Here is a 60,948-nt window from a genome sequence, read left to right as displayed (position 1 = left end):
TAATGAAATGACTATAGTGCATTTAATGGTGATAATATTATGGATTCAGAGTTTCAAAGTTCATTTTAGTATTTATCACCAAGGTATCCAAGTGGCAAGTACAGTAGATACTAACTTACGTACTACCAATTTTGTTTTGAGAAATTATTAAGGTAAAAGACCCGACCATGGGACGGGTTGTGTAGATGTCCTGAATATTAATAAAATCTAGACCTTCTTTTTCTTTTTTTATTCATAATTTGATACCTTTTAGAGTGAAAAGGCGCTTTATACGTTCAATTTTAATGCAATTTAAAGAGAAAACAATAAAGGCTGACTGATTATAATAAAGTTTTCTTTATTTTTCCCTCAAAATATGAGCCTTGTAAGGAAGTTTCGGTTTCGGTTTCGGTTTCGGCCGAAATAGACACCGTTGCCGAAATTCGTTTTCGGTTTCGGTTTCGGCCGTAAAACTAGTTTCGGTCGGACACTAATTATAATGTAACTCGGAATCTAATATTTTTTACTCAGCGGAAGAAACTGGCTAATATTTTTAAATAAAATAATTTGTAGGTTTTAAAAACAATTGGCATTTATATAGAAATTATTATGTGTATCGGAGATATACTTAAGTTACTATTTTCACATCTTTTAATATAAATCAAGGATGCCAAAAATTAAAAGAAATATTTAATTGACAACATTTTAATTAAAAAAACACCACAAAATCTATTTGACATAAAATGCCACGTTTCGAATTGCTTAAGTACATATTTCGCTATTGTAACTATTATAGCATTTAGGTACTTACTATACATACATTTAATACTTCAAGTTGTGTATTTTATACTAGCAAGGTACATATTTATATTTACGTTACTTTACAATGGATAATTTTATGGTAAGTAAGTAATCTCCATACAAAAATTAAAACTCTACATTTTAGACAATTTGTTGACAAGTTGTTTGTTGTGTTGTTTTATTTTCTTAATATGTCTAAATTATTAGTGTATTGTTTGTCTGCCACTGTGAAGCAACGTAAATAAAAACAGTTATAACTACAGGTTATGATTACTAATTAATTTAATAATATATTATACAGTTTCTTTGCACAAAGTATTGCCGAATATTTTTTCAGCGGTTTGATCACATTGTCATAATATTTTATTATACATAGTGTTAATCTCTCGTGTGTTTACAAATAATAAATATTTAAGTACTGGCGATTCAAATATAATTATTAAAACAAATGTATTTCGTTAATGTGCTAATCTTAGGGCATATTAATATCTATTGACGTTGGTAAGGATCGTAAATTGTTATTTAAAATTAAATCTGGTTTGGAATGTGACGCTACGACACACTTTAATATTAAAAACAAATTCATTCAATTAACATCAACAATAGGGGTAAATATTCGAGCATAAGAAGAAAAATATGTAATAATTTAGTATCAGACATTTTTACAAGCATAGAGTTACAACACCCTTATATTCTGTTGGTTTTTCAATTTTCAATGTTTTTAGACTTTTAGGTGAGTAACAAAAATAATTTATGTTATTTATAATAACTCATAAAAGGCATAGGATTGCATTGCTAGAAATATTTAGTAAAGGTACTATTTCAGTTCTCAAATAAAAATGAGAAATACTTATTTTAAAATTAATATCAACATGGAATGCATTCGTTCCAGGTTATTAATCCTACTAACTTATAAAGCAAGTGTATTCTAATTATTATTATTAAGATATAATTACACAACATCAATTTATACATTACATCTTATCGAATCTGGGCTTATAATATCACATATTTTGGACAAGCGTCGCTCAGCACTCGCGAACATTGCCAAATAGGAAATATGTCAGACGAACGTCCGTTGTCGGTGCGGATTGTTCGGTGCATGTCGAATGAATACTGAATTCGAAACCCGAGCAATAGACTACCGGAGCTACGGTTTCAATTTGAATGTCCACGTTTTAACACTTAGCACACATGTTTTAGCATCACTGAGTAGTTTATACCGTCTCACTCTATCGCGTCTTGCTCGGCGGATTGTCTGTTTCGTTCACACGGTCACTGGAGTTAGACATGGATGGGTTCGTCATCTTCTTCGTCGTCTGAGCGTCTCTCGACGGAGTTTTCTCTGGGAGAGCGCGGTGGCGGCGCAGGGCTGCCTGGGTCTACGTCAGGCGACGGCGTGCGGCGAGCCTGTGCGTAGTACCCCAATGCCCCCAGAGCTGGGCCTCCAAGACCCCCAATGTGCGCTGATGGGCCCGGCAATCCCAAACCTAAAGGCGGGACGCCGGCTAGAGGCGTGCCCGGGTATAATCTGTTGACAAACAAAATAATCTTTCAACGACGAAGTATGCTAACAACTTTTACCTTAAACATGTGATTAAGTGCCCGAGTTAAATGTCAAGTAATGTGAGTTCTACTTAGACCCAGTTAAAGGTAATTGGAATCGACTAGAAAATTGCATATACATTTACGATTGTTCGATGTTTGTTAAAATTGCAGAGATTCGTCGAAGTAACAGTTTTCCCTCTATTAGCCACACAAGTAGATCCACTTAGCGATTTTCCGCTAGCGTGTAGGGGTGTTTAGGTATTCAGTGTTAGGTCGAAAGGGCCCTGGGGGGCTTTGTGAGTCGAGACTAACAACTTCAACATTCTTCGAAAAAACCCGCATGGTTTTTACTTAGCTATAAAAATCACCAGTTCTCGTAAACGATGCAAAGTTATCCACTTTTTAGTGATAACTCATTAATTTGAATGATCATTGATAAAACTGTAAATTTTTAAGTAAAGTTCAAGTCTTAAATGTGGTGGTTATAAAATAATTACTTGTTAATTTAACGACAGCATGATAGATTTTTTGCTATGGTCGGAATTAAAATAATGAATGAGTTACTAACGAAGCTAGTTTTAAGCGGTTCAATAATATTCGTGTCAATTGATAAGTACAGTCGACAGCACATCAGATAAGTAATTTTTTGTTGTAAAATCGCACTTATTACAAACACATACAGCCACAATATTTACCTTGATGTGCAGTTTGTGCAGTCATCCGTACGTCATATGAAAATGGTTTTATGTTCCAAAGTAGCTGTTATTTTATTCATTAGATTTGCGGCTTCACACATCCACATGATCAAGATAAATAAGTATAAAGTTTTCTAAGAAAAGTTTTTCAATGCTTTTTCAGTCTTTTGTCAACACAAGTTTCGTATTTTCAGCTTAAACCTTTCCTCACACAATAAATCCGAATCAAATTTAAACCTGGGTCAACTGAAAGGAATGCTAGAATTCTATGACGTAATAAACTGCTGCGGTACGAACCTATATGGAAGCGGCTTCTGCAACGTGTTAGCGGAGGCCGAGGCAGCAGCGGCGGCGTTGGCGGCCGCCTGCCTGTAGTACAGATCCGCAGCCGCCGGCGCCGGCTGCGCTGGGTAGGCAGGCACGCCGGCCCAATAGCCGCCGTATAGCCGCTGGAAGGCCGCGTAGTTGCCAGCCTCTGCTAGCAGCTCTAAGCCAACTGCTGTTTGCCGCTTCCATTTCGTCCTGTGGGCAAAAGAAAAGGGCATATTAATTCTTGTTTATTAATTATCACTCTTTTTGAGTTTTATTGGAGGCTAAGCTGTAGATCGTGGCTATACAGAAGTTGCAGTGAGAAAGAGTGGTGGAATAAGTCCCGTTTGGTCACTAGCGGCGGTCCGCCCCGGGTGCCAAACCTCAGACGACTAGAAAATTGCATAAACATGGGGTGACACAAGTCGCGCAGTTTACTGATTAGCGCATCTGCTACCGGGGGGGGGGGGGGGGGGGGGATTGTCTTTCAATCTTCGAATCCGTAGGTAACCCCATATACCAGAAATCCACACTCTACGTCGACGCCACCATTTTTTTTTTAATTTATGAGGTCTTTCGATTGTCGAATGAAAGCTCACGGAATTATGCTTCGAAGGGCATGTTAGATATTGGACCAATGTCCGCTCGAGCCATTGTTGTATCAGAGTTGATACTGTCAACATTGTCTTTACTTTATAATGCTAAACATTTTACGGTTTTAGTCGTTTTTTAGGAGTGTAATTTTTTAACTCCTTATTTTAAAGAAAACCTTCATTTACGACTCTACCAACTAAACAAATAACAAAAGAATATTTATTTCAATACGCGGCATGTATTTTACCATTTTCAGGAATTTTTTATCTTTTTACATTATTGTTATAATAAAAATGTATAAGTTAATGTCCAGATAATATAGAATAGCACAGATTTAACAGTAGATCTCTACTCATTATTTCCTACGTGACGCTATAAACTTCCATGAAACCGTTACATTAATGCATAATTTAATAGGTAAGTAAGGTAGGTATCACGAAATCAAAATAGTTATGATATTATCGACATGAATAGCAAAAAATCGGACAACACATTTTAAAAAACGTGACAATGAATTCACAGTCCATTAACGTTCGAAATACCCAACATTGTGCGGATCCCACAAGAAATCGCACAAAAACTATTTATGCTACATTAGAAACTTAAATCGTCTCTAAAATTCTGTAAACTATCATTTACGTTCCCCAGCCATAGATCACTAACCCTACTTTGTGACCCCAGTCGTCACCAAATTTGTCACAGCGCACTCGAGCGCACCATGAAGATACCGCAATGAGTAATAAAAACGGCGCAATAAAAAATAAATAAATAAAATAATAAATTTGACAAAACGTCTTGGGCACTCGTATGTGCGCTGGAGCGTGGTCGAGTAGTTTAATTTGATTTATTTGCTCCCGAGAAAGGGTGAGCGCGTATAAATTACCCGATATTGCTTATAGGACGTCGTTGATTTTTTTTAAATAGTTATAGATTACTCTTAAGTATCATTTCTAGCGAAAAGTTTGCGTTTTATTACAGCGATTAAGATGGATAGTAAGTATGATTCTGTAAAGAAAAGAGAGAAGCTTTCTGACTATTAATAACAGAAGTAGTTTATTCATTTCACAATATTTAGATGTAAATCGATAATTTCAGTGAGCTTACAGGCAGTGCTAAATGATATCGCTGAAAATCAGTTACAAATTAAGCTTCGCATTTATCGGAAAATAGAACTTAATTATGCCCACCACAGATTGATAACAGAAAATCTTATAATATGTATGTACTCTTTAATAAAATGATCTTATTTATGCAGGATAAGTAAGTACTAAAAACGTACTAAAATAACAATAATAAAAAACCATTATCATTTGAACATTTGATTTTGTACCATCACAATAAAGCCGCCTCAACAATTGTAAAACTGCAGCAGTCCCCAGTTGTAAATTTAATTTAATAACGTCCTCGAGTCTCGATTAGTTCCAACGCAGGCTGCTATTGTCATCAAGTGAGCTTTTTATTAATTCGTAGGGAGTTGCTATTGCGAGCATCATCATTGTTATTATTAACCAGATCGCATTGTGGAGGGTTGCGGTTGTTAGCAGACGGTTCACTGGCCACCTCCTTAATTAATTTCTATAAATGGATCATTTAATTTTATTAAATGTAAATGAGGGGGAGTTTAGACGATTCGTGGCTCATCTTTCATGACATGATTTATGCTCGTTTCATTCATTTTATGCCGACTAATAAAAACTTATTTTTAGACACCGTCAGTGTAATTATCATAATTTTATAGATCCACTTAATCGCCATTAGTACTCGAGCGTTTACTCGCAATACTTAAGGAGGCGGTTAATTTAAATGCCGATCCTTAATTATCGGTAGCTGACAAGTGATAGATAGAAAGCGGCTGCGCTCACATTAATCATGTATTATGACGGGTGGTTCTTAACGAACGTCATTCAAGAGCTCTTATTTAATTGTCAAGTGCTGAATGAGAGGCAATCTGCTCAGTGACACTATTCTTTTATTGCCCCCGCCGGCTACAAACAAAAAGCTCTCGGCGAGCACTTAAATTCGGATGGATGTCTTAAGACCTCTCAACAGACAATAGTTTGCTCTCTGTCTAACGCGCGCGCGACGTGCCCGGAGCGGTTTCTTCTGTCTCTGTCGTGCAGTCCCCCGGCGGAGTCTGAGTACGCTCCGCCCCGTGGTTTAGTGATTTGATGCTGCGTGAACTGATTCAATTGTTGTGCGAAGAAGTCCGCCCAAAAACGCGCCTTAACCGTTTCAAGTTAAAGACGAAAATCGTCCGGTAAAACGTTCCCGCTTACGGCCTCTCCAAGGGGGGGAGGTTGTTTATCTCGATTTGGGTTTTTGGGCGACGTGATGCGAATTCGGCTTGTATATCCGGCAAACAAAGAGCAGTTCCATCGATCTGTCCTCGCGCCGCGTCGCTTGCGTCGTTCCGGCCCGAGCGCTTGCCCCAATTTGAGCTTCATCCGAACGTTATTTATACGCTGCTTAGAAAGTTTCAGAAACATGTTTGAACGAGTGTTCTTATGGGAATTGTTTGAAGTTGGAGCTTTTATTGTTATGAAGGGGTAATATGTTTACATAATATGATACAGAAACATTTTATTGTAAGCCTATCTCCCTAGTCGAAAGACGATATTGTGGCTTCGAGGCAATCATCGTATTTTATCTCAAAGAGTTTTAAGAGAGATATCTTTATTACCAAGATGATATCAGTAAAAGTTTTGTAAGTAAAAATCAAATTTTCAACTTTACTATGTTCACGTTAAGATAACCTTATCGGTAAGATAGAGCTTTTATTACTTGAAAGTGAAATTATCTTACATATTTATTGTATGGAACTTAATTCAATGACGCTAACGCTATTAGCCTTCAACGAATTATTTGTTAAGATATTACAAAATTTTCTGTCAGACTCTCTTGATGAGAAGCCCCTTCAAATTGTTGTCCATAGTTATTTTTATCTGGGATAAATGAGGCCCTATTAGCTTACAAGACTAGCTCTATCTAAATTACTTAAACTAGTCTACTGACGCAAAGAAAACTTTGGGAAGAAAGTTTCTATAATTAACAACAAATATTTTTTCACAGATCTACTTTATGCACAGTATAAACACTACTTTAAGTGCAAGATTAGGTACAGGTTTAAGTCAAGTCACTCGAAGTAAAAAATCTTATGACAAGAAATAAATTGAAATGCATTCCAAATCTTTAAATCGTGAAAAATAAACAGTTACACACCTATTGCCAAACCTTAACTAAAACTGTGACTAAACGTGCCCACCTAAAAAGCGTCTTAAATTTACCCACAAAATTATCATTCCATTTGGATCACGAACTAACTTTAGAACGGTCGAAATTATAAAGTACGAATAATCCGATCCGCTCATTAAAACCCGTCCGAAACTCAAATGGCATTTGCAATATAATGATTAGTGGTTAAATGATAAGGCAGGCGACCCGAGCGACCTTGGCTGCTGTGTCTCTGCCTGCAATTTGGATGTTCGCCCTAACCGATTAGTGGTTCTTGGTAGCTGCTCGCGGAACCCACGCATTATGTCATTACATGTGTGCATTCGTTTACGGAATCCCGATAGCTTGTACCTACGTACTGGACTCGATTCCGAGCTTTCTTACTTTACCTACATACATTATGTTTGTTGTAAGGTACCAAAACAGTTTTTGACGAATTAAGTTGTGATGTGACTTTTACAATCTGCGAGCAAAGCCTTCCCAGATTCTGAAGTTTACAGGAGAAATAAATCCACTTTACAGTTTATTATGTGACAATATCGGAATCAATCGAACGCTGTAGATGAAATAAGTATACGTTGAATAAGTTACCTAAAATGCGTGCATTCATAAAAGCATGTGCTATACTACTTCTACCAGTTATATTGGTTTGTGTCCTGGTATTTGTATGATGTTAGGACATCAGTTATTAAAATATTCTTAACATCTGGTACACTGTACCTACGAATATGTAGATGTAGACTATGAAATGAACGCTTCTACGAATTCACCTTTAAAGGAGAATCGTAAAATGGCCAGTTAATTGTGTAAAAAGTCGACAAAAATATAATTCCAACTGGTGTGACCCGTACATTTCTCGAAAACTTGGATACAGTATTGGCTACTCAATGACTATAATTCGCTGACGGATCCTGTGAGGAGTTAGTGCGGAATCGCATTCGTGTCATTACAAGATGCGTCATTAGGTGATCGGCGGGATTACACGTCGCGCCGGCTAAACGCCGATAAACGCCGCCTGCCCCCGGCCTATTACGAATTTACGAGAAGTGATGCCCGTCGCTAATTCGCCTGTAGAGTTGTAAAGTTCTCGAATTTGATTTACCGGTCCATTGCCGACATTTAAAACAAATAACTATCCAAAGCTTGTAGTGATGTATAAGTTTTCCAATTGGGATTACGGTACCGGTACAGTCCAATAAATTGCAAACACTTAAAACAAATAAGCGATCTGCCCGTTAGGTTTACTGAAGCTGAAAGAAACAGGGGTTTCCATGTTTGGGTAGCCTATTATGAAACATATTTTTTTTACTTGTTAACTTGCTTACGGCTTTATTTTACCGGAAAACTTAGTTGCCAAGTCAATAAATAAGAGTCTCTTAAATATCTTTAAAATGCATAGAAATACCAATCCACTGCGAATAAAAAATAAAGTGGGAAAGCTCAAAATTTAGTCACGCATTACTAATTAGTTAAAAAAGTAGAGTTCTTGCAAATAAAATAAAATCTCTCGTTAATTAAAAGTATAAAATAGAAATTACTTAATTTATAAGTTTTGTTACTTATGTTCGTCCAGTCAAATAATTTTCAAAAAGGTGTTGAAATATTTTCAGAAATTACCTGGCCGCTACAGAATATTAAATAGATATTTTATAGTATTTGTAATGTAATAAATACGTACTCGAGTATCTATTCACCTTAAAGTTCGGTCATAAAAGCTTTAGATTGCGTTGTTTTACCTTAGAACGCGCGAACGTTGATAGAGCATTGACTTTATTTTATTTCTTCCTAATATAATTCCATGGGTATTCTCCTTTTCATTTCTGAAAACTGAGTTCCGAGTTTGATTGAAATAAGTGGATTTTCAGTCAAATCAGTTCTCGTCTAGAAATCTTGGAGCATGATGCCACACAAAATCTGTAAGAGTCGCAGTTTGACTAGTCATAAAGAACAAGTCAATTGACTCCCCAGTTTAGTCAAACCTAGACCATCCTTGTCCCTTTGACAATAGGTACACAATGGACATGGCGCACAATTTTTGTTGAAGATGCCAAAAAAAACTACAAAAAATTAGAATGAATACTGTATTTTTACTTTTTTGATATCTTTAAAAATGACTGAAATATTCAAGCCCAAAGTGCGCTCTTCCGCTTGGAGCAATTTTCCGCGCGGATTTTGAAAATGTGACGTAGTAACATGAAAAGCTGCATGTAAGATATTATCTGTGTACAATGGTTAGAATGGTTAGTAGGGGAGCCGAAGCGGGGATTTCGGGACTTACTAAAGAGTGGCAGACTAACATACAAGAAAATACTTTGTACCTGGTTGAGTACCTCTAAGTATGAATTTTGTGGCAGCCTTTAATTAAGACAGCACTTAGTTTTAAGCACTTTTAGTTACAGTAATTTCATCTATGCGTGTTTGTCTTGTTGGTTGTCCTAATAAATAAAATAAAATAAAATAAATTTTTGATATAAAACGGCATTAGTTCTTATGCCTCTCACCCAAAAAATACCTCAATTAAGCCCAAATTTGAGACGCAGTCAAATCTTGAGTGACGACGGAAACTAGCCTAGATGGAGGACATATGAAATTGAACTTCTGCTTCTTCATTGATAAAAACTTATCATTTACCATACCTTATCATTTTGTATTTCATTTTCAAGTCACTTTTTTTTTCGCTTACTGTTTAAACAAAACGTGGATTTTTTTTTATCTCTGGTCTTTTGAACGCACATCTGAACGATGTCTGGTTTTAATTTCACCCTGTAAACGGTTATAAAGCATGGGATTCTTTGGGTTCTCGGCGAGAAGTTCTCGCCTTCACTGCTTTTAACGTTACTACTACTAGGTCTCCCTATCCGTGAGAGTCAACTACTTTGATTTTTGATTTTTTACACTTAAAACTTCATTGTACCTATTGTTCACGCAGAACTAATTAATAAATATAAATATAAATTAGTATTCTTGGACATTTTACACTGCGCTTCTAGTCCCAAACTAAGCAAAGCTTGTACTATGGGTACTAGATAACGGATATAAACTGCATACTTAAATACTTTTTTTTTGTAAATACATACAAATTATACATAGAAAACACCCAGTCCAATACAAACAAATATGTTCATGCACACAAATGTTTGTACTCTGTAGGAATCGAACCCGCTACCTCCGGAATAGTAGTCCGTTTCGAACCACTACACCAAACGGCCGACAATGACATTCACACATTAAAGAAATACATTACCTATTTAGTGAACGCGCGCGCAGACCGAATGAGATCGACCGATAGTGATGTGTAGCTGTCTGTCATAGACACCTATCATTGAATGAAAAGATGAACTAAAATTTTTCAGCGCGACTAAAATATGCTTTGGCGCGTAGCCGCACCAATGCAGCGTGACAACTGCAGTTCGGACTTCATTATGCGTCCACTACACATACAATAAAATTAGAACTATCGCACATTTTTTCTTTCTAATTCTAATTCAGTAAAAAATGTTTTTGAGACCTTCATTCAAAATTCAAAAGTTATTATCATATGACAGAACTTATGACCAAACTATACATTGAATAAAATATTTTTCTTTTTATCATCTGATCAAGCTTAGCAACCTAATGTTATTATGACACTCGAGTTAATCCACATTCAGCACCATAGCCTCCCCTTCTACAAGCCCCTCTACAAATGTCAAAATGTCACTTAACCCTTTTAGCACCAGTTTTCTTTGTTTTTGAGAAGATGTAGGTACCTACCCAAATTTTTATTTCAGTTAAATTATAGTCCAGTCGTTTGGTACAAATTAACGTGGTTACCTAGAAAGTGTTCTGGGAGTTGTGAAAATTGGTGTTTAAATAGATTTCGCTATGCTCTCTGTTAGTCTGTTAGTTAAGTGTGATTGCCGCTCGTTGAGAAATTGGAAAAATGCTGCATTAGAGAAAGTTTTGATAATTACATTATTTCCTATTTCGTCGCCAAATGACGTCAAAGGCGAGAGCCCTTTGGGTTTTCCATAGGTTTTTCAAAATGAACAGTCCTGCGCTGCCCGCATTCAGGTTCTTCCCGCGACTTTACCAGATCGTCGGTCCACCTAGTAGGAGGCCTACGTACGCTACGTCTTCCAGCCCGTGGTCGCCACTCAAGAAATTTTCTGCCCCAATGGCCATCGTGTCTACGAGCTATGTGCCGCCCACTGCCACTTGATTTTAGCAATTCTGCGTGCTATGTCGGTCACTTTGGAGTCAGGTTGGTCAGGAGACTGCGGATCTCCTCATTTCTGATACGATCACGCAGGGAAACTCCGAGCATAGCCCGCTCCATCACCCTTTGGGTGACCTTGAGCCTTCTTATGAGGCCCATAGTAAGCGACCACGTTTCAGATCCTTAAACTTTCCTATTTATTTCACGACTAGCTTATGTCTGCGGCTTCACCCGCGTGAAATTCAGTGTCACAGATCGGCATAAATTATAGCCTATATGGTAATCTGGGTTACAAACAATAATATTGTACAGTTTCAACAAAATCCGTTGTGTACTTTTTGCGTAAAAGAGTAACAAACCTGAGACACAGGAATTTATTTATTTATTTATTTAGGAAAACCAGGGTTTTACAGTGTGTAATAATCTTCCTAGTTCAGGTATCAACCCACCAACGTCTAACATTCTTACTTTTTATTTTTCCTGATTGTTTGTAATTATAAATCTATACTTATAATAAATCTGTAGAGAGGTCAATTCTGCACATGAAATATATTTTCAAAATAACTATCAGGGGGTGATTAGTGATCGATACTGATGCCAAAAATGCAATCAGTAAAATTTTTGTCTGTCTGTCTGTCTGTCTGTCTGTATGTTCCTTATAGAAACAAAAACTACTCAACGGATTTTAACGAAACTTGGTACAATTCTTCATACTCCTGGGCAGGTTATAGGATACTTAGGAATTCCCACGGGAACGGGAATTAGCGGGAAAATCCTTTTGTATGAAAAATCTAAACCGCTTAAGCTAGACGCTTGAAATTTGGCATGGTGGTACCTTAGTAAACTTTAAGGTTAGTTACAACAGGATATTGGAAAATTCCCACGGGAACGGGAGTTAGTGGGAAAAAACATTTGTATGAAAAAATCTAAACCGCGTAAGATAGGACTCTTGAAATTTGGCATGCAGGTACCTTAGTAAACTTAAAGCTTAGTTACAACAGGATATTGCAAAATTCTCACGGGAACGGGAGTTAGCGGGAAAAAACATTTGTATGAAAAATCTAAATCGCGTAAGATAGACTCTTGAAATTTGGCATGCAGGTATCTTAGTAAACTTAAAGCTTAGTTACAACAGGATATTGCAAAATTCCCACGGAAACGGGAGTTAGTGGGAAAAAACATTTGTATGAAAAAATCTAAACCGCGTAAGATAGACTCTTGAAATTTGGCATGCAGGTACCTTAGTAAACTTAAAGCTTAGTTACAACAGGATATTGCAAAATTCCCACGGGAACGGGAGTTAGCGGAAAAAAATATTTGTATGAAAAAATCTGAACCGCGTAAGATAGATGAAGGGGGGGGGGGGGGGAAACGAGATTCTCGCGTACGAAGTCGCGGGCGGCCGCTAGTATCATAATATTATCTGTTATGTTGGTGTGAAATAAACATGACTTTACTTTACTTTAAACATCCAGACATCCAAACTTTCGCATCCGCGACTTCGTACGCGTGGACCGTGGACCTCGTTTTACTCCATTAGGGGTGGAGTTTCGTATAATCCGCTCTTAGCATCTATAGCGCATAAATAAATGTAAAAATGGCTTAATAGTGCACAAAATTGGCAATAGGTGGCATAATAATGGTAACTTTTGGTTTTGAAATGTGATTGAACGATGACAACTAACAACAGTTGTCAGTTGGGTAAAATTTTATTTTATTTGGAAAAAGACAAAAAGTGGTCTACTATGCCGAGAGGTCCCGGGTTCGATTCCCGGCCGGGCAGAAATTGAAATGATGAATTTTAATTTCTGTGACGGGTCTGGGTGTTTTCTATGTATAATATGTATGTATTTACAAAAAAAAAAGTATATAAGTATGTTTATCCCGTCGTCTAGTACCAATAGTACAAGCTTTGCTTAGTTTGGGACTAGAGGCGCAGTGTAAAATGTCCAAAGAAAGATATTTATTATTATTATATTTGGTAAATGGGTTAACGTGCGGGGGCTGAAAAATCATGTTGTGACGTCACGCGCGAATATTGGAAATTTTTGAAAATTTAAAAAGGTCCGTAAACTTCTCGAGGCTCTATCTTCGGTAATACTGGATGTGATCTAAACTTTAAATTAAATCATAATTTAACTTAATATTACAACTTATGCGTGTTGTCCATTGGATCAAAAAAATGAGTTCAATTGTTTTGCAGTTGGTATCGCTCGCATCACTATTTACGAGCGAAAAAGGCCGTCAGACAGTCGCGGACGCATTAAGACTTAACGATTCTGTTCAATCACAATGCCGATCTGTAGGCTGTCATTTTCGTAAACGCTTTTTTACCGACTTCGGCGGACTTGAAACGTGAAGTCATTTTCGAAAGACATATTTTTATGATTCAAAACGTGGACTATCAATTAGCCATTATTAAATGCGAAATGATTTAACATGACATTAATCCGCTAAACTTTCCCCTGAACCTAGTGTGCAGCTAAGTTTAGCAATGTAAACTTTCTCAAAAGGCCGAACGGAGCGGAAGTTTATTTTAAAAACAGAAGGTAATTAAAAATAACAATGGGCATCAATTAGCTGCCTTAATTTTTGGTTTTTTGTATCCTATTATAAATTCGATATCTTTTATAGTAACATGCGAAGCGAAGTGTTTTATGTGTAAAAAGTCCAAAAGCTCTACAGTGTAGTAGAGTCTACACCGATTTAAGTGGTAAGGTAGTGCCTAAATATCTTAAACCGTACTCAGATGTTGGTATATACTTTAAAACAATTAACTGACCATCGACGTGTGGTTATTATAAATAATAGTGTCAAAAACGTCGGCGGAAGGGACGTAATGAGTGGCCGGCATGGGCGCCATGACTTGCAGGGTTGCGGCTACTTCTCAAAAAAAGTCACTGACACGGCACGTTCACAAAGATACTAGGCACACCAAGTCCCCGTGAACGTCGTATTGCCAGTATTGATATTTACAATGCGTCTCAATAATGTATTTGAATGTTTACCGTCACTTTTCAAAACATTATTAATTTTATTATCAAAGCTTTTTCAATATTTTTTCTCAAAAGCCACCGTTTTCTACCTATTTTCGAAACTTTTACGCACATTATTAGATATCCGTAAAAATCGCCATCCAAAACTTTGTATCTGTAGTTATTAGTCTCTATTTCTGAATTACTATTGTCCCCATTTTCATCCAGACTTTCCAAACCCAAATAAAAGTTAATTCCAAGGGAAATCTAAAACGGAAAAAACATGTGACAAAACTTTTGTATGCCGGTTAAAATATATGATTTTGTTTGTTTCAACGATCTACTTTCTGTTTTACATTATCGGTTGTTAACGCAGATGCTCTTTTTATTCAGTTGATTGCGAGGCTTTAATTATCTTATTTCGTGCTCAAAGTGAGTAAATGTTTGATTAGGTAAGTATAAAAATAAAATAAGTAAACTTAATAAGTTAATATTAAGACACCTAATCAAAGCAATTAAAAGTGACTTAGTCTAAATACAATTATGAATTCATGAGTAAACCTAATAATTGCAGACAAAGCAGTTATTACATTTATTATAAAACAATTAATTAGTTTACTTTTTCGCCTGGCTCTCAGCAATTAGAATGTTTTTGTTAAGCTTTAATAAAATTTAATGAAAGTTAAACGGCTCAAAATTTCAAATGTGTTGTCGAGAACAATCACTAATTAAATAAATTATGGAACGTATGCATGTAGCCAATTAATTTGACTTTAACAAGGCAAACGCCGTGTCCGTAATTAACACACATTTATTTTGGTGCAACTAAACAGGCCTAATCAATAGTTTGTTTTTTGTTACTTCAACAATATTGGCAATTGTAACTATCAATTTATACTCTTAATTGTTTTAATAAGAGACGTGGCAATGAAGAGTATGAGGTGGCGACTATGATATAAATCATAGTAACAATAATAGCAATTATTTTACAGTTTGTTGTAACAGATTGTAATTTATTCTCATTGCAGCGAACAATTCAATATTATTGCGTCTTTAATATTTATCTTGATTATATTTGCCATAAAATTACTGTAGCAAGGCAAAAACAGCGGTTTTAACAGAAGAAAGTGACCACACAAAAGCCATTACATCCTTTAATTAACTCCGATTTCACACCCTTTCACGAACCGAAAAATCGAAGACCAAACATTAGTTTAACCGAAATTATGGAAAACCAACAAAAACTAGGGCAAAAAGCGGTGGTGATTGAAAAAGTCAGACGGGGCGGACATCGCCCTGCGCGGCGCCCGCGCAGCACGCAACGTGACGTCACACGCCACCAGCGCCAAACGGAGCCAACTGGCATTTATCATTAGCAATTTAGTACTGACTTGTAACAAATGGATCCACGTATCTATTGACCTTATGTGGTAGGTAATAATGAAATTATGGGTGATCGACGATTTACGGTGTGTTGCTTTTTGTTTTTAATAAATTGATTAATGTTTTGTACCATATCCTACCTATAATAGTTTTGAAGAGTCAGCGCTATTCAATTTTAGGTAATTAAAAGGACAATTAACTATTACGAAGAACGTTAAATAAAAGCAAAATAATAAGTATAAAAGATGATTAAGAATACTATTAGATCAATAGAAAATTAGAGTAGATTGTTTTTTGGCTACCTGTTTTTGTGGCGGCGGCGGGGCCCGCCTAATTACAAACGTTTGTTTTTGAAATAGCCGCCAGGTACACTCGGGGGCGACTGCCATTGGCATGTTTGTGTTATATTTTACATGTCGTCACGTCATACTATTTTGAGGCAAAACAGGAAACTGAATTTTAGTCCGATCATGGTTATTTAATTTGCTTAATTAGATGAATTTGTATTTATACAAAGTATGATCATAAATGTAGCTATAATTTTCTTTTTACTGATGATTACTTACGGCTATGGATATAGGGATATGAGTATGTAATGTAAATGAAAACTTAGGTATCTTAAGACACAAATCGCGCATCAAACTCACGTAGGTAACAAATAGTTTCTCTATGTATTTTTTGCTTAATGTTTAATGTATAGCCAGATGATATGGTTTTGTCAAAGTAACTCTGTAACGAATTGTAATTTTATATTAAGCTCCGAATGAGCCGGCAGTGCTGTGCACGTATACTGATGCAGTAGCAGTGCCCATTTCGCTGACTCAGCATCGCCCTGTGAGGTTCGCCGACTCTCTCACGGCTGGCGCCGTAGCGCAAGGTGCGGGATGCAGCGAGTGTTTGCTGTCTTTAGGGTATCATTAATTGACGCTATAGTTCATATATCTCTACATCTTTTTTTATGATTACCTACTTGAAAAAAAATTTATATTTAAAGACAAAGTAACGCCAAAAAAAGTAGAAGTCTAGCGATTAAACAACGACGCATTAAACTCTTAATTATTTTGAGTTTCATTGCAATAGCCAAATACTTGTTTAAAACTTTTCGTAACTGAAGGCTTTGGGAACTTATAATATACATACACACTTGATTTATTTCAGCAGTGTTTTTCAGGTACATAATTACTTCAGCATCGTTTCACTCTTCAGAGATTTACTTCAGCATTGTTTCACTCTTTTACATCCATATCTGAAGCACTAGCATATACTATCTAAGTATGTTTGGTTCAATTCCCGCTGCTTAATATCATCTTGGGCCAACCCCCAAAACGTTCGATAATTGTTTTCTTCACTAGGCCTGCCGTCTTGTGGTCTTTTTAATTCCATTACATTCGGAGTAGGTGGCGACCGCTAAGCTGGCCGTAAACCGCTTTCCTCGTACGCATGTAAGCCGATCGCTTATTTTCCCTGATTGTAAAACTAAAGATATGGCTTTAGTTGAAACTAATACTTTCCAAACTCGCACAATTTCAAGGCGAAAGCATTTATAATTTTCTTTTGCGGTCGTCTGTTAGTCTATACGTGTCATATGCGTACCTATGTCTTGCTATCTTTTACTGATATGTATGGGTAAAAGTTTGTGCCACTGAAAAAAGCTGTTTCAGATTTCTTGAAAATGGAAACCTCCATAAAGTTATTCCCTTTTGCGCTGAAATAATTATTCATGCAGCATTTCGTTGGACATTTTATCAGAATAAAGACATTTGCTCATACCATGCAATAAAATCTTAATTGTTACGGTGGCATGACCAAATACAGCAATGGTAGAGCTAGTAAATCAGTGGTCTTCGCGAGAATTAACAAGAATAAAGTAAATGATTAACATTGATGGCCTCAGATAGAAAATAATTGAAGAAAAACCTAGTTTATCAGAAAGGTCTGTTGTACAAGTATCGTGACAGTGATAACCAGCAAAAATCGATGTTTAAAAGGGTGACCAAAAATGCAACTCACCGTCTATTCTGGTACCACGTTTTGACTTGCGTGTCCGTGAGCCCAAGTTTCGCGGCCAACTCCATTCTGTCCTGGACGCTGAGATATTTCTGCCTCTCGAAGGACTTCTCCAGGGTCTGCAGCTGGTGGTCCGTGAAGGCTGTTCTCGCTTTCCTCTGCTTCTTCGCGAGCCCCGAGGAGTCGCCTCCGCAGCTCTTGCTTGATACGTCATCTGAGTCATCTTTGACTCCTGCAAAGAAAATACTGGAGGTTAGACACTTCAAAAACTCTAGATTTTAATCAGACAGTAGTAGGAGTACGCGGGTATTCGAGAACATCAAACTGATTTGGAATGTTAATTTAATACAGGAGCTTGTCTCGAATCTAAACTCGAATAAAACTGTTAAAATTAACAGTTTTATTTAGTTCTAAATAGAAGTAATTATTTTCTGCAAATGTTGTAAGTTTATGCCTGAGACTCAAAAGTAGAGTCGAACCTACATAAATGTGCATAAGTGCTAGTTTAAGTTTAAAGACTAAATACTTGTGGTATAGTTTGCTACATTATTATCGCCATAGTATAATGTTTCAAGTTCTCGGGCCAACGCGGGCGTCCATGGCCTGAAGCCACGCGGGGCTTCTTGCGGTTCGGCGTTTCCTTCAACCGATCGCTGATGGACTATACTGTAAGCGAGACGATATAAATTGTGCCAAAAAGTTTAAATAGGTTAAGCGCATCTTTAAAAAAAAAATGAAATGTTGTCTATACGGTATTTTTTTGTTTTATTTAATGAATATCATTTCGATCGTTTATTAATTAAATAATGATTACATAAGTTACTAACTTATAGCCTAGTTGCTTTCTAAATGATTTACTCTTAAAAGCTCGTTTAGGCAATGCAAGTCCACATAAAGTGGTCTCAATGTACTCTCAATCTGATTTTTATATTTTCGTAGTAAGTTTCGACATTTCCGTGACTTAAAGCTTAGTATTATGGAGAAAAGGCTAACTATTTTCTATTGTTTTACACTAAACCAAAACGTTGGTCTCACGAAGTATCATTTTGATTCAACAAAAGCAAACGCTCAGGCTAAAGCTTATTAGAAAGTGAGACACAGGCTTAACTGCGCCGAGGAGTTAGCGCAGCGAAGTGTAGGAGCGCGCTGCGGTTACCCACCAGTGTACAAGCAACAGTTCATCAATGTAACACTTTATAACCTTAATGAAGTTGTATTAGATCCTATTTTGCCACAACACAGGCTGATGTGCTGTCGACTGTACCTACTTTGTCCCTGCCTTAACAATCAGTTACCTCAAGTGGATTAAATGTTAAGGTTGTGGAATCTTAACTTAATAATTATTAAGTTAGCAAGTAGAGTCCCTACGGCATATCAGGTTCGCAAGAACATTTTGTTTTTTAATTTCAGTGTTTATGTGCCGTCTTCAACTACTTTTAAAAAGCACGCACAGACACGTAAACATTAATGTTTGAGCTTTTTTTAAATACTTATCAGTGTACTCAAATGTGTACACTTTAGTGCAGGCGTTTATACACGCTTTGTTACTTATTACCGTCTTTGTATTTATAATATAACTATTTAAACATTCTGCTAAGACGTTTTTTACACGTCTACAAGCGGAAACACACCCAAAAAAATACAAGAAAAAGCCACTTAACGAATCTTTTAATGGAAAATTAATTGCGGGCGAATTCACGACAAACTTACGAATCATAGTTGGAATAAATTAACATAGGTATACGTAGCTTGTATGAAAGGTGATTTTTTCGACCCTTTAACAGTATGTAATATCGGCCGTAATTACGAACCGGAGGGCCATTAGGGTTCGCCACCGTTAATTTATTATAATAAGGTCCAACTGCCGACTTCGGCCGACCGTGAAAATTATTATCATTAGTGGACAATAATGTACCTACGGACACAGAGTTGCGTAAACACAATGTTAAAATTATCACTGCTAAGTGTTTAAGTTTCGCACGAATCGCAAATTGGGCAATTTTTGTAGCGAAAGCAGTTAGGGCGGGCGATTTTTGATACTGAATGAACTTAGCGTTTGTTAAGCAGAATCGCTTACATTGTTGCCAACAAGAGTTAAGCTTTTAACATAAAAAACACACACATAACAAACACAGCAATGAAAATGGCACGTCAGGGTTAATACTGTGGCTTGGGCTGTTGTCAAACGCCTTTGTAAAAGGTGAGATTTGGTCGCAAAAATGTAAGTAGGTATTGCCTGACGATGACTGAATTCAAGTATATTATTATGTAGGTATTATTTGCATTTAAGGTGAGCTTCAAACATCATCTGTTTTAGGATATTGTTCATTAAAGTAATTTACCTATTCTTTAAATTGGTCAGTTTTATCTATTAAACTGCACTTAATTAAATGTGAATTAAATGACTATTAATGTTCATGATCTATTGTAGTCAAGTATTATTATAGTTGTAATAGCATAGACTAATGATATAATATGCAAACATCAGGCAGCTCGTCAGGGAATATAAAAAATAATCGACGTTTCCTCTCAGCCAATCACGGCTGACCCTCGCATCAGGAAGGAGCATGCGCAGGCAAATGGACTTATAATTGAAAAGGAGATTGACTGTTTGCATGATCTAGGCCCTCTCATTATTACGAGAAACGAACTAAGTTGTAAATAAACAAAATAGTTACAAGTAGGTATGTTCTCTGCCTTTACATTTAGGCTAGGTTGCACCACCTTACTTAAACCTTAACAAACATCAAGAATCCGTCAAACTCCAATTAACTCCATACAAAAAACATCAGTCAATGTTACAGTTACGGTTAATACAAATGGTGCAACTCAGCCTCAGAGTTCATACAGAGAGAAAAGTAAATAGGTAGGTTACAACTAGGTAAGTACCTTTACTTACTAGCAAGAGGAAGTGACTGTAACTGGAGTAAGAATAAGCTTTCATAGTTTTAAATTGTTAACTTATTTAAAGCATGGTGACATTTTAAGAAAATAATTAATTAAAACTTTATAATTTCAATTATGCCATTGTAATTAAGATTTTGACCGACAAGAGTGTAATATTTTTTAAATATTTAACACAATTAAGATTCGTTTAAGTGCGTTATATAATTAAAATCTAACAAAAGCCTACTCTACATTACCCAGCTTAATTACAAATTCAATTCGTAAAAGCTCGCTGTAAGTAGCAGTGCGGTTGGTAAGCCGCATACATACATACAAATAAGCCAAAGCGCTAATTGAATATTAAGTTACTGGTGGGACAAGTTGATTGGCTCAACGTGGCTTTAATTGCTCAATAAACGATCGGATCGCGGCGCGAACAAATCTCTACATATTCGGGTCAAGCATTCACGCACACAAACACATAGCCGAGAAGTATTTATGAGCCTCTTTTATTGAACACTAGTCTGTGACCGCGGTAACGCTTGCGTGGAGCTTTTTTTTCGCAAGAAAGACTGTGTATATAAAACCGATATAAGTTATGAGTAAAGTGTAGCTTTGCATTATTATAATTGTTTTAAGATATTTTTTTTACTTTTGACATTGTAGACTACCTACTTACATTAAAGCATAATAGTTAAGTTCGCCCTATGTAGTAAAAAAGTACTACAAAGTTTATACTTCGTTGCTGTGCTCTAAAGATTTAAATAATTAAATGAATGTGTGAGTATTACCAGCTACAACGACACATTCACACTTGTATGATACAAATCTAAATTACGGTCAATCTATTCTAAATAATATTGAATTTGTGACGACAACATTATTGGTTATTTCATATTCGAGTAGGTCGTTGATAGAGATCATATCGATTACACATGGCTATACTTTCGACAAATTTGATTTAGATTACCGACGTGACATAAGCGGTAGCGGTAGCGTGAAATGAGCCTTGCAAATTACTAGTAATCTTGTTATTTGTTTCACGAAATTAGTGATGGATGTGCCAGTACTTTGTTATTGGAGTATGAACAGGAATTACATAAAAGCAGTTAGTGTTTAATATGTATGGATTGATATGATGTAATACTGCGAAATGAACCTGTGAAATCTAAAAAAATCAACAATGGCCAATTTGGTGAACGATACAGCTGCATAATATCAGCAACCACGTGAAGCTTTGTGCGGGTGCAGTGTGTCCTCCATTGAGGTCCTTCGTATAAGAATTAACGGGAAAAAAGACATGAAATGGCACAAAAAGACGTGTGTCCCTTTTTATTAGTAACGTTACTAATAAATAAATAAATAAACGTTACTTTGCTCCAATGTCTTACTAACTGTGTGGTCGTGGCTTCAATTCCTGCCTTAGGCAGTTCGATATTTTCAAGTTATTTATAATTTTCAAATTAACTGTGCTTTTTTATTTTTTGACCAAAGTCTTTAAGAATGCACTTTAGGTGGTTTCAAACTCGCTACCGCTCATATGCCAGCAACCGGTAGAGTAATGCATAGGCTAATTAGTGCATAGAGTGGGCGTGTGGCTTTTAATTACTTACATTTGATAAACCAGGCCTGGTAGGCCTTGGCTGTGTTAGTGCCTAAAGCATATTCCTTTCAATAGCATACCCTATTTGAAACTGTTCGCGAAATAGTGCAATATTAATTCGTTTAGTTACTACTTCAAACTGACAAAAAGAGTAAAAAACAATTTTGAGTCCTGAAACACATTTTCTTCATACTTTAACGCTGTTGAATAATTGATTAACAAATAAAATAAAATATTATATTGATAAGATTTCGATAGATGCGTTCAAATCGTGAAATAGAACTGTTGTGATATTGATGCGAAATGAAAAATAATTATACATTTGATGGGAAATGTACCTACATCGATGATTCATGGCCTAGCTATGACATACGGGACATCGGGTATATTTCTTATGGAACATAGCTGACTTTATTGGAATCTTTATAGTCACATAATGGTCCACTTATGAAAACTAGGAAGCCCATTAACAATAGGCAGATAGTTTTAATGACTTGTACACATTTACCCAGTCGTAACCACTTAATTATTATAATCGTGCGATTAACGAGAATTATTGTCTATTCACTACTCCTAATAGGACATTAATCAGATATGAATCGTTTAAGTTCCCATTGCACAAGGAAACGTTCGTTGTGGAAACACAAAATAATTGATGAGATTTGAATTTTTATTGCAGATTTGGCATTTATTCTGTAGTTGACAGCGAAATATTTTTTTTGCAGAGTTTTCACCATGAATATTTTAGAAAAGTGGCTGTTCATAAAAGTAAGTTTATTTGGCATACAAAAAGGTCCCCCAAGTCAGCCTTAGTCGTGACAATGTTAGCCACAACGCTGATTTTCAGCAGTAACCTTTAAAACTATTCCTTATAAAATTATATTGTATCAGTTAGGCATTTATAGCAAGTTCATGATTAAGGCATTTAAAGTTTTCACTACTTTGATATAATTACAAAGACTTTTATAATTACTATAACACACAAATTTAATATTCATTACGCATTATGTAAATTTCCTGCTAACACTAATAGCTTGCTACGGTTTAACTCATACTCGCGGTATAATAGCGGCGAATGATTACAAAATAATGCTATTTTCGTTGCGTTACATAAAAATGGTACATTACTTGCACTAAATGATGTTGGAAATCTAATCTGATTGCAATTAAAATCTAAACCGGCAGTGGCTAAATAATAGTGCGCATGGGCATACAGACCGCGCCGTTTATACAATTTGCCTAATTACTAGAGCTCACTTTCCAGAGCAACGATGCAGGAATAATAAGGGCAAGCGCACGCTTGAGCCCGACCACGGCTGTCACTCATAGAGCAATTAATGTTAACGTAATTAATAATATTTAGGGCGGCCTTAGGCTCACACAACTTCAATTACATCTATGTCTTTTGTCTTCCTCCGCTTTGTCTCTTCTAATTGATTAAACCCATGACCAATGGGTTTTCAGGGAGAACTAACTTCTACTTTCAATATTTTGAATCCTGTACCTACAAAGTGACGTAAGTTATTAGACCAAGAAGCATTTTAGTTTATTCTACCAATGTGTTACAGTAAATCTGAGATTAGCATCTAGACAGCATCATTTGCCTAATCAAAACCAACTTACGAGCGAAAATCATCCATTTTGTAAACTATTTCGCATTCATTTAAACTAGTTCCATGATGGCACACTCCACTTTGTGTATTTTCTAGGCATTGTTTAAACTGGTCTTTTTTATTGTAATAATGCATCGTCTGTTTGTTTATACGCGGAGTAAATTAATTAATTAATTAGGCTGAATGACGGAGCCGTGAGAGCGCGCGCGCAATGCGCTCGAGCGTCGCATGGTATTATGTCACGACATGGTCACCAACCATAAGGTTTTTGCCCGGACACAATGTTTAATTAATGTTACGTTTGGTGATGAGCATTGCATCAATACTTCAGACCAAACTAGAAGTACCTACTTATTTCGTTAGTTTTTAAGATAGAGCAAACAGCCTACAGATTTCAATCAGTTTAGAGAGAGAGAAAAAATATTGGCCTTAGTTTAGACAGGAAATGGAGGGCGGTCGAATTGATGGATGTTACCTATGACTTGGAAAACTACTCACTGCGATCCAAAAAAGCAAACAAGTGACATTATTTTGTGCAAGTGATAATTCTTCTTGGTAGGTATTGTAAAACGAGAAGTGTGTGATATTCCATGTCATTCCTTCTTTGCCTACCGCCTCCCCTGCAATTAGTCGGCCCGCTCACTCCGCTTATATAAGTCATTGGCTTTAGGGTTGCCTGAGATCTGGGAATTTTAAACTATCCTTACATGTGTTCTAGGGCTGGAAAATTTATTTGATTTTAAAAACTCTATTTAAACTTCAGGGCAAATTTTCGAAATTGTAGAGATCAGACTAAAATAAATTACATTACTACGAGTAACAATTACAAATATTTGCCAGCCTGCCAATTGGTCAATGATAAAAAAGTTACCGAGAGAGGACATCTCTTTCCCTGGATTCGTCAAATATTGCAGGTAATGTTTTCTAAATTCGATTTTCTAATTTCGATTCGAATGGCATTTCGATCGGGCAATTTTCTGAAGATGATCTCACTGAGCTATCATCATCAATCATCACATTTGGCAACCCTACCCCACTCGAACGTAATACCGCCACGATGCTAATTAGTTGGAAAAGCTGCGTGATTAAAACAATTGCTACAACGCATTGCGTTTTTAAGAAATTATTAACTCAGCCATGTAAACGCATACGCAATTGCTACTGCACAAACATGGTGAAAATTATCGGTGTTGAACGCTTGTCATTCATTGTGCAATCGGTAATTTTGTTTTGTGTCAAGAACAAAATCATTTACAAAATATCCATAATCTGTTATTCTTGGATTGATTCCCGATAATAATGTTGCGCATTCATATACCTATGTAATTTAAAAATCCTGGTTCGTACAAAGTAAGAGGAATATAATAGTTTGTAGTTAATAAGTAGGCAGTATAAGAGTATTACATACTTGTGCGATTACATACACGTAAAATATCAAATTATTACTTTCTCAAATAAAATGTTTTCCTTCACAATACTAAAAAAAATTGTCTTAAATAATTTATTCAATTAAAAAGTATTTATTTGTTTTTGTAAAATTCACACAAAAACTGGAGATGTAACCGAAAGCAATTATTTACGAATCACGTGCATCAAAGCATAAAGGTGTTCCAAAAAATATTGGTGAAATATTTATAAAACATAACATGGGCAGAAAGTCAAAGGCTCGCTCGGTCGCAATATTTTCGGAATATCGATGTGAAATCGAATGGCAAATTATGCGTTTTCCGACGCTTTCGTAACGCTTTCGGACGCTCGGAAGCCATTACACGCTGTGTGCCCCGAAGAACTTGTATGTAATAGGCTTACATCGCTATGACGTTATCTACAACCGACTCTATCAGTCGACATGGAAAACGTTTTTGATTGAACCGTTTTTTTAATTGTTTTGTCAAAAATACAAACTCTTCAAACCAAATAGAATAGAGCAGAGCAGCTTTGTATATCAAAATACGCTAACTGACCTACAGAAATCAATCAGTAATAAATAATTTATTGTTTATAACGTGGCCTATCTAAATCTTAACAAGGCAAGACTTAGCGAGATTAAGTTTCCCATTCAAATTATCCGAGCTCCATGGTTGACAGTTCCAACATTAGTACAACTAAACAAACTGTAAATAATCCCCGTCCAAAAAAGTTTAATCGCAGTCTTGAGACGAGCCTTTATATTTTTAAATCGAACCCAATTTCACAGCTCGCATCGCCTGTCAAAAGCGACACAAAGCCGCGAATGGGAGTCGTATTATGAGAGAACTCAAACTGGCCCTATTTATATCAATGATAATCTATTTATTGTGACAATAAAAACTTTGATGTTATCAAGTTGCGATGAAAGAATTGTCACTTTTTCTCGCCCTTATCGTGATGCCAAAAGTCACGGTTTAGTTGACGAGCGAGTCAATTGTGATTTCACAGTCGTTGAGATAGAGCTTAAATTAGTTTGATAAAACGTTTGATTGCTTCAAGATATGACTTTTCTAAGAAGCTTAAATCGCTGATGCGTATTTGAGGTCAAAATTGAAGTTTTTAGTAGGCAACTTATGTTAGAATCCGCCAGTTAAATAACGACTTTGTACAGGCGAACACGAATATTAAACACTTAAATATAAATTGCACGAACAAAGCATTTATTTATGACTACGTGATTTTAATTAAACATTATCATAAGTTAAATATGAATAACAATTACGTTGAACATTAGTTTTTGTAAATGATTGCTCGGGCAGATAAGGTGCTTTTTAGCGAATTCAAGGAGATCAAGATCGGTAGACAAGAAAATCTGTTGAACATCTATGCAATTACATTAATTTGGAATATGAGCAATCAATTTGACGGTGCGTCCGCTCAGCCTACTATTAACAATGGATTAATTACTCCGTTAAATTGTCAGCCGGACTTGTATGGGCATTAATTGCTATAAACGTTGTATTTTTTCACATTCTGGGTAGGTAAGTGGGTTTTTCAAATTACGCGCGGAGGTTTTGTATTTACAGTTGCATGAGACGTTTAATTGCGGACGGCGGATGTTAAATACAGTAATTGGGAAGAGAATTCATGAGATAAAGAATACATTAGACAAATAACTATACGATTTAATCATTAATTTTGTTTTTAGCATAGCCGCAGAGATTTTTAGCGGATTTGGCAATATATTTCACACTGCAGCTTAACTTTTGTACGCACTATAGGTATTTATCGAAATATAAACAACTTTACTAATCCTACTTATCAATGTTTAGGTTCATCGACCTATAAAATGAAAACACAATAATATTTATGAGTCCAAAATTACCAGTGCCACCCCGGCTCGTACGGAGAGCTATTTAAAAAGCGTACGTTTGACAAAAAGCTGATTATGACGTCAGTTTTTTTCTTTTACGAGGGATCCCTTCAGCTTGGATTAATTTGGCCCGTTTTATAAGGGCTTAGTTATCTCGGAGCCGAGAGTCGGAGCGGGTTGTATATCGCGCCCATTATGCGTTTTATTATTTAATTTATTTAACGCCTCGGCTTTATCGGCTTGTCTATTAAATTGTCGACGGGATAATGCGATCGAAACTCAAACATTACTTAGTATTAGATATCTAAATTTGTTAATTTATTTTTATTTGAGTGCTTTTTTAATCACACCATCGAAGTTCAATTTGATGCTACAATACTTTAAAACGTGTTTGTATTTTATTTGATCGTATCATTATGTCGTACGTAAAATTTTGATCGGAATTCTCGATTCTATAATAATCGAAATATCGTTCATTTGTTTATTAGGTTATTCAGCGTAGTATTTTACTTTTATAATGACTAACATATTTATGCTAATTTTGTGTTTTGCTATTTGTTTATCAACATTATGAATAAAAATATCAGGTAATGGGTTTCAATTCTGAATACAGATCAATTGATTTAAAATGTATCGTCTAAAACAAACATTGGAAAAGTGGTTTGTCCAATTATGTAGGTAATAATTAGGTTCTAAACGGCAAGCGATACCTCAGTCGCTGCATTTGAAGTAATAGCCTGGCCGCAAAATGTGTACCAATCTTGCACTTTGGTCTGTCTGTAGTAAGTAAGCTGACGGACAGCCTTGGCCGCTCTACTAACTACTAACTTTACTGGTATAGACATCTACGACTAAATTATTAGTCGTAGATGTCTATACCAGTAAAGTATGTAATTTATAATCCAGTAACTTTACCTAACATACATGAAGTAAACTGAGTGTCATTCGTCAAGAGCAAGATCTTGTGAGAAAGCTATAAATACTACTTGGTCTTATAACTCATCTAATATTTAGTCTAATAGACTCTTCTGATAAATAGGGATTTCTTAATATTGTTAATTGTGCTTGTTGTTTTAATCTCGATAAAAAGCATTTGTCTTAGAGCACACTAATTGGTCCCATGGTTAAATTAAAATTAATGAGAAATTACAATGCAGATTACACGGGCCTACGTTAAAATTAAGTTAAATTTATATGTGCCGGTCCGAGCACACCGTATCGGTATAATGTATCGCGTATACTTGACAAGCCGTCGCCTTCGTGATTCTTTCTAAATATTATAATAACTCTGCGATTTAGATAACAAGCACTTAAGTATAAATAAAACAAGATTATACTCATAAATAGTTATTTATATAGAAACAATATATTTAAATTTAAACATAACTGTTCATTTTTAGTCAATAGTCAATTAGGAACATGTAGAGTCGTTACTAATAAATTGACTATAAAATATTGGAGCACACTTATTGCTTTATTTTATAATTCAATTATACAAGTGTTTTTTTTTAATTAATGCATAAAATATGTTTTATCTTTCGTTGATTAAGATTGCAACAACTTGAATAATTTATTACTAATATAAGTTAAATCAATAGTTGTTTTTTTTGTCAAAAAATTATATTCCGAAGTGGTTTTTAAATATCTATTTGTCACTTCAATCAATAATAAAATGTATCGCTCGTTATAATTAAATTAGAACAGCGAGATTTAATACATAATTAATCAAAGTATGATCTAACTTTCCTCGTTTAAACTAAATAATTCTAATTTAACTTTCCCAAATGATTGGTTCAACCGTACATTATTTGCCGCGATTTGGTACTTATCACCCATGTTGTCCTATCGCTGGTTGGTTAGTTATATTGTTAAACCAAATTAATCGCAACAAGGAAATCAAACGCGCACAAGTCACACAAAATCAGTGACGGTCCGCCGCGTTCCGTAAAGCCGGGTGCGAACGACCCGTTTCGGGTTACAACCGGCTGTCATAATAGGGATGATGATACCTAATTGTAAAATAAAACAAGTTTAATTATTTTAAAAGTAAAATAATAAAGTAATAGTAAGCTTTTAAGAAGATATTGTATTTATGTGCAAAATTTTTTCAGCGCACTTCAAAAAGCTTCAAGCACTTTAATGGTAATGAATATTTAATTTCCAGGATTAATTATTCTAAATAACAGATATCTAAAACTGATTTTAACCACGATGTAACCTGAAAATATAGCTTAAGAAGGATCTTAATTTTTCTACAGTCAATATCGCCTTTATAATACTTGCTTTTTGGCTTGGAATGTCTTGTGTTTGACTTTTGTATTATTTGTTTATGTTTCTGTTATATTCATGGCACTCCGCCTAAGATATTGTGATACCCTAGAGCGATGAAATGTAATGTAACGGATACAATGCAGTTAAAAATAGTTATTTTATTTTGCCTGAGAAATCCTTGCTGGCAATAAGATAATATATAGATTAATTAAAATAATAATATTATATCATGTTACAATCGAACCCAAAATTAATCAGTGTTTACTTTTAGTAATAATAATATAAATAATAAGTGTTTAATTTATAGGTACTTTTTTCCGAACCATTAATAACATTAACAATTATAATGATTTGTAAGCTAACTTTATTAGTAAATTAATAATATGTTGCAAACGCTTTTATTTTTATGTCCTGTTAATGTATTTACCTATTAGATATTACTAATGATCCCTACTATTTATGTTTGAGTTTATCGCACTTTTTCAGAGCACAATAATGGCAAATTAAATGTAATGTATACCTATGCAATTCTAACAGGAAAATTAAAATTACTAGAAATATGTACTCGTAAATTATGGAAAATTTAAACTTGGCTAAATATATTATGAAACTGACATATGTATATGGGTATTACAATCTTTTATTTTAAAATCACTGTAAGAGAAACAAAAATATTTTAACTTATTTTTCTTTATAAGAACTGGGTTTAAAGCTTAAATATTGTTAGAAATAAACGTGCAAAATACAATATAATATATTTTGTTGCAAAAATCCCGTGAGAGTGATAATTTTATATTATTTGCAAAGCTATAAAGCAAGAGCTGTAGTAACCTAAACTTTGTAAATCAAATAAAATAAATAGGTTAAGTAAACACAATCAATTTACCTAATTTAACTAATTGTTAAATTATAAAGCAATAATTAATTTAATTTTGTTATTATTTAGTATCTCATGCAACAAACGTGCAACAAGTTGTAATTGAAAAAGTGACATAATAGTAATTTGACTTAGGTACAGACTTCGTTGATGTCTTTTCTTAAGTGCTACGATTCACCAAAAATCAATATTTTATTTAGAATCGAAAAAATATTTTATAAATGCAAAAATACCCATTATTGTATGCTAATGAAGATATGCCTATATTTGCATTTATAGATTACGCATTTATTAAACTGTATTTGTAAATAAAATCAGGGAAAATTGCGGTTACAGTGCTTTCCGTTTGTTTCAAATCCTGTACCTAATTAAAGTTATTTTGGTTGAAAATGCATTATTAAAAATACTTTTAAATACGGTAGGTAGCTAACAACTTCCTGGTGGTGGTGTAGGTACTGATTAAGCGTAGTTACCAGAATAGGCCAACCGGGATTGCAAGTTTGAATCCCGCTCTGGTTGCAAATGTTGATGCGTCGAGCATTTACAATTGGAGTCATAAAGTGTTTCTAATTTAGTGAGCATTTAACATATTACTATAGTCTAATCTTTATAGAGCTCTATTTGAACCAAGTAACTACTTAATTTGATCAACTAAAAAAAAACAAATTCATAAATAATGTTTGGCAATATTTTACAACTTCAAAAGTTTTGTATTTTATTCTCATATTTGACAAACACTTTTTCTTTAGAATGAAACGTTTAGCAGCAAGAGCTGTTCATACAAATGCGGAGCAATTAAAAGATGACAACGCTTAATCCCTTAAACTACTACTTACCCGGAGAATCTGTCGCAGATCTATCGGAGTCGGAGTCCCTGTGCGCGCTAAGGTCCCTCGGCGCGTCGTGCAGGATGTCCGTGATCATGAACCGCGTGCGTGGCGCGCGCGCGTCGCGCTCGTCCCGCTGCACCGTCATCGCCAGCGCGCCGCCGGCGGGCCCGCCCGCCGCAGCCCCTAGCGCGTCCAGCCCGAGCGGCGTCACCGCACCCACATCACCGCACTCACTCCACGCTGGCGCCAGCGCATCGCCGACACCACACCTGTATGATATGGTGCACACCCTCACTTGCTCAAAGTTTACTAATTGTTTACACGGCAACAAGTTCCCAAACGTCGATCGCACTGTTCATCAATGTCAATTAGGGCTGCACTTCAGTCAATTAAATAAATGCTAAGTTCGGAAGCACGATAGGTAATCGAGTTTGCACAGATAGAGTCGTGTTTGTCGAACGGTATCGATGTCTCGAGCGAAGTGCGTCGCGGAAACGTGTGCGCACGTCGCACCGGTCGAGGCGTTGGAGGCGACTGAGCCGGCGGCGGCCGGTGGGAAGGAGGCGGCGCCGGCCAATGGCGGGCGGCGGGCCACGCCGGCCGCGCAGCCAACGGCGCGCCGCCGCCCGAGAGGCGTGTCGCTGCCATGTTGCCCGCGGGGCCTTTAATGCTCTTTTTGCTTCAAGCTCGCGGATTTAAGCTTTTATACGTGGATAAAACGCTTTTATGGAGAAATAAAGCGTTCTCGCAGCGGGATATCGCACTTTATGACGGCGTTTTACTGAAAGTTGGCGACACTATACTCTAGTAATTGGTTCGCGCTCGCCAAATTGGGGCTAGCGTGTTGTGAATGTGCTTTGCAAATATTTTAATATGAAGCTTTTATGGCTAAATATTGAACTATTTATATCAGAATGAATGCAGGCAGGCGTTGAACAAAGGATTAGCATAAGTAATTTGTAGAATTAGAAGGAAGGATTTCATTTCATCGAGAAATTGGTCAAATATATTATTTTTTCCAGACAACTTTGCAGAATTTAGATTTAAAAAAAATGGATTTCCTTCAATTACGCAAATTGTATTTTTTAAACAAATAATGAATGTTTTTTTTCGACTCACTCCTAAAGACACAATATGTGTATGTCTTGACTTGTTTTACCCTAAGCTTTCGCTGATCTTATCATGATGAGAGCATGTAAGTTATTTAGAAGTGAATCTCAATTTTTCGATATTAATTCGTTTAATTTATATTGATAACATTTAATCGAACCAAGTTTTATAATTTTTAGATAGTAAGAAAAAATACTTACATTTATGTTGAATTTCTTACTAATATACCTACTCGTTAATCTAACCAGCGACAGCACTGCTTAAAAAAGAACCCCATCTCACTGTACTGCAAAAAAGGCATTGTATTAAAAATAAAATTGTTGCAACATCGTATAATTCATTTACCTAACCTGTAACTAATGAATAAAGAAAGTTATATTGGGACGTGTAAGTACCCTGAAATTAAAGTAAAATTAAATTGCTATTTGTTGTAAATGTAGAGTTTTTGTATAATGGTAATACAATAGTACGTACTTTAGTGGTGGAATAATAACTATGGACTTAATAAGTATTACAAAAGTACTATTTTCTATGTAAGATTCCGTCAAATTAAATTAAATCAGTTCAAATACACTGTTTATGTTATAAGAGTAAAAGCTAGGACTGTATTCTCTAATAAACAATTTACTTTCTATGCTTAAATGTATTTTTTTTTTGTTTCAGCAAATAGGTATCAATTACTTATAATATTTCAATATGAATTTCTCCCTAAATCAGTAAGGAACATGTTGGCACTAACACCCTATGAACACAGATTGCTATCCCAAATACAACGTCATATTTTTTGCCGAAAATGAAAGCCCTTACACAAACGTATTTTTACACATTAATATTATTATAGAGTTTTCTTAGTGCCAGAATCACTCAAATATTTGGAGCATGCCAATGATTTTTGAATTCACTGTATCTTAGCGAAACTAGGCACAGTGGCTCTTAAAAATTATAATTATATACTTGTTTTTTTTTACAACTATGATGATGATGATCATTATAATTTGAAACTGTAGCCAAAGTTTATTTAATGATACTACAGACACTTTCAGAAATCCTAAAAATAATACCCACCATTATAACATTACCTATCTCTAACACCAAAACTAACTGGCACAATAAATTGTAGAGAAAAATAGACCTAGTTCAATTTTAGTATTCACTGCAGGTAGAGACGTTGAACGTTTTTACAAATCACTTTAACCGTGATAGCATGAGAATCGGCGGGTCTTTACATCGGTTCGGTAATTAAAAATTATACACTTGCTATTAACCGCTAATAGCTCATGCGCTGGCTCTGCGCTTGCGCAATTGAACTCGTAAAGAGGGCTAATGCTTGATGCAAAAAATTGCGGCAAATGCGGCAATTACAGGGGTCACAGTAGACTGGCTCTTACATGTAAATAATTAATTTATGGCCCCAGAGTGAACTTCTTCGATGACAATGTACTTTTCTGGGGCATTCTACACATAAAAGTGAAACTTTCAGTTATCAAGGCTGCCGAAGTTCACAATGAATCAAATGTTTCTGAATTTCTGCATTGGTAGATATATGCAATCAGGTCAAAAGTTCGATCAATAGCTTCAGAATACTTCTTTGATATCTTGTACGTGATTATTAGTTAATATCCCTTTGAAGTTCTTTCCTTTTAATCTGATTTGGCAGTTTAATCTACTACCTTGACCTCATAATATCTTAACCTCCTGAAATTAATAATATCCCGTACCTACTCGCATATTTCATTCATGTCTGCAAACCTTAATACTTAATAGCTTTAATAGGTCTTTCTGATGGTAATTTGGGGAGTAAAGAAGCTCCAGAGTGTGTCATGAATAAGCATACCTAATTATTACTAGATATTCTTTTTAGTTTTCTTTAGTTCTTAAATACAATATTAAATTGTAAGTCTACAGAACCACAAACAAAATTGAATAATGCATGATTAATTCACTACGAGATTTCCATAGGTATTTGGTAGAGCTGTGTATCAGTCGAAGTGATAGGTTTTTGTCTAATTAGATTAATCTTCTTTCCAAAGTACGTTCACTGTGGGAGCGTACCTATCTGTCTTCCTGCTATTGATAATATTAGTCATTTTTATAATTAGATGGATAAGAAATAAACGAAGAAAACTGATTAATATTCCAAACTCGTAAAGATGAAGTCATATGTATAATTGCAACAATTATTGATTGTTCTTCTGGAGGGGTAATATCAATTGTGTTTTTACGTTATTTCTCGAAAGGCATACAAATCGGCGAAGCCACGGAAAACCAAAAAAGCATTCGTAATTGACTTGCGAACGGATCGGTAATTTCTGCGATAGCGAGTTAATACGTTAGATTGCTTTGAAAATAACAGTTGGACGACTAAATCGCAAACCTATTGTATCCAAGTTTATTCTTATGACTATGAACACATGAAAGCAACTAAGTGACACGCACAGTCTTTGCGTCTTGGACTTCTTACTCGGCAATAAAACTTTATAAAGTGAAACAATTTGGGTCATACCTACCTACATACATATTGATTTGGGTATTAATACAACAAAAATATTGTAAATACAACCCAATATTGCGGAAGTTATAATACCTATTATAGTAGTATCAAAATTTGTTAAAAAAATAATTTATTTCTTATCTTTTTCAGAGAAGGAAGTAAGTACCTAATATATCAGGGTACTACAATTTCATACGATATTTGTACAACTCGCTAAGAAAATAATATTTCGTATTAATCGCTCTCGTGCAGTAAGCCTTAATACACTTATAAGGTTGGCAAAAACAATTCTGCGAATTCCATATGTATTGTGTAGTATTAGAATTTTCATTTCACGCTTGCATGCGTTCTTAATCGCATGTGAGGCTATTTGATATTACAAGTACTCTTAAGTGTTTATCGAAAGGAATGCGAATGTGTGCATCGAGCGCGGCCACACCGAAGTGGTGTTGCCAGTTGAGCACATTAATTAAAAGGATGTAGGTACCTATTTTAAAGTTCAATGAAAAGCACAGTTACAAATGAAGACAGAACTTTCATCAAAAGCTTGAATCAGCTTTGAAATAAAAAATTGAATCAGCAAAATACGGATGGTCATTTCTATGCGAGTTAAATATTACATTCGTAATAAAGTTTTCATAATCATTGCATTAAAGATTTGTCATGGTAATGATGAATACCCAAATGGTTATAAATTTCAATAATCATGTAATTTAAATAAATTAAATAAAACCTATTAAATAAATTGTAAATACCTACATACCTACTCAGGCTGAGTAGCACCACCTAACTTTGACCGTAACCATAACGATAACCCGTTTTTTGTATAGATATTGACAGATTTTTGACGTTTACTTGTCAAAGTTAAAGTATGATGGTGCAACCGAGCCTTAGATTTTTGTGGTCGTCTCAAGTTCAATCTGACTTGGTTATCTCTAATGGTTGGTCTATTTATTCTTAGCCTTCGGCAAACGCTATTGAGCGCAAAATGTTTTCTAGCCTCCTGTTTGGAAAAAAATACAGGCTGATTTCAAGTGAACATGAAGGCAAATGGGACCACTTGACTCACAGACCTTGCTTAGTAGGTAGTGCTTTAAGGAGTAGACTTACTTTAACGATATGCCATCATTATTTTTTATAATATCCCATTAAAACATAGTTTCACCTCCCCAATCCGCCTGGTCAACGTGGCAAGTGTAAGTCGAATACTCTTTTTCCCCGACTGCGCCAGAAGGAGGGTTATTGCTTCTGGCATGTACATTGAAGATGGTCGTGTTCCTGCATCCTAGTCGCAATAGAGACTAATTGCCGTGAAGATAATGAAACAACCAGCTGCATTAATCGCCTATATACATCAAAACCAACACCCTGTATGTATCGCGATGTTTGACTAGAACACATTTTATTAGATTAAGCTCATTGCTTTGCTGGCATCAGTGGCACTCGTTTATACTGGTCTGATGGTCTGATAGCTGATAGCCCGCAGCTAGCAACACCGGTCATTGGGGTAACCAAGTTTCTGAAAAAATAGGGCCCTGCTAATTTTTGCAAAAGGCAATTCCTACGCTACACTGTAGTGTAGGACTGCATAAAACTTCTTATACATAAATTTAGTCGTCCCAAGTAGGGACCTATCAGAGTAGCATTTAAGCTAAGCGTCCACTTGTCGGTATCGTACGCAACGGACGCATCGTACAAAACACATCGTATCGGATGTGCGATGCGTACGATGCGGACAGGTGGACGCACTTATATGAGTTTCTATATAAATAATACTACGATCCGTTGCGTGCGATACGTCCGATGCGTTTATCGGTATCGTTACCGACATGTGGACGCTAGCCTTTTACATGGCTTGAGTGTTTTCAATTTGGCAAGGTCGCCTGTGAGAGTCTCCTTCATTAGTGAAAAGGACAAAATGGTTTTTTTACACTACGCATCTTATTTGATACCTTATTCAAGTATTTTGCTCATAAAATATATTACCTATGTAAAATATCTGACTACAAATGGCTGACTGGCCGTTCTGATTTTAAGCATGGCCACCCTACTATCCACCAATAACAGCAATAAAAACGCTAGCGCTCACCGTGTGTGCGGTAATTTCACGCTGGCTGCTGGTACTTGCTGAAAAAATCTAATCGCAATCGTCAAGTCCGCAACGCATGGATACTGCCCGGAAAGTATCCGACCTCCTTGAATGAAATGTTACTTCAGCAGGCTGACCGAGATCTTAAAAGCCAGTGGATGGTTGTTAGACTAAAATAAATTAATAAAAATCGTGATGATATTAGTTTTGTAAAATATAAATGCCATAGGTATTTCATTAAAAATAAAACACGGAAATTGTTATGTTACTTAGGTACTACGGCTAAACCAAATAATCACCAACTAGCTTTTTGCGTGTTATTGAACACAAAATGTCATTGAATTCTTAACAACTGCTAAGAATTCTTTAGAAATAAACACTTCTACCAAGAGGCGTAATTCAAAAACAATTGAAAATTTTGTGATTTTTGTTTTCATTAATACTTAATTATTTGGTGTAGAGAACTTTACTAAAAGCGTCGCCATTTGGTAATTGTGCTCTCTATTTATGAACCTCTATCGAATACTTCTCGTACAATCCACGTAAGTAACAAGCATGATAATTGTAAATGATAATAAATTTATTAGCCGCCGCAGCCCGCAAACTGGAGCGTTTATCAAACGTTTCCGTTCGCGGTATTGCTTTTTTCCCTATCGACTTCCGCGGAACTGCTGCTTTTAATTATATTTGTAACGCTCGTGCATTTTTAAGATTCCGTGACGTAAATCGAAACAATGGAACCTTCCAGAAAGAAATATTTTTTTTATTTTGAAAAGTTTTTATTGATAAAACATTTAATAAAAAAACTTACAATATTTTCGTCGAAGTAGAACTTTTTTGTTCGACTGGAAAATATATGAAATTGCATACTCACCAGGTCGAGAGGCCAATCAAAATCAAAAATAAGTTTATTAAGGGGCACTTTCATGTCTCCTTATCTTTTGGACCCTACCAGCGCTACAAACATTATGGCAAGTGCTGAGATGAATGAGCTATGTGGGGCTCTCCTCATCAGAAGGGCAAGGCTTACCCACTAAAAACCAGTGATGTCCCAAGTCCCAACACAATGAGTATACAACAAGTGGAATATTTGCAGTTATTTTGCTCACTTTAATATTTAAAAAATCAAAAGGAACCTTTTTTCTGTAAATAGGACTCATACTTGCCTTTGTTTTTCCGGTTGCGGGCCTTTCATCTCAGCGGCTGAGCCACACAAACGCTAGACCGTGTTATCACCGGCTAACACGGAACACATTGTTAGGAAGTGTTTAATTAGGTTTTCTAATGAACTACCTAAAAAATATGAATTGACCAAAATTTGTGTATGTTGGGACGCCTAATTAGATGGTATTTTTTGTAAGCCGTCAGTTTTATTCAAATGTTTGTTCAACCATTTTATGACCGCTCTACCAAATATCAAAAATTCTCATACTAAATTTGAGATCGAGATGAAATGCAGTTTATGTGTGAAAAATACTTACCTTGTTACTATTTTTGCCTACATCTTTCCATGCCTATGAGATTAACTTCACCGCTAAGTAAATAAGTTAACTTCTAATTATATTTCATCTTGATCGAAGTTGAAAGGAAGAATATCGTTGTTCAGAGTTAAATAATTGCAGATAATGAAAGTGAAACTCAGTTTAGATGATAATCTGTATAAAATACCTTATTCCGCAATCTAAAAGCTTATATCAGCAATTTAATCTAAGCCCAAAAAAAGTACGTTAAACTGAGTTTGAGCCTGAGAAACTAATCGATATCAACCATCTTGTATTATTTTCTTATACATATTGGAAAGTAAATTGACCCAATTTAAATGTCTGGTTGTAACGAGCGTCGCGTGACTACCGCACCCGCGACACGACGGATTGACAATCGTGAAGATCTAATTCATTCCCACGTAATCGATTGCTGTGACATAATTGTGTCGCTTAGCGCAGCGTGCCGCACTGGCTCAGGTACGGTTAGCAAAACAATACATCAAAATTCAATAGATAGACTTTGGATGACTTACTAATATTCAACTGCCGAGTAGATCGTTAGACACTAACAGCTCTACCAGAGTGATCTGAAATTGTTTAATATCATCTTCGTTAGGTAGGTACATTTTAATTTATTGATCACGCTATTTTTGAAATTATTGAGGTTCGTTAAAGCCTTCGTTAAGCCTTGATGCCTAAGTTGCGTACATATCAATCAGAAATGATGCAGATCAAAGGAAGAGGAGAAAACATCAAAATTTCCAATAAGAATTTACTTGGTAATTAAAATCTTGTTTGAATTTCAAAGCACCGTAATAAGATAAAGATACAAACTCAAAATAAAAAGTTAATAAATATTATATTAAGGTGTAAAAATGAAAACGCTTTAATTTTTACACTCTGCAATTAAATATTTATACAAACTGCTTAAATTCAGTTATAAATTTTATGTACCCCTAGTTTTAGGACGTACTTTCCCAATTAAGCCATAATTAGTATACATAATATAACACTGACGAAATTACGTTTCCAAAATTATGTAGGTATTCCTACTGTGAAAGGTAATAAAAGTCTAGTTGTATTTTTACAATTTCATTCATGTTATTGTATTGTATAAAGTGATTTATTCTTTCAAAATTCATAGGCTGTGTAATACTTTTTTTAACAAGCGCCAACATACACAAACTAAGGATTTTCTGCACTAATTTCAGTGTAATAAACTTTTACTATGTGAATGAATCATTTTTTTCTCATTAGTAGATTTTTTTTCATAAACATCATAAACGCTAATTACGATTTGGGAATATGTTCTTACAATAAAGCCAGTATTAACATAACATCACCAACTTAACATAGCGTAATTATAATTAATTAAACAAAGCGCGGGCATATGAAATATCTGACAGCTAACGCGCTGACCGTACTCTAATTGCAATAATTACTCATTATCAGGAAGCTGGTGGCGCACATTAATTTAGCGAGCGTTTTTACTCGCAGCCAGCTTAACAAATACTTATTTAATTGCTTCTCTCTTTGTTCCACCAAGATTATTAGACGTGACGCAACCGTGGGTACCACACACTAAACAATTTTGATCGTTGTGTAAGCTTATCTGCGAGAGTTTGTAAAAAGTGTTGCTCGTAGCGCATGCGACGCTCGCGTGTCGGGGCGCCTTCAATCAGCCTCGCGGCTTCAGCACAGATCATGCCCCAGCACAGCCTCATAAACCGCTGCGTAAGCGGGAAGCGAGCTCATTAGGTAACGCAGATCACAGCTTACACTTACACCATTACACAAACAATGATTAACGTTTTTTGCATGGAACCAGCAATTGCACTTTACGATTTTTGCAACGCTTAGTTCGTAAATGGATGGTAATTAGTATCCATGGTATAGCACAAAACTTGAAATATTTTATTTATTAATTTGTTTACCAAAAATTGCTTTTACAATAGCGTTAGAAAAAATTACAATATTGTAAAATAATAAAGGAAAACTCTACTTATCTATTTCGAACTAAGCCATTTATTATTCTGTGGCCATACTTACTGTGGCAGTAAGCAAAGCATTATGTGTCGGTTCCTAAAAATGACAAGTTACGTTTTTTTGCCTTTCGATAAGTTTGACGCTGTTTGTAGCAGCCTCGTTGAATTGAAACGAGATATAGAATTCTTGTAGACATTTACACATTTTATGTATTTTGTCGATTGGTCAAATGTTCAGTTACCTATCGCTTATTTTAATTTACAAGTCGTTCGTGAGTGAGTAGCCATTGGTTATTTTTTTTCATTCATTGTTCCTATTTTTTTACTTCAATGAAATTATCATGGCGCAACAAAATATAAATATAAACTTACCAATTAATTTTTCAGTCGATATAAATTTTATGTACATACTTGTGCAGTAATAAGTATCAACTTATTGCTTAATTAAAAGTATATCGTTGCTGATTGTTTCCTTTCCAAGCCTACTAGTCTTAGGCCAGTAGAATTAAACACAAAAATTGATTAAATCGGAAATAATTCCTACAAAAGATTTTTTTGCTTTAATGGCTTCATTGGTTGCCCATTAAGACTCTCCTAAGTTTTCGACTTCGATGGAGTTGTGCTTAAGTGGTGGGGGCCCCCGAAAGGGGCGTTTTTTCGGTTTTCCGGTTATACCGCGTAAAGGACTTACCCTATCGAAAAGTGGTCTTCATGACGGTTAAAGGGCACTTAATCCTGCATTGAATAAGACCAAATTCATATGTTTTGGACAAACCGTTCTCGCGCTAAAGTTCGGCAAAGTAGAAAATATACGTATAATTAATGACCGTCTCCACGTCCAATGGCTTGTTACCCACATGCTTCCAAGCCTTGTAAAGGGTCGCCTTAACCAGTGTAACCCTAACAAGGCTCACGAGTTTGATTCGCTTATCCTTGTTCGTTCCAGCCGTTCCTTGCTGCACCTCTTCCTGGCACTCTCCTGAACGACTCTGTGTTACCTAATGTGGCTGCCCCTCTTCCTTGTACCCTCCTGTACGATTTCATTACTTAGCCATATGCCTGGTCCAAGGTTCGACGCCACAAAATCAACTTGTACGAGTGAAAATAGTTTAAATACTATTTCCCGTGCTTGCAACATTTTTCTTTACTGCTTCGCCTCTATTAGTCGTAGAGTGATCGTATATATCCTATAGCCTTCCTCAATGTATGAGCTATTCAACACAAAAATAATTATTTCAATCAAACTAGTAATTCTTAAGATTAGCGCGTTCAAACAAACAAACAAAAAACTCTTCAGCGTTTTAATATGAACTTGTTGTTGTTGATTTTTGGTGTCGAACCTTAGACCAGGCATACGGCTAGGCAACGTAGTCATGCAGGAGGATACAAGGAAGAGGGGCAGCCACAGTACGTAACACAGAGTCGTTCAGGTGAGTGCCAGGAAGAGGTGCAGCAACCGCAGTTAAGGACGGCTGGGACGAACAAGGATAGGCGCATCAAGCTCGTTAGCCTTGATAGGGTTATACTGGTTGAGGTGGCCCTTTTCAAGACTTGGAAGCCTGTGGGTAACAAACCATTGGAAGTGGAGAGGGTCATTAATTATTCGTATATTTTCTACTTTGCCGAACTTTAGCGCGAGAACGGTTTGTCCAAAACATATGAATTTGGTCTTATTCAATGCAGGATTAAGTGCCCTTCAACCGTCATGAAGACCACTTTTTGATAGGGTAAGTCCTTTACGCGGTATAACCGGAAAACCGAAAAAATGCCTCTTTCGGGGGCCCCCACCACTTAAGCACAACTTCGTCGAAGTCGAAAACTTAGGAGAGTCTTAATGGGCAACCAATGAAGCCATTAAAACAATAAAATCTTGTGTAGGAATTATTTCCGATTTAAAAGCTAATTCTACTGGACTATCTATTACTTTGGTTTTTAGTACTCATTTACGCAACTGCGCGCAGTTTTTGTTTGTTTCAAGATAAACTCGCCTAATTGGCATGTATTACATTATTTTAAATTACTTGTATTTCCTTTCAATTATACCACGTGTCAATAACGGTTAAATTACTCGTATCTTATAGGCAATTTTGCTACTTGCTCGAGTAAAACAGTTCCAACTGAATGACCAGGCTGCATTTTCCCTAATTTATTGGTTATTTATGGACGGCCATATTGAGTGGCCAACCGACCAGACAAACTACCCTTATTAAGTTTTTACAGCAATATGAAGGGAAAACTTACGAGAGCAGTAAATTCCTAAGATTATTCTGAACATAAAAAATACCTTACATAACTACTACCTGCAATAAAATAAAATAAAACTTACGCGATTATTTAATAGCTATACGCAATTCGTAGTTCATTGAAATTATGTTGTTGCAGTCAAGTTGCAGTTTACTAAAGGAAGGCTTCTAACACTAGGATGGCGTACTTTTTGTAACTTTTTAAAGTAACAAAATCCTAATACATATTATAAATGCGAAAGTTTGTATGGATGTCTGTCTGGATGTTGATGCTTTAAAGTATGATTGTTTATAACCCAGAATAACATAAGTATAGGCAATAATTTATTTATAATGATATGTGACAAACCAAATCTGACGCGGGTGAAACCGCGGGCAAAAGCTAGTGGAAAATAATTACACAAAAAATATGAAAATTAGTTCTGCATTTCCGCTATTTTTAACCGACTGCGCCAGAAGGAGGGATTTGTTTTTAAAATACAGATCCCTAAAGATATGAAAGCATTATAAAGGACGAAAATGAAGAGAACGAATACTAGAAGGCCGAAAATGACAACAACTTTATGTAAGAGCAAGTACTATCGACACACCACCATCATCATTTCAGCCAAAGGACGTCCACTGCTGAACATAGGCCTCCCTCAATGATTTCCACATCGCCCGGTTGGTAGCGACCTGCATCCAACGCCTTGCTGCTACCTTTATGAGGTGATTGGTCGACCTTGACACATATCGACATTTCGACACATAATGTCGATTTTATGTTGCTTTATAAATAGGTATTGTCGCGAAAAGTGTTTGAGACCCTTTACACTTGCAGTGTAATTGTACAAACTAACATTTCGATCACGAGCTGCATCCTCTCATTCTTTATTCCCATAACTCGGAAACAAGCCGGGTACAATTTACAGGGCGAATCAGTTGGAGCCAATTTCAGCGGTTGCTTATCCTTGAAGGCGGCGATGCAATTTGTAACTGTTGCATTATTCAGGGACCGACCGCGTCCCGCGAACAATACTGTCAACTCTGTAACTAGGGACCGAGGGCAGTAACAGGTTAATCATTATTATATTCTTTAAAATAAATAAATAAGAACTATCCAATAAAATTAGGATTTTTTAAAATATCAGGTTAAGTAGCAATTAACTGTTATAGGAAAAAGGCACCCGAAAGGAATGTAGGGTACAATTTCAGGTTCAGGATAGGGAGGGACATACATAAGTGGTTGGAATCACTCTTCAGGAATAGGTACTTAGATGGTTTTAAGTTTGATCAATTGCTGTTGATAATTCGTTTTTGGTGTTCTATAGGTCGTATTTCTGGGTCACATAGTGGCCTATTATAGTGGTATATTTGCTTTTTTGTAGTTTTCTTTTACTATTCATTCCCCATAACTCTCTTTTTGCACCTGCATTATTTAGTGACAATGGTCAAATCGATTTAATCATCTTGTAAGTTACAAATGCAATCAGACTGTGCAATTTCAAATATATTATAGCTATACCATATAAATAAAAAGAGGCGTTGTAATTTATATCGATAAATGGTTAGTAGTAGAGTTACTGTAAAGGCAATTTGTAAATGTTGCATAATTCAGAGGCACGAGAACAATGCTGTCCCTGTTTTATGGAGTGTAACTAGGGACCCTCAGCGATCTACCAGCTTTAATAACTTTTTGCGAAGACTTTTTCTCGATTATTAAACAACGCAATCTTAAAGTAAATAAACGCCGTTGAGAAGCCATAAATAAGTACAACCGCTATTATTTATGGCCACACTTGACTGTTTAATGTAGAGCTGATAAATATTACGCGTTACTGCACCGACTACGCTGCTCGCGTGCATATATTTGTTACTAGCGGCCGCCCGCGACTTCGTACGCGTGAATCTCGTTTTTCCCGCTAATTCCCGTTCCCGTGGGAATTTCGGAAATTCCTTTCTTAGTGCACCTCTACGGTACCTAAGCTACGTCCCTTCCAAATTTCAAGTGCCTACGTTTAGCCGTTTAGGCTGTGCGTTGATCTGTCAGTCAGTCAGTCAGTTTCTCCTTTTATATATTTAGACTAGCGGCCGCCCGCGACTTCGTATGCGTGGATCCCGTTTTACGCCCTTCATCTATCTTACGCGGTTTAGATTTTTTCATACAAATGTTTTTTCCCGCTAACTCCCGTTCCCGTGAGAATTTTGCAATATTCTGTTGTAACTAAGCTTTAAATTTACTAAGGTACCTGCATGCCAAATTTCAAGCGTCTATCTTACGTGGCTTAGATTTTTTCATACAAATGTTTTTTCCCGAACTCCCGTTCCCGTAAGAATTTTGCAATATCCTGTTATAACTAAGCTTTAAGTTTACTAAGGTACCTGCATGCCAAATTTCAAGCGTCTAACTTAAGCGGTTTAGATTTTTCATACAAAAGGATTTTCCCTCTTGTTCCCGTTTCCGTGGGAATTTAGGGAATTCCTTGTTGTAACTAAGCTCTAAGTTTACTAAGGTACCTACATGCCAAAATTCAAGCGTCTAACTTAAGTGGTTTAGATTTTACATACAAAAGGATTTTCCCGCTAATTCCCGTTCCCGTCGGAATTCCTAAGTATCCTATAACCTGCCCAGGAGTATGAAGAATAATTGTACCAAGTTTCGTTAAAATCCGTCGAGTAGTTTTTGTTTCTATAAGGAACATACAGACAGACAGACAGACAGACAGACAGACAGAAAGACAAAAATTTTACTGATTGCATTTTTGGCATCAGTATCGATCACTAATCACCCCCTGATAGTTATTTTGAAAATATATTTCATGTACAGAATTGACCTCTCTACAGATTTATTATAAGTATAGATATAGATGAAATAACTAATAGATTATAAGTAATAAAATAACACAGTGTTCAGAAGAAAACATGTTTATTTTGTCAAGTTCTCACAAATAATTGGCACGAAATACCTATATGTGATCCTAAACTTAAGTACTATTATACTTATTCTTACTTATTCTGTACTTATTGGTTTACTATTATACTTATTCGTATCATTAAGTACTTAGTTGAATCACACATTTAAACCTTGTAAGATAATTAAAAGTTCTGAATTATGATTTTATCCGACTACTTTTTAAAAAAAAATAGAGCCAGTGTTGGTACACTAAATAATTAACTTCTAAGTGTAAGTTAATTAAAGATATTAAACTCGTGTGCTGAAATATTACCAGTCTTTATTTACAGTAACATCTATGAAAAACTGAAATTAAATATATTGCGTAAACTACAAGACAATTAAATGCTAAACTAATTGATTTGAAATTAAACAACATTTTTAAACAATTTTCTGACGCATGATATAGTATGCACATACAGACTATACTCATAATAAGTTATTTATGCTCTTTAATTTCCTTGCAGTCTTTTTAACACGGCAAAATGTACATAATTGTTGTTAATATGCATATTAAATTGTAAATTATAGCTGCAAGGAAACGCATTTTCTAGATGGTTACAAAACGGTGATTTACAGGTTTAATAACTTGAAATTACGTTCATGAACGATCAAATCTAAATCGAATTAAAACTCAAATGTAGTTCGGTAGTTAAATTTTTATGAGTACCACTTGTAGACTAAGAGCTAGTGAACGCCAGACCTACGTCATTTTATAAAAGCTGAAAGTTTGTCAGCGTATGCTCCCAATATAGGATATAATGTTGGTGAATTATGAAGTTTGGGTCGTGGTGGCTTTGGGAGCTACCCTAAAAAAACTGTCTTTCAAGGAGTTGGAACTGTCAAAACTGTCTGGCTGTTGGGGATAATACTTCTAATTATTGTCCAAATATTATACATAAAAATCAGATTTAATGGTATAACGTTAGTAGAATTACAGTCTATTGAATATACAGAAAAAGCCACCGTAAAAGTTAGACTTACGTTATACCATTAAATCTGATTTTTATCCTATAATATTTGGGCAATAATTAGAAGCATTTTCCCCAACAGCCAGACAGTTTTGACAGTTCCAACTCCTTGAAAGACAGTTTTTTTAGGGTAGCTCCCAAAGCCACCACGACCCAAACTTCATAATTCACCAACATTATATCCTATATTGGGAGCATACGCTGACAAACTTTCAGCTTTTATAAAATGACGTAGGTCTGGCGTTCACTAGCTCTTAGTCTATTGACTATTATCAAGAGAAAGTCAGGATTTTGTGAATTTTGTTTTTGTAGGGAGCAATCAAGGTTGTCTGTCAATATTACAAAAGGTAAGTACATTGTTCATGTTAAAATTATGTTAACTCTACTTAAGCATTTTTCAACTTGTGACCATTAGCCAGGCAAAATTATGAACGTGTTAATGCCCTCCGATATTTTTCATCATACAATTTAAGTAATTTAATCCTGCAATATCCATAATGAAACTAAAAAAGTTCTTTTCTAACAGGAAGAAAAGTCGGTTCGTCTCACTTCTCCTGTTTTTCAAATTGCACTAGAAGCTACAGGCTTCAGTCTCAACGACTGTTAAGAAGCTTTAAGTATCTTAACAGTACATCATAGCGCATAGGAGTATGCTGGATGATGTTTTTTCATGTTTAATGGAGGTGATATCACATTCAATAGCCTGCGTCGGTTATGGCAACTACCAGTAATGGAACCATTATAATTCTTCATTAACAGCGGAAGCGTAAGAAAACGTCATAACGCCTTATATTTTTACGGTGCTCGATTACAGCAGCCCCGCGATATCAGTTTCATAGGTTGCATGTCGTAAACGGCGCTATTACTGCCGTTTTTAGAATTTCCACAGTCATAAAACAACATGTTTATTCACTTTCTTGGTCTGTAATGTGAAGCGGACGGCGGATAGCGCATTGAAACACGCCATTAATTATGATTTGTTTTTGCACTCACTACAAATGGGTACAATCACATTCTAAAGTTTAACAATGCATGATTTTAATAAATATTCATAACATACGGTAATGACAAATTAAAACATCAAAAGTGTGCGTGTAAGAAATATTATGGGTGTGCTTGCTTATTCATATTTATTACTTTGTATAATAATAAGAGAATAATATTTAAAGCAAGTGATTAAAGTATGGACTGTAAAATTTAGAGGAAATTTTCAGTGCAGGTATTGCGCCTGAAATCACTTTTTCGTAGTGCTCTGCGTTATAGGGTTTCTAGTGTTATAGTATTTTGATTTTCGAATCATCTTCATGGTAGTTCTACAAAGATCCCGTTTATGAGCTCCTGAAATAAATATTTTTCATGATTTTTATTATTTAATCAAGTTTCATTGCAAAGTGAAATTCAAAACGTTGCGTTTATCGTTACCATTAAGTTCAAATGGTTTCCCAAAATTATTTTGATACCCCATGTTTACTAGCAACCATTTCCATGTTTGTTACAAACGTTAGCAATTAAAATAATGACCAGTGCTCCTCTCGGCGGACTTTCCACACGTTGATACCATCTAATAAATAACGTACAACTGTTCTTTACGAGCGAAAATTAATTAATCTAATTCTCGGATTGGAACTAAAAGAGCGCGTATAAAATCAAATAGTCACATAACCATAAAATTGGTGTTTAGAAGTACCGGAAAGACGCCGGGAATCGTAGAGCGCGCAACAAAATAATGAACAAAAGTCATTATAAGTGCGGAGATGGGCCGATAAGCCGGCGGTTAGAGTAAACGCGCTTTTTACGTTAATTAAACTTACTTCTGTAAACGATGATGGTCTCATTATGTGCATAGTGCGGCCGCTCTCGGCGTGCTTTTTACGCAACGCTGCACCCGCGCGGGCGCCGAGCTCGGTTAGCGTCTTTAGCAGTAAATGGCCGGCGTTGACATTCAGGGAATGATGATAATGTGATTTATTTTTATGAGCGTGTCATTCATTTGTTTCTTTTAGCGTTGGTGCTGATAGATTGATAGAGGTAAAATTTTAATTTATCACTATTATGATAATTCACTCTGTATAATGGTAGAGTCACAGTGCCCTACAAGTTTTTTTGTCTTTATGTAATCTATAGAAGATAATATGAAAACACAAATTTTCTCTTGCATTGGTAACTCTTTACAAACCCACATGTTCCTATTATATTATAACTTATATTGTGTATCAATGTAATCCTAGAACGAATCATATAATACATACGAGATGCCCGTTGGCGCAAAGGTACTATCCTAACCGCATTTGTCAAAGAAAATTGATCATTATATGGGGCTATTACGTCCTCGTATCTCATTAGTGGTCGAAAGCGTTTCGTGCAATCGTTACCTAATAAAAAGCGTTCAGTCCGAAACACTATTTTCGGAAATTGGTCGAAATGACATCTTTTGATTGGCGGCGCGACGGCGGCGGTAGAGCGTGGAAACGGCCACAGTACAAAATGTAGTAAGTACTACGAAAACATATAATGTTATGTTTTCTATTTTAATTAAAAATGCATTGAATCTCCTACTAACTATTTATGAACTATTTTTCATTTAGTTTTAAAATTCAGATTGAGTAGTATTGTTGGAATGGTAGAAATACTCCTTGTGTCAATGTAAAGGCTAATTTTAAAAATTTTTAGGAAATTGCTTTTTAGTTATCTAGCATTGTGAATTTTTTAATACACATTCATTATGGAGAGCTACCTACTGCGTTATATTATAGGCTGTGCCACTACCGCTCATAATGGCCTCCGACTAAAGGACATATGACAAAAACTAGCTCATTATCCGCTTCTATGACAATCCAACTCCATTTATAATGCTATTAATAAAATAATGGTCTACCACAACAATAAGAGTTTAATTCTGCATCAAACGTACATTAAATGTTAATTTATCGGCAAAAAATATCCGTTTTGTAATGTTTTAATGGCAATATTAGGGGAAGGGGGGGCATAGTGGAGTACTTAACTTCAATCGAAAAAATAAAAAGAACCAGATAAGTTACGAAGACTAGTTTTAATCGAAATGATACTACAAGTATTGAATTATAGATAACTCTAAAAAAAATTTACGAATTATTAAGAATTTTGGCTTAAAATAAGTTTTTTTTATAGTCTACAATTTTCCGCTTTGCCCTTATCACAAGGGTAAAGTGGAATTGCACTTTGGGCAAAGTGAAAAAGGCACTTATTAAGCGTTTATCTACTGTATTTGTGCAATTTGCTAATGAGGTCAATTAAATGAAATAACAAAAACTTATTTAGTAATTAGGAACTGTTTTAGGCCATAAAAAACCTTGTCCCTTACTACTGCAAGATCATATATTTTTTGCTCCAGTTTTTTTGAAAAATACTGAACGAAACCTATCAATCTTCTTCGATGCATCACCAGATTTCAAATGATCCTTGGTTCGTTTTACTTTTGTAATAATTATGAACCATCTGAAAAAACAAATTAAATATTTCTATGTGGGAATCATTCCACTTTGCCCCCTTGTAATTTTTTCCACTTTGCCTTTTTGATAATAATTACAGTTTTCAATTGATAACTAAGAAAGTATTAAAATTTGTTTAATCTACAAAATGTCAAAGGAATCTATGATAAACAGATATTAGATTTAAATAATAAAAATACCATCACTACTCACTTTTCACAATAATATCCAGTCTCCAAAATCCTTAAATTTCGTAAGAAACTCATTCGATCTACATCGCTCAGTCATGTAGCCTGCTCGGTGGCGCTAGCCGGACTGATTTTGGTCAATGACCTTGGTCGGCCCTGTGCTTGGCTTACGTGAAGCACGAGTGCCGTTGGGTGAAAGAGTGTTGGTAAAATCAAAGTTTTCGCTTTGCCCACCCCTTCCACTATGCCCCCCTCTCCCCTATATGTGCATTAGACGTAGAGAGACGATAAGCATCGTGTCGCCCAACGTAATTAATTTACGTGGTATTGTTAAAGTTCGTTGTGTAATTGTCTTCATTACGAGTATTCGAGGCTTCCGGGCGCGGATCGGGAAAGTAATCTGCCATTAAACTGCATTGTTGTTATAACGCATTGGAATTATGTGACTGCGTAATTAAATTAGAAATAGGCAATGGGATTTAACGTGCTCACATTGCTTTTGTTTGTACATACAATAAATTGACTAACGAACTGGTGGAGTTAATAAGTTAACCCTTTTTGTTGATTCATTACATTGTATGTAATTAAGAGAAACACAATAAATCAGTTAAACGTAATAGTTACCTACCCAAGAAAATCTCATATTAATACCACAGTTCAAACTGAACAAACAATATTGTAATAGTCATTCATATCACATTTACACTCGCGAAACCTAAACAAATAGAACTCGAATTTCCCATTACCATACGAACAGACGTGGCTATTACTGGAATCGATTCGATCGCTAGGAGAAGGAGAGGAGAGCTGAAATGAGGGTAGTTATTATGCGGCGTTAGTATGCATGGGCTGGCGCGCCCTGCGGCCCTGCGCGGCCGAGGGCGGGTAGACGACGGTTTATTTCAGGCTCTTGTACAAGTAAATCGGGATGGAAGAGACTATATTGCGACTTGTAAACTTGTAATCTTTACATTAGTAACATTAGTTGAAATTATCTCACACATTGGAATGTGCCATAATGTCTTTGGTTGGACACGGTGGTCTAGCTTTTTAGCTACGAACCAAAAAATTTCAAAAAAAAATTAAATATGAAATCGTTTGGAATGTTATGAACCGTTTACTACGACGTACGTATCCACTAAGACATTTTATTCTTTTCCAATTTTGATTATAGTTGCTATAATTAAAATAAGTACAAAGTAGTCATTTTAGTCCATTCAGAAAACCATTACGCGTACATAAAACACAACCCTTGTCCTAAACACCGTAATTCGTGTCTAATATTTCAAAATTGCCCATTTCATTTGAGCCAAAAAACTAGGGAGAGGATGACATTCCGACATTTTCTCAGGGACATTTCTTCGAATTAGACTATTATTAGTTGCCGATCACGTCGTAGGATGCTTTTAATATTGAATTAGGGGACCCTGTGGTTACTCGCCTTAATCGCCTGCCGCTGCGACCGTATTAACTTTATATCCACAGTCGTGTAATGGCGTAAGTAATAATAAAGCCCAAATGACACAAAATATTGTCAAATTATAGGCTCTGAAAGCATGAGCGACCACTTACAACGTCTGCCGTTGATCCCTGCGTAGCGTCAGGCGCACAACTCAACATAAAGTTTATTTTATTTATGTAATCTTTACTTTTCTTATTTCTACTATTTCATTTGTGAATGAGTATTTTAACAGTAAGATATTTTAGGAAACTCAATTATTGTTAGTAAGTTAGTTAACCTTTCAAAGGCTGTTTAAATGCCTCTGTTTCACGAGGCTTTGGTTTTTTAAAATGCTGCAATGCTTATCATATTCACACCCATATTGTACTTCATAGCATAGTCTAGAAAAAAACTATTCAAAAACTTTTCTGCTATCCATACTTTACAATACATCCAACGGATAGTTTTCCTTTTTGGGCGCACGAAGGAGATCCAGAAACGGCTGTGTCATATTATTTTAGTGGATGACGCCGATCTAACAGCTGCAACGAGCCCCTGATTGTAGTGTTTATCCGCGATACCAATCGATTTCATACGATTTGTATCGAATGATCCGATGCTCTAATAGGAGCTATCTCGATATTTTCGGTTCTCGGACCAATCATTTCGGCGTACGTGACGAGCTTACGTGGAAAATAAATCGTTTGAATAACATTATGCCAGTTCGTTATTAAATGCCTATTTCTGTGAGAACTTTGATTTGATGGATGTGACGGAATGCATGCTTATTCGGAGAGCGTTTCATTTGATATTTTATTGCTTTTTTAATGACATATTTATTCGTAACTTGGTATTTATTTATATCTCGCTTTGCAGATTACATTTTTGTTTTTACACGCTTTAATTTCTTTAACGTAATTTTATATGCCCTTAACAACATTTTACCTAAATAAAGAAACCATGTTTCATTTATAGATTCAACGGGACTAAGCAGTGAACTCTAAAGACAAGGGCTGCCACAATAGATCAAACCTGGTCGAGCTGGCGCAAATGAAGGCCCAAAACCAATAATAATAAATAATAATAACCATGTTTCTGGAACTGGATAGGTAACAATAACTAACTAGAAAGTTTATGTAACTTAAACGTTGTCTTGTTTATGTAACATAAACTTTCATATTCATCCCTGATGAGAAAATCACCTCCATATACGATTACATATTATAACACCAATCTTTCTTTTCTCAGTAAGAGTATGGCCTCCGATAACCGCCATGAAACCTTTTACAAACCGTGTTGGATTCACGAACCGGTGTTTAACCAACTTTCGTTTTCAACTGTTGTTAAAGCCCCGCAGGTTAGTTCATTGTTTTGTGAGGTCACACAGCATTTATCGAAGGTTGCCAATGATTTGTTTCAGCCAAATGCCGTTCACTGCTGGACAAAAGAGAGTTCAAAAGATATCCTCAATTACCAATGCTTAATTTGATGTTAATTTAAAGTCCAAAGCTATGTTTAATCCGATTTGTTTTCACTTTTATCTCCGTTACATCTCCTCTCGTTTCGGATGCTAATTGATTAAAATTAAGTCTTTATTAGGCTTATATAACAAATTAATTCGAGTCGATCGTGGGCGACTAATTAGTTTGGCGCCTCTTAACTCTTGGAGATGTTCAAACTTGGTTACTGTAGTTATAGCTTGTTGATTTAAATTAACCTGACTCTATTATGAATGAAAATCCTCTACATGCTAATTTTTAAAAGAAATCTGATTCAAAACGGTGGTTTTTTGAGTACGAGTGAGTATCTATGTATCCTAATGATAACTGAAAATCTATTGTCTCTATAGACGGACGGAAAATCAATCCTTTTAGTTTCGGATAAACTATGTAATACGACTGACGACATCGTAAAGGTAGCAGGGAAGCGCTGCTGGATGCAGGCTGCTACCAATCGATCAACGTGGAAAGCATTAGGGGAGGCCTATGTTCAGCAGTGGACGTCCTATGGCTGAAATGATGATGATGATGATGATGATGATGAAACTATGTAAAAATTATAGCTACAATAATTTATCTGATGTAGAGTCAGATCGTTTTTACTGAATACATTAAATTATTCATATTTTATTGAAGTAACTTTTTATAAAATCATAGAAGACAAACATCGATGATAGTTAGTCCCATAATGTGGTCAAGCACTCGAAAACCCGACTGCGTCCGAGGTGTCAAGACGGGAATAAGATAACACGTGCAATTGAACTGTACCACCTTTTGGTGAACTCTCCTCTCAATATCCGACCTTATCCCATTTAAATAAGGAATCAGTAAAATATCCTATTGGAAGATGTTGTTTGGGCAAGCTCACGGTACTTAATGATACCTGGCTGGAGGCAGGATGACATCACACGGCATTGTTGGCGAGATACGGATAATACTGTATCGAAGATTTTTGGTTGCACAAGCTTTAGTGATATGCATAAGTTAAACGAATTTTAAAAGGTTCATATCCGTATGCAGGTTGGTTAATAAGCAAATTCTTTGAATAACCTAATGTAGGTCCATACATAAGGTTATATCAGTTTCAATAAAGGTAAAGTTACCCAAATAAAGGTCAATATTAGTTCAAAAACCTAAAAAGCATTTAGATCCAAATGCATGATTAATCTTACGTTGATCCGAGGTGTTATTGATCAACATTTGCGACCACAAACTTCAACTCTATGTTTTTGTAATAGTTGCAACATATTCCTCTATCAACATTTGACCAATCAAATAAAACTTAAATGTTTAAGGCATTTACAAATACGAAGGCATCTGAGAAGTTTTACAACGAGTCAAGAGTTTGCTAAAGCACAAGAAATAAAGCACCAAATCTGATAACTTTCTTTCTTAACAACAGTTACACGATCTCTACTTAAAAATTAAACGTCCACTACAAGTTTTCAAATTATCATCGTAATGATAACTTTCCCAAGTTCTACCAAAATACTTTTAGTAGAGAAAAAGTTTTAACTGCCTAATTGCCTATGAATACTTTTATTTGCCGTTCCATCAACCCCAAAAGAGCAGTTTGTTCATAAATACTGCGGCGGAGTGCTGAAATCTTGGAAATCTGTAGTCCCGTGCAAATAAAGTCCCCTGCCGATTTATCGTCAGCAGGGCACGACGGTGTTTGCCCTGGCGGTTTGCGGCCAAACAGAACATTGGCCTATGTCAACAGGGGGACCGGGATTGGTGACTTTGGTAAATATGTGAGTGGGCAAGTGTTTTGGAACTTATTGTTTGGCTATAAAATGTTCCTATTGTTTCAATTTCCAATAAAAATTTATCATAAAAATAACATTGCGAGTTAAGTATAGCGTGCACTAGGATAGTTTTACTAGGTCAAATGTACCTCTACATACCTAAATATAAATATGAATTGAAACCCTGTATAGTTGTCAACCGACCATTGTATTTGATATTGAAACAATTCAAAAAGTTTTTAAGGAAACACTCGCATTAAAACTCATTTAGAATTTTAGCTTTTTAAACGATCGCGTATAAAATATATATCGAACTTCGCCTTTCGTCGAATGAGGGTCTTTTATTAAGATCCTAATCAGATAATGGGTATTTTGTATCTCTTTTAAGTTGTGTCACTTAATGTTAACAGTGTCCACACACTCAGGAACAACTTTGAAGGTTATTTTTAACGATCGGCTTTAAACTTATAAGCTTAGTAAAGTAACGTAAATAGAAAGTAAGATACGAATATGCCTAATCTATACTTATAATAAATCTGTAGAGGTCAATTCTGTACATGAAATATATTTTCAAAATAACTATCAGGGGGTGATTAGTGATCGATAATGATGCCAAAAATGCAATCAGTAAAATTTTTGTCTGTCTGTCTGTCTGTCTGTCTGTATGTTCCTTATAGAAACAAAAACTACTCGACGGATTTTAACGAAACTTGGTACAATTATTCTTCATACTCCTGGGCAGGTTATAGGATACTTAGGAATTCCCACGGGAACGGGCATTAGCGGGAAAATCCTTTTGTATGAAAAATCTAAACCACTTAAGTTAGACGCTTGAAATTTGGCAAGCAGGTACCTTAGTAAACTTAAAGCTTAGTTATAACAGGATATTGCAAAATTCCAACGGGAACGGGAATTAGCGAGAAAAAACATTTGTATGAAAAAATCTAAGCCACGTAAGTTAGACGCTTAAAATTTGGCATGCAGGTACCTTAGTAAATTTAAAGCTTAATTGCAACAGGATATTGCAAAATTCCCACGGAAACTGGAATTAGCGGGAAATTCCTTTTGTATGACTGACTCACTGACATACCCACGCACAGCCTAAACGGCTAAACGTAGGCACTTGAAATTTATAAGGGACTTAGCTTAGGTACCGTAGAGGTGCACTAAGAAAGGAATTCCCGAAATTCCCACAGGAACAGGAATTACCGGGAAAATCCTTTTGTATGAAAAATCTAAACCGCTTAAGTTAGACGCTTGAAATTTGGCATGCAGGTCCCTTAGTAAACTTAAAGCTTAGTAACAACAGGATATTGCGAAATTCTAACGGGAACGGGAGTTCGCGGAAAAAAAACATTTGTATGAAAAAATCTAAACCGCGTAAGATAGATGAAGGGGGTAAAACGGGATCCACGCGTACGAAGTCTCGGGCGGCCGCTAGTGTTGAATAGATTACTAAGTTCGTAAGTGACAAATCAGGTCAAAATATAATAAAGACAGTTCATTTCCTGACAAAATATGGAAACACTATAAACATTTACGCACGCACGCATTTAGTACGCACTTTTAAATATACCTAAGATACATAGCTACCAAATCTATGTAAGACCACTTATGTACCTGGAATTACGCAAATAAAGAAATTTGATTTGATTTGATTTACAGGCAAAATATTTTGCTTAGTTTAGGTAATATTAATTATGTTCGCGCACTAATTTTAATTGAAACCAAACATGTACTTACCTAGGCTAAGTTTTTATAAAGAAATTTTTTTTTTTTTTTATTACTCACAATTACAATATCTACTTTCACATGCATGTTCTTATGATTTGGACCTAATTTTTTTTTAACTAAGTTGCTGAAAAAAATAAATTAAAAATAGGCAACTATGAAGTTTGTACCCTTGTAACATAACAAACAACAAGCAATATTGCGTGCGCAATCAAGCAAACGATTATATGGGTGAATATCCCAAACACGTTTTTTACGCGGCGGAGCTGAGAATCGATGGGAGAAATGTAACTAGAGCGATGATTTTTTTTCTGTATATAGTTTATACAGCGTTTTACACGATAGCAAAGTCTTCAGGACAATAGGTAGTTATTTTATGTACTAAAAAAATTTTCAAAGACCCAAAATCTAATAGCGGTGGCGCGTCCTAACTCTATTTCTACTCATAAATTGTGTTATTCCTTCTTTCTCGGGGATTCTAGTAATTTAAAAATAGTATAGCCATAAAATACATTAAATAAGACTTCCAAATGATATGAAAGAAATGTGATATTTCATATTTTAAGTGTTTTAAATAGCCTTTCAAAACTGTCCCACGAAAAAAAGCAATTACAGTGGCTCAATTTCGACACTCTCTTACTTCTCCAAAGAAGCTTTGAGAGACGTAGAGTTCTTCTTCCCTGCATCACTCAACTGTGTCCTCATGATCGGGCTATAAAGACTTGCGACTTGTGGTATTGTTTTTCCAGCAGACCCGTAAATATTAGTATCAGCGGCACAGGAATACAAAATTTTTCAATTTCGCTGGCAAGTGTATGAGTGAAAGCTACTTACTTAGATGCTAAACGATTCTTTAACATGATTAAAGTTTGGTGTTTTGTTGTATCTGCATACATAAATTATTGATCAGAATTATAGTTTTCTTTATAATTTGAATTTTGTAACAGTTTTTCAATTCCGGTGGCGCAATTTCGGTGGCTCCGGTGGCGAATCTATTGCCGGAATTGGTCTTATTGGCTCTGGAGCATTGTACCTAGGTCTACTAAGGTCTCAGTCATAACTACAATATCGTCAGTGAATCGAAGTTGTGTGATGTACTCGCCGTATCTTGATACTGAGCTCGGTCTAGCTCAGAAGCTTGAAAACCTCTAAGTGGGAGGTATTGAAGACTTTAAGAGATTATGGTGTCTCCAACTCTGAACCCTCGCAGCAATCAGATAAGTTTCGAGTTCTGATCTTGGGGGAGGGCTGATATGATGAAGTTTTCATACAAATACTTCAGAAGTTGCATGTATCGACAGTCAATTTGACGCCATTAAAGAGACTGTAGCACAGCCCAGGTCTTGACCGAATCGAAGAAGGTACAAAAAGGCCAATAATAATGACTGATTATAGTCCTCAGTCTTCTGCATAATTTGACGCAGCATTAAATATGTACGTAGTATTACAAACGTCTTTTCGAAAATGAGGTTGTCTGGGAGACTGGATGTTTCAGGAAAAAGCTGCCTCACCTGACTCTGGACCATCGCCAACGTCCATTCCACTCCAGTCTCTAGCACCACCACCATGTCTTATTTTTTGGTTTATCGACCAATAAACATGGTGGTTTTTAAGAGAACTTTAGTACTAGGATTCCGTCTGATTTCATAAGCTCAGTTGTGATTTAATTATCTCCTGGTACATACCTTGTTGTTTTTAATAGGGCATTCTAATCTCACTCAAGCTAAAATCTAGGATATCTTCGCTAAAGTGTCGGAATAATCTCGATCTTCAGCCTAATTACTAGTAGTGCTTCTTAATCTCTCCTAGCAGCTTAGGCATTTACCAAAATGGTTCTGCTATCCTCGTTATTCATGTTGGTATATTCAATTTGGTCCTCGCAAATACATACTTTCGATTTATTACAAAAAAATCGTCTCTATAATACACTTTGTATTCGCGTGAGGACTTGGATAGCTATTTATACATCGATACTAAGCAGAATCTTAAAAACAGATGAGAATAGTCCTGAAACAGCTAAAATTTCCCTAGTCTCGTAGGTTGCAATCTATTCTGCCACTCGAGATGAAAATTCGTGGGGCTTTGGAGCTGGATTGGCACTGGTCGTGGCTTAGGCTTCATCAGTCGACAGCTTTTGAGCATCTTTTATTCGGCATTCTTCTATTTCGGTGATGACTTCTTCTTCTTCCTCGGTCCCTCACTGATGGGGATCGCAACCGCAGATAGTGTTCCTTTATAGACTGCGGTCATAAGCTGTGTGGTGATCGGAGAATGCAAATGTGACTACATTTTGATTTTTGCAGTACTATTAGGGTGCAGCTCAGTACGCTTTTACAGTTCTGGCATCTTTTGCTAGGCCTTCTCTCTCTATGAGGCTGGCTGGATTTAGTCCTCCGTTTCTTAATTGTACTACTTTCATCTAGCTCATTGTCGCTAGGTTTGCATAGTTTTCCGTTAAATTACCCTGTCACAAATATGTAATGTGTTAGTTCAGTAGCTGGTATAGATCTAGAAATATCTTCATACTTAATCTCCAGTTCGCATGGTCTTTAGCGAATAATTAGTTGCGTAATTCTGAGTATAGGATAGGTATGATACCATCATGAAAACTTGGCTAGCCTGGACCAATATTTTTACTTATGGAAGATAAACCTAACACCAACCTGGGGCAGTTGGTCGCCCTCCCGGGACTAGAGTTGGTTTCTGGGTTTGAGGGTCATGTATGATGTCTTTGTGATGACTCTTGAATAACGGGGCTGTTGGCGGCTAGAGCCAGAAAGTTTTGGATTTGTTCTCTATGGAGGGATTTTGCCGTTATCACCATGCTTAGCAGGCTGGTTGGTAGTTCCAGTATGGTAGTATAATACCCGGAAAGATGCTGCAGCCCACCCTCCAGTATTTTGATTCCTTAGTCGGCTATTACGACTCACGTGGGAAGATTTGATGCTTTTTTAGGGTCACAACACAGGCCTGAATATTGTTTTTAATTATAAACATCTTTACTGGATAATAATACTTAATTGATTACAAATAAATAAGTAACTTGAGACAATCATCCGTAACATTCCGAAGTCCGCTGTATAAATAAATTTCGGTGGATTGGTTCTTAATTCCGGTGGCTCAAATACAATTTCGGTGGCTCTTGATAATTTCAAATTGACATATCTCGAGAAGTATTAATAATATTTTGATCTCTACCATATCATTGAATAATACAAGTTATTTACTATTATTTCTGCCACAAAAAAGTTTTGGAAAGTGGAAATTAAAATTCGCCACCGGAATTAGGCAAAAAACGAGTTTGTTGATATTCACCCATATACGAATTGTTTCTACAACGGGTGGTTACATGTAATTGCCGCGGTGTAGAGACTATCTCACAATCGAACGCGGCTAATAATGAATATTGCTTCTATTATATTATTATCTTGCGACTTTGTATCACATAAAATACTTCTAGTTACGGATATTATTATTTCAATCATTATCAGATGGTCAGGCCAGCATACTCACCACTTATGAATTACCTGCCAACGTGCGTATCTTTAGGATATAAATCTACCTACAAAATCATTCAAGTGATACACGTAGTGAGGTAGCTACAGCAGTACAAAGAAATAAAATGGAATGAAAATGAAATCGTTTAATATCATGCTTGACGGAACATGGCACTTTGTAAATCCAAAAATTAATGAAATAAAGATTGCATATGAAGCTTTTATGTCTTCCGTTGCCGATGGAGAATTAACCGAGATGACTAGGCGAGGTGACTGTTCTATAACAACATTAGGGCAAATAAAAAACATAATCAAGGACGACGCAACCTTACGTTAGAAAACAATCATGCACGAAACTACAGGCCTACAGCTTCGCAAAAAATCATGAATGAACGCTAAATGGTCAGTTAGTGCCGGAAATGATCTCTTAAATAAATCAAAATTGCACCATTAGGCGAATTAGTCGAAACCAAAGGACCCGACACGGGTAGTCGACTATTTATTAGTTCCTTAGAAATTACGAGGCGGGGACAGCACACTAATAATTTACTCTGCTCCAATTTTCGCTGAGGATCACCGTTTTCTCAAGAACTATTAGACCAAGGGATTCTCCATTCATAAACTTTCCTCAATGATTGACTAAATGACTATTGATAGGTGATAGATATCAATGCCAAAGCTATTTTAGAGACTTTTTACGCAGACAGTTTTATATATATTAACATATTTGAAAGTAAGCTATAACGTTATTAGCTTCTAAAAATATTTACGGAGATTTTATTTAACTTAAATCTATGACTGTCTATTTATAATTATAATTCATCCAATGAGACGTTACTATTTTATTATATTCAAATAGTTAAATCTAACCACCTATGACAGGTCTACTCGTACATAATTGATTCAAACTCATTATCATTAAAATTGACACAATAATTTTGCCTTCATAAATCAAAGCGCACGGAGTTGCATACCACTATCTCAAAACT

At 35.8% G+C, this 60,948-nt stretch overlaps 1 protein-coding gene across 1 annotated transcript; it reads right to left on the bottom strand.

The window, feature by feature from the left end:
• Positions 1 to 668: 668 nt before the first annotated feature.
• LOC135086274 (homeobox protein B-H1-like) lies at positions 669 to 31,182 on the bottom strand. Its single transcript, XM_063981075.1, has 4 exons — positions 31,090 to 31,182; positions 17,724 to 17,952; positions 3,321 to 3,545; positions 669 to 2,311 (listed from the first exon to the last, which is right to left on the bottom strand). The coding sequence occupies exons 1-4, from the start codon at positions 31,175 to 31,177 to the stop codon at positions 2,065 to 2,067; spliced, it is 789 nt and encodes a 262-aa protein (XP_063837145.1). The 5' UTR covers positions 31,178 to 31,182; the 3' UTR covers positions 669 to 2,064.
• Between the last annotated feature and the right edge of the window lie 29,766 nt (positions 31,183 to 60,948).

The sequence above is a fragment of the Ostrinia nubilalis genome, chromosome 2 (assembly GCF_963855985.1).
Source record: "Ostrinia nubilalis chromosome 2, ilOstNubi1.1, whole genome shotgun sequence".
Taxonomy (NCBI): domain Eukaryota; kingdom Metazoa; phylum Arthropoda; class Insecta; order Lepidoptera; family Crambidae; genus Ostrinia; species Ostrinia nubilalis.
Note: the sequence above shows the minus strand (reverse complement) of the source record. Positions and strands in the feature narration are given on the sequence as shown.

Coding starts and splice junctions, on each gene's coding strand:
- LOC135086274 (XM_063981075.1), bottom strand. CDS start 31,177: ATGATCACGGACATCCTGCACGACGCGCCGAGGGACCTTAGCGCGCAC. Junction 17,953..31,089: donor ATCTGCGACAGATTCTCCGG/GTAAGTAGTAGT, acceptor TTTTCTTTGCAG/GAGTCAAAGATGACTCAGAT. Junction 3,546..17,723: donor ACGTGGTACCAGAATAGACG/GTGAGTTGCATT, acceptor TTTTGCCCACAG/GACGAAATGGAAGCGGCAAA.